The sequence below is a fragment of the Haemaphysalis longicornis genome, unplaced genomic scaffold, assembly GCF_048455015.1.
Source record: "Haemaphysalis longicornis isolate Haplotype H1 unplaced genomic scaffold, Haemaphysalis longicornis Haplotype H1 scaffold_8, whole genome shotgun sequence".
Classification (NCBI taxonomy): domain Eukaryota; kingdom Metazoa; phylum Arthropoda; class Arachnida; order Ixodida; family Ixodidae; genus Haemaphysalis; species Haemaphysalis longicornis.
In genome coordinates, this window is record NW_027526445.1 from 110,353,040 (window position 1) to 110,425,128 (window position 72,089).

Here is a 72,089-nt window from a genome sequence, read left to right on the forward strand (position 1 = left end):
TGAAATAAAGCTGGCCTTGACAAATGAAAAAACAGAGGGCGAATCTGTGTGTTCTTCTCGTGTTCACAGAAAGAGAAAAATATCTAAAAGCAACCCTGGCCTATTATGCTGCTCTTTAAGGCCCAAAATAACATCTGTCTGTGAGCGCGAGTTCACAACTTTTCTACTAAAGTAGCCTCATGGCATTGTTTAAGGCCCCACCATGACTATCAAAGATTTCCCGGTTTGTTTTGCTGGCGCATATCACCGTTCATTTCCAAGGAAAGGGCACGCATGCAGGTTTGTCTCCCTGGGAAGGGGAGAACGCCTTGGACGCGGCAGTGGCTTCTTACGTCAACGCGTCTCTATTGCGAGAGCAGATAAAGCCGACGTGTCGAAAAGGTCAGTTTTATTTAAGCTGCTTTACAATAGCGTAGGAAGTTATTGGGCTCTGAAGTTTTTAATGGGAAAACGGTTTAGTTATATCCTTCAAATTTATTCAGTGCAATGTAACAATGCTGGCATTGTTTTTCATTTGCCAAATGGGACTTAGCTTGAATAGGAAAGCGTTGTCGTGTATTTATCCCAGAGTAATAAAAAACAACCATTTTGGGTGCAAATTCATTAGGGGGCCCTAAACATTTTGAAACATGTACGCAACATAAGTGGCTCGTAATTATATTTTCGCCCCAATGAATGCTCCTCGTAATAGAATAGGCGTAAAGGTAAGGCTGTACCTGTGAACATATTCCTTCTTCACATCGGCCCAACTATGTGCCGTTGTATATTACATTCAAGGCACTCACCCATCCAACGCCTTCTCCTGCACTCCGTACCCAATGCCGAGTGGGGTAACTTTTATTCTCCGCTGTGAGCAGTGGATTGTGTGGCTTTTAAATTTATGTTCAGTTGTAGGAGGGAAAATGTCAGAACAAAAGCAGGTAAAATTCGCAATGACGATAAGGTGGGCAGCAAGAAGATAAAACATTGCGCGGTCTACCTCCTCAGAATATTGTCCGACGGGCTTAAATTTAGGCGTCTTAATTTCTGCAATATCTGCAATACTGGCCATATATTTTAACAGTGGTTCATGTGTTCCAGTGCCAGATTTTTAATGTATTATAAATCATGCGGATCAAGAAATGTTTGAGGCAAAGACACATTTACACTGTAGCAAGCAAAGTGGATTTGCAGATGGTTTAGAAGTAGCTGGTCCTTGCTTGAGTTTTTGTCCCAAATAACTGCTGTGGTCGAGGCCGACGAGATGAAGTGAAAAGACCGAGTAGTAGCCACAATCCCCCATTCGGCTCGCTGCTAGGCGAGACTGCGCTTTGTTGTATCTTCTTTCTGCCCGTCTCATATTTTTCGCATGGTAAAATCAGGTCTAACCAACTGGCCCCCAGGTTGCATTGCTGAAAAACATGGCGCGCTACATGGGGCGCACATGTCAGTACTTGTGGCCACGCATAACCGTGCGACATCGGAGCTGCTCAGCTCTGCTGAAGGGCACCACCGGCTTTAATACCTTTATTTGATGCGGTTAAGGTACACAACCGTAAAAGTATGCTTGGAAGCTACTCCATTCACGCACACGTCAACAAGTTTGGCTGCCTCTTTGATCAATCAATGCGCTTGGTTCCCCTGGTAGCAGTTTCTAAAGATGTGCGAAATATCCCAATTTAGTGCAGCCATTTTCTCTGCGTTGCAATCTCAGATACGGGGAAGTGGAAGCAGAGGCTGCTGAAGACATCACTGCACCGAATAAGTATGCACGAAATAGCAACTAAAGGATCTTTAAAGTATGTAGCACCCGTAACGTTACAAAACATATTTGTTTCTTTATTTTTCAGTAGGTATTCTTATTTGGCGTTTTTATTTGGTCAATTCATTACAATAAACAAAGGACGTATTATAATAAAAATATATGACTGGATAAGTACTTCTGATGGTCTTTTGATTTTCTGTGTAGCCGGAATAAACAGCTTTAGTGCATATTTTTATGATTTCCTGGGCATCAAATTTATAAGGTGGCGCCAAAATAAATCCGCTTTCCCCCTCCTTTTTTAAGGCACAAGATGTCCGCGATAACGTCGCTTCATAAGCTGAGATAATACAGGGCCCCTGTCATTATATACACAATGATGATTAAATAAACGAATTATAATTATTGTTATCATAATTGTGATAGGCGACACCTGAGTGCAACTGAACAACACTGTGTTGTCTGCGTATGGTTGGATTCACAGCAACGTGTCGAAAAATGAATGCACCAATAATTTGGTGCGACAGGAACTATGCTCAGTGTCATTCATAGAGAAGTAGTTCAGTCCTTACCTGCTGGCGAACCTCCACCAATCGAAATTGACTTCCTAATACGGGATGTAGAATACGACAACGAGTCATGTGTCCACATCAATAAAACTTGCTTCGTGAACACGTTGAGGAGACGCCAAGGGCATGAGCAAAAAACCCCGCATGCTTCTCTCTGACGTCGTCCCATTGCACTGGAGTGCTGCTCTGTATGTTGCGGCTGGTGTGCACTGCGCATTGGCGCAAAAGTCTCCATCAATTCTGCAGCGTCACGCTTGAATTCTAGTTAAACAAGGACGTAACTTTAGCTTGGTATCTCGATAATGGACTACAGTTACACCGCTAAGTACTCGACATCATGCTGTCACCTAATCCTTCAAGCAGCAGCAACTTTCTCATTAGTGTATTGCGCATCTCTCAAGCAGTTTGTTGGGCTAGTAAAGAGAAATGTAACGCGTCCTCACGTAACATATATTGTTTCATTTGTTCTTTAACGCCTCATGATACAGGTTTTTGTTCGGCTGAATAAAGGGACCTGAGTCGGTTCATTTGCCCACACCTTCTACTTCGCCTATCGTTGTTTTTGTTGAAAATTTCTGCGTGCTCAACCAAAAATTCTTCTAATAACGTCTTACGACACCTGACAACTGTGTATTTTGTAGACTATCATATATGTGGAGGTATACTTATTTCTGTTTGCCCAATTGCAGGCATCATCGTGCAAGAGGGCACATACGCCAACATCATTCCCCCAGACAAGCCAACTGGTTTATTAAGTTCGCGGGGAGACTGTTCAAGACATGGACCCCTTGGTCACAAGAGTTGAGGCATCCTTAACTGGGACAGCGCATGCCAGCGGATGCACAATGGCAATGGAAAGGGGATCGCAGTACAAAGACTTCGTTCACAGCGCCCGCCTGCCTAAAACATGCAGAAAGCACGGACAAGTTTTGGGTGAGTGAGTTATGTGTCGCCAAGATTAGGAAGGGTCCATGTATTACCATCCTAGGGTCCTTCTCTGCTATGTTATTTGGAGGGCACTCTGCGCACTTTCATAAAACACTGACGGACAAACAGTGATTTACCGAAGAGTTTGTTATTCATTTTCGCTATTTCAAGCACAGCAACGGATGTGTCAAAACTCAATTACCTCCGGACTTCATTTGCTAAACAACGGAAATCGGTTAACATCTAGTTTGGCATTGCTTTGTTTTACTAGGTGAGCACTGCTTCCAGATTCTTCGTCGGTAGCGAACACCCTTGATGCGTATTCAACATACCTTGCGTGCGGCAATAACGGGGATTACCACCAGGCTGTTTTAGGGCAGGAATTCAGTAACAATAAATTATAAGCTTCACAATAATAAGTAACTCTTTGTAAATTGCCTAAAGGAACTTAAGTTTCCAGAACAAGAAACTAATGTGTAAATTTATTCAACAGCAGCTTGCTTACCACTGAAAAACAAAACAGGCATATACGCTTGCTCACAGCACTTGTCTTTAAAAGCGAAATTTTACATGCTATAAGGAAGCAGTCCTGTGTACTATTATGAGCAATGTGAAAGGAACTCAGGAACGCATGGCAAACAGCCTCGAAACAGAGTCGGCGCGATACCCAGATGGCGTTGTGAAAAACAAAGTGTAACAGGACGGCGCTATTCCACAAACTATTGACTCTCCCACAAGGCTGGCATTTCTACAAAGCAGCAGCTTACGTCATTTCGTTCGACAGCCAAAAAGAGGCTCAGCGGGAATAGGAACAGTTGTTGGAACAGCGTCAACTTTACACATTGTTTATGACGGCGGCAGCAGCGTATCACTCATAGCTGGGTCAGAGGGTGTTAGCTACGAGTTCCTGTGTTCCTTTTCATATTGCTCATAACAGTACGTAAAAAAACTGCCCAATACAAAAACCATTTCTGAAAATACTGCGATTGAGAGGTGCTAGATGTAAGTGCCGAGAGGGTGGCTAGGTATATCTCGCTAGAGGCAGGACGGGTCCGCAGCCAGCGAGCTACTGTGAGACATAAAGTGATAAAGGCTGGAGATTGTTTGACTAGCTCGTCCCCTCAAGCGCCTACGTCGCAGTGGCACACGCCGGTCACACGTTAATGCAAAATGGGTATGCCACTCACAGGAGCAGGTACATTAGGGTGTGCGACGAGTCGAGCAAGAGCCGAAACAAAAGAAAATATCATAAACTCGCAACCGCTAATGCAAAAACTCGTGAACTATTTAGAAGTAACCCAATTTTAAATACTGGCCGCACATTAGAGCTTCACTGGGTCTGTATGGGGTGCATTGGCGCATATTTTACTGTAAATCTGTATATGTCTCACCCCCTCGCCCCTTTTCATTCCGGTGAAGCAGATTTACTTAGCACCATTTCATTGTTCCTGGTCACCACCACCGACTCCTCTTTCACCACTATTATCACAACGATTACTCCCCTCGCAACCTCTTATGAATCTTTCAGAAGTTGTGCGGTCGGCTGAAAGCGGCCGTGGCACCGTGATCAGATGGGTGTAAAGACGCCCGAAAGCCGCCGCCGCCGCAATTGCCGCCTCCGAGAAAGTAGCCGCAGCAGTTTTTCGGCTCGAAATTCTATTTCCCACACTAGCTGCGCGGCCCTGCCGATTTAAAGCAACTTGCTCTGTTGGTACACCGGCGTGAGCACATTACTCTTCCTTTGCTTGAAAGCCATTCCGTGCAACACTTTCACGTCAGCGGCCCTCGTTTACCAACTGGTCATACTTGTCTGGTGGAAGAAGAATAATAGAACAGTCTGGTGGCATATAACGCCTTTCTCTTTCCATTTGACAGTGTGTTCGCGCCTAATTAGGCGCCTATCCGCCGTCGCCGGTTTAGGCGTGCACGGGATGGAGGCGAAGGGAGGGCGCATGCACGCTCAGCAGGGATTAATGCCGCTGCCGATGACATACCTGTTGGGATGGTGGGAGATATCAACGTGGTCGACTTAAGGCTCAATGCGCCCAGTCAGGTGTCCTCCGCAATCAATCGATTTGGGTCTCGGTTGGCGTGTTGCCCATACAATGAGATTCGTACGACCGAGCAGCGAAAGGGACGCACACGTGTATTTCCTCCAGAATAGGGGTCGAAACCACCCAGGTGTTAACTCGCTATGGGACGGACGGATGTCGCTCACCTAGAGGAAGAACAGCCGTAACTTAAGAAGCGTCATCCCGAGCAGAAGCGTGAATCGGTGCGAAAACCATAGAAAGCCGCTGCTGCCGCCGTTGCCTCTTGAAGTTGCAGCTTGTCGTTTAGCTGCGAGCCAGTCCCGGGTGAACAGCAACTGCCGCCCTTAGAACGCCCACGTGGGTCGATATAACTCGCTCAGCTTAAACGGATTTCAGAGCGACATGTGGGACAGTATTTTTTACTTCTGAGCCCCAGCTCATGACCACTTGCCTGTTTATGTGTGCATGGGTTGGGAAATGTGGGTAGTGAGGGGGGGGGGGGGGGGGAGTGGAGGGGCAGGCGCAAATATAGGTTTCATACCCTTACTGACGACATGTGCGTTGTGTTGCCGTCAGGTTCAACGTGGCCGTCAAACAGCCTAATGCGGCCGGTGTCATCTGTGGTGGGGTAAATTGGGTTGGCGTGTTACACAAACGGTAAGGTGAGGAAAGCGACAGCTCTACGTCTATCCGCTTGGAAAAAGCTTGGGTCTGTTCCTAATTTGGTTTAGGTAATTGGCTAGGAAGTATGCTTAGTCATAAATTACAAACAAACGTGTTTCGTTTCGTGCACTCCATGGAGTGCGGGCTGTTTGCAGGTCATCCTTCTTCACAGAGTAGAAGGGCACTAATTTTTTTCATTCGGGTACACATTTTTATTTATAGTTCAAACAATTATTTCGCTTAGACAGTACGTTTTGCGATTATGCATATACAAATCATCTTGCACATTTCTTGAGCTAGAAGACTAGCACCCACCCAGAGCATGATGTTTGCCTTGGAAACAGCTTATTTCACTGCAGAAATTGTGTTAAATTACAGTTGACTCTTTAGTCTATAATACGAACTCTATATATTACAACTCTACTCTTTAGTAGGCAGCCTGAAGTGCAAAATTATGCGCCTATTTCAGAACGCGCAGGGCGTCATAGCCACTCCACAGTTCTAAGAGCCTTTACGCAAATTCCAATGGTATATAATTTACACATGCTAATACATGCGTACATTAGACGAATCTGTAGGTGAGATGTCTTCATTTCTTGGTTTTTATCTGAGTAAATGAGGCTTTCGACGGTGATCCCACAATGACGAAACACAGAAACATTTGTGAAAATTCCGCTACCTTAAGGAAACGATTGCATAAAATGGCTGTTTATCTGATATCTTGGCTGTAAGCAGTCACAAGACCATAGTCATCTACCGCCTTCGTCACATAAATGCCTCTCTTCTCTTACCCTGCTACGCGTTTATTGATCCGCTTAAATTTGTCCGCTTCTGTCTGGGTCACCCCGACATAAACGCACAGAAGGTTTGCCTAGTTGAATTTATTGCTCCTGCAATCGCATTGATAGCGGTTCATCTATATGGATTTCACGTGACTGTTTCTCTTGCCGCTGTAGCCACGCGGTGGAGGCTCGACCGAGAACCCGTTAGCTATTTTAATGAGTTTAATTTGTTGAGTTTCAGCAGTATATCTCTTATTGATCGCCGTTTAATGGGAGGAAATGGGGTACCCAGTTCTCAGCGATGTGGAAAGGGCATACCTTAGCGAGGAAAGAAATCACAAAGCACTATCCAGCAGGTCATGCGAATGTTTCTGACGTTAGGACTGACGGCATTTATAATAGGCAGTGGCTTATCTCGGGCCAATAAAAGGGAACGTTTTGCCGATCTGGGGAGTAAAGAGAATTTATTATAACCCACATATCAGGGCGCAGCGTCAAGTGATGACAGCGCTGCCCTAACCACAGAAAATTACCCAATAAGTTTTCATGAAACATGGATATTATTAGCCATTATTTTGATGATGCCAGCCGTAGCGAACTGATAAAAAAATTTCTGAGTATGACGTTTATATATAATGAAACACTAATAAGAAAATATTCAAATTGTCAAAAAAGTTTCACAGCTTTACAGCAAGGAAATAAATTTTGTCGTATTTAAGTAAGAACTTCACACAAAACTGTCGTTTTGGAAGTCCTTTTGTTTAAAATCGATCCATGCTTGATTGAAGTGGGAAAGAATTATGAAAAAACGCTTTGAAAATAGTCTTTTAGTAATGAATTCCAACCAAGATTAGCTAGCTCGTGGGCATTGCGCTTGCTGATCAAGAGTTAGGTCCGAACAGCTCCCACAGATAGCGAAGCAGCAGTGCAATCGTGGCGAAATTCACCTCCGTATGCTTCCACGACGAGCACCGCAATTAGGCCGAACGCCGCCAAAATTCCCTCCGACGTCAACGTAGCCCCTGCATAAAAAAAGTAGCTATATCCCTCCCTCAGCACCGTCTCCGCCGTCGTAGCGACGAATTGAATCCGAAACTCGCTGCGTACATCGCTTTCTACATTTGCAGCCGCGGGGGCTCGCCTTTGTATATTCCTATGGGATGACCCACCGAATGACCACATAGCGAGGGCCACTTCATTGCTCAGAACGCACCCGTGCCTCGCACAAACTAATGCGGAAATTACCCCTGACAATTAGACGCCAGTGTCACCGGTACCGTCGGCGCCACCCGGAATCAAACAGAAGGGGTGGTTAAAGCCACTTCGCGTACAAATACGCGATGTCCCGGTCATCCTAAACACGATGAAACCAGAAATGGTGCCACGGCTGCTCCTAGCGCCCCTCGAACACACCAGCCTCGCCGGCATGAAGACCGTTCCATCGTGCGAGGGGGGAAAAGTACTCTCGCACTCAGCCGTCGCGGCGCGCGGGCCGCCTTTCCTCCTCTAAAGTCCGTTCTACATGGGGCGAATTTCGCCTGCGAATTCGCAGTTGCGGCGCCGCCCGTGCGGCAAAACAATTTATTTTCCTATTTTCACTGCTGCCACATATTGCCAAATGCTAAGCGGTGCTCACAAGAGAAGTTCCACTCTTCCAAACATTTGGAAATTCGCCATAGCAACTAGAATAGCAAGTTTTGGTGCACGAGTGGCGCCGCAGCTGCGAATTCGCAAGCGAAATTCGCCCCATGTAGAACGGGCTTTAAGGAGTGTGCGCGCCGGTACCGGCGCTCCTGGCGCGACTCCTCCTTTTCCTTGACTACGCTTTGTAGACTTTTCGCGGGGTGTTTACCACTCTATACGCATTATTTTAAAAAACTGTTGCTGATAAATGAGCCAGACTTGCAGCTTGTGAGTGGCGCACACGAGATTTTTGTCAACTTTGTTCTGCTGAGCTCTTTCTGTACACCTACCTTGGAGAAGTGGCGGGCAATTCGGCAAAATGGGGTGGTCTGTGTGCCTGGCACCGCATATTTGTTTGGCACAGGTTGACGGCACAATGAGACTGGGACAAGGGGACGAAGCGAACGCTTTTAAGGCTAGCCTCGCGGACCGATGTCTAGGCGCCCGCCTGTAGGAGGGGGCACTATAACGTGAATCTTGGGCCGGTGCTGGGGTCCCTCTCGGCCAGGCTACGCTAGAAGGAGAGGTAGGAACTGATCAGCAGTGCCACCCACTGCTTGTAGGGAAGGTAATAAAAACTTAATCGATTTCTTCCTGGTTAAAAGCCATCGGGCTCTCGCGTATAGCCAGTCCTGTTTTTGCGGTAGCGTACGGAATTCTTGCAATCATGCTCCATTCTAGCTCGAGTTCTCGCTGTTATAATGCCTCGTTATCCTAGAGAAATATTCGGCGCCAGAAAAGTCTAATATCTCTTCAGACTAGAGCCACCACTTATTAGCTGGGCTTGAAAGCTTGTAGCGGTTGGCACCTAGCCGCAGGTGAATATAAAACACCGCTGGTTTATCTTCCGTTATACGTACCCGGTTACCAAACCTAAATGTATCGCTGAAATTTGCCTGTGCCGCAGGTGGTATTGGCTCCATGTCCACCGTTGCGGCGGTCCCATTGCGGCATACCCAGCGAGAAATAATACGTGGGCTGGCCTTGGCGATTTTTACAGTGACTACTTCTTCCTAGGTTGTGCCTTTCCCCAGCCATTCTGAGGGGAAGGGGATGGGGGGGGGGGGTCTACTGAAGAAGATTCCGCCTCCTTTCTTCCCCCGTCCCCGACTCGGGCAAAATAGAGTTCCTCACTCACTCACTCCAGCCAAGATTTCGGTCTATTGCCTAAATGGGATGTCTCGTTGCCCGGAACATCAAACCAAGCAACGCAAAAGCGAACGCTTTTGTGATTGCCGAACGCCGGACGCTTAATAAGTACTTATATGACGCTCTCCAGGAGACGGGTTGTTTATTTTATTTGTGTTGTAAATTATCTGCACGGCTAATTGGGCGGCGGAGCAGATTGGAATTGTAGAGAGAGGAATATGCGTTTATAGTAAGCGGCAATGTTCGCTGAGCGAAAGGCGTTGATATATGAATAAGATATAATACAAACCATACAATATGCCAAATACAAAGTTCAATAAACTACCTGTATTACGCCCTACTGAGATATCCAGCCAGAAGTATGTTATAATGGCACGCGCTTCCGCTAATTGCCCATGGGCATCGATCGTATCACAGTTATGTGGTTTTAACGAACGTCAGTTCTTCCAGTGAAGCAATAAAAAACTCGCTATACGCGATCCCACGCACACGCACACACACACACACACACACACACACACACACACACACACACACACACACACACACACACACACACACACACACACACACACACAAACAAACAAAAAATTGTGAGGAAATATTGAAAAGATTAGTTCGATACGGCATCGTTTACCCACCGCGGACCACGCTACCTCGACGAGAGTTTGAGCTCCACCGAGGCCCGAAGCGCCCCCAATTTAAGCGAGGTCACTTAAGCTGGTCCTATGCAACAACTTTTCCTTTTAAAGTATTTTACGGAAACGAACGGACGGCGCGATACAACGAAAAATTCACAGAGACGCCGCTGGCGCCCATACGCCGCATAGCAAACGCCCAAGCCACCAAATCGGCAAGCTACTAGAGGGCGCTGGGCACGCAATATGGGGGAACCGTGGAAGAAAGTATACTAAGGAGAGGCTCCTGCCATAGAGTTTCTTACCTATAACTAGAGGGGAAACTGGCGCTGCGATCGTACGCCTCAATGGGCGTGATGGGTAGTTGTGGATTCGGATTGGCGCTCGATGGCTCGCGGAACCTACTATGGATTGCAGGCAGTTTCGTTTTATGCAGAAATGCATTAGAGCCGGGGGTTGTCTTGCGTACATTGGCCGGCGTCCGCAGCGCGTCTGATGATGATTGTGGCATGATGCCCCTAGGGATTGGCCAACCAAACAATCCATCACGAGATAGCTTCGCGTTCAACCACCATCGTCATCTTCCCGTAGGGGAACCGCTGAAGAAGAAGAAGGAGAAGAAGACAAATCTGCGAAGAGGAGGGCTGCGTGAGTTTTGGCTACCGTTATCCTCCTCGGCCGGCGCATCTTCCCGACCTGAACCCGGTCGAAGAGCGGCTCATCGCGCCTCGACTCCCCTTCATGAGCATCAGGCGGCTGACTCGAGGCAACGGGCAGTTTGGAATCAAGGGACAGGCGGTGAACGTGCCCATCGACGTATCGAAGGTTGTGCGGTGCCTTCCTCGCATGGTACCCGAGGACGTTGCGTTCGACGTTCACATCAAGCGGAGGCTGATGAGTCCGGCAACGTACAAGCGCGGGTTGGTGAAGCGCGGCAACATCCTGGCTTGGCTCAAGCACCTGGAAAACACCCCGCTGTATCGCGCCATCAACGTTCGGGTCGATTGGAGTCGGCTCGATCACTTCGATGACGGCGGCGAACAAGAGGAACCGCTGGAAGACGACGTCGATGATGCTGACGGTGAGTTCGAAACGATTCCCGACGACTTTGACGTGAACGATCCTCTGCAGTTGGCGGTTGCGCTCAACGCGGTTTCGAAGACGCTTCTCTATAACGAAGCGGAAATAACGGGTGTGGGAAAAGAAAAAAATAAATGATTACGCTCACACTCTCGCCTCTCTCTTCGCCATTTATCGCATCAACTCATCGGTGCACCCAATGCATTTCTGCATCCTCACAATCCCCCTCCGGGAGGTGCGGGGGAATTTTTTTTAGTTTTGGATTTACATGAAAGCATTTACCTAGGCGGGGTGTTGGAAGGAGTGATCAAAATACGTTTCTCCTTGAACTACATGCCTCGCGTGCACTGACGCCGCGCACGGCGAGCATGTAAACAGAAATGACGGCGCTCTGTGCGGCGAAGTTGTCTGCTAATTAGGAGTTGCGGCGCTGCTCATTCGGCAGAGCAATGCATTGTCAAAGCTGACGACGGTTGCGATTCGCTTGGAACAGCCACACCTTTCGTGCGAACGCCGGCTCCTACGGCGTAGAACAGCAGCACCGGCGGCTGATAGGAACGCAGCTTGATGTATGTCACTATATAACTTCTCCACAGGTAATCGATTTTTTTTTTTCTTATGAGCACAAAAATTTTCTTACTATTAGAAACCACCAGAGCCGAAATTTTTACAAGTAGTTTTTAAAGAAGTCCGCGTCCTGCTGTAGTTGGCAGAAAATGGCAAACCTGATCCACAAACCCCCCCGACTCCGCGTCTGCTTTTTATTTAAACGCGCGGTTTTATTTCGTACAAACTCGGTTTTTCGTCACTAACTTTCTTGTTCGCCATGTAATTTGTAAACGGAGAGCCGGGCAATGAGAGATTTTTTGTCAAAAAACACAATTTGCGCAGCCATAAGCCCATTTTGATCCTACGCAATCCGGTTCCACAACTACCCATCATTCCCATTGAAGCGTAAGCGCCGCTGCCATGTTCGCGTTGACACTAGCGCCAGTTTCCCCTCTAGTTATTTGTATGAAACTCTATGGCTCCTACCATCCCAATGCATTGCAAAAAGTGTGGAGGAAGTGACGTCATTTTTCTGGAGCCCATAGACAGTGTTGCCTAGTTTTCCACGGCTGCGGTGGCTAAACCTGGCAAAATGCCGCGGACAATTTTTTACGGCGCTTTGACTGTGGCTTCCTCGCTACGTTGGTAACACAGCGCAGCAGCCGCTGGGGCGTCGTCGGCGTCTGTAGTCTGTACACTACAGCTGATTTCGGAGAGTTTCTTCTACTGCCATTTCCTTTGTGGTGTAATGTTCCTTCGCAAACAACACCCCATGGTTAATAATTGGCGTGGTCGGTGAGCGTAGTTGCCGTTCTCTGGTGGCGATATCTCGTCTATTCGCGCAGTGGTTTTCCCTCCTTATCGGTTCTCCGGTGAAATGGTGCCCGTTGGCAGCTTCGGCAGCGTCAATCCACTTTCTGTTGCGATTTGCTATAGTTTGGAATCTATTCTCAACGAACACAAAACAAAGTGAGGCAGACACGTAGTGCTTCCGTTTTGCTCGACAAACAGCGCAAGGGCGAACCGCGAGTGCGACCAGCAACCCGGCACGCAACCATGAGGCATCTTGCAAACCACTGCAGCCTCTTATTCACGTGAAGTGAGATTAGAAAGTTTTAGTTTCACGAGTGTACAGAGTTCACGTACGCAAACGTGAAAAGCGCACGTAGTCCACACGCATGTAGTTCGCAACTCGTGCGCGACGCTCGCCGCGCGTAGGGTACTAGCATGCCTGGATTCCTAGCGCCATCTACGAACAGACAGCGCGGTAGCCACTCCTGATCTTGCGAGCCTATTGCTATGACGACGACAAACGCTGCTTTGCCAGGCTTAAGAGCTGAAAAATCATCCTTCTATCTCAAAAACAAAGGCCGTTTTCTGATTGAAACTTTGGGTGAGGGTTAGAATGGGCAAATTGAAAGCGAAATCAACAGCTTAGAAGATAACACCGCACCGAGCAATTAGCGGTGAAGCTGTTTTCGGTGCGAAACGGGAGGGCAGGGCAACGCCATGTTAGTCAAACCAAACCGGAAACAGCAGAGGATAGTGGGAACAAGTGCGGGGCTCAGTGGGCTCATGTCATGGCGGCTGTGGCTTCACAAACGTGATGTCAGGGCCTCTCCTAACCTTTTCTTTCCTCCATTCTTTTCTTTCCTCCATGGGCGGAACCCTCGTTGCATGGAGGAAAGAATACTCACGAGAGGCCCCTAGCCTCTCAACGCATTGCTAAAAGTGTGGAGGAAGTAACGTCATTTTTGTTGGGCTCATACACAGCGTTGCCTAGTTTTTTACGGCTGCGGCGGCTAAATCTGGCCAAATCCCACGGACAATTTTCTACGGCGCTTTAACTCTAGCTGCCTCGCTACGCTTGCAATAAAGCGCAGTCGCTACGGCAAACGTTATTAAATTAGGTCAGTTTCAAAGCTTCGCCGTTGGAGGCGGCTCCAGCTCGTATGCCGGCTGCAGCGGCGCTGCCGTCACCTCGAGATCGGCGGAGCGAGCAGCCGCCGCCGCCGGCTGCTGCCGGCAAAAGCCTCCCCGCTCAGCATTGGCGAGAGCCACAGTCGGTGCTTTGCATGCTGTGGGTTTCTTCATTGTGAAGCGAAGCGAAATTCTTCGCAGCTGAGACTTAGCGCACACCGCCGTGCTGTAGGGACCTAAACACTGTTCCCGTCGTGTGCGTTCGGCTTCGCGAGCCGCCCGTACTGCCCGTACCGCGAAGCTGTTATCAAACCAGAAACAGCAGAGCAGAATGGGGAAGAGTACTGGGATGCCTTGTGCCTGCGCAGTGCCAGAAATTCCACCGTTCTCTCTGGTGGCGCCCTAATCCCAGGTTCTCCTGTGTTGGCGAGGGCACGGTCACTATTTGTCTACACAACTGGCAACAATGACTTGTTTAAAAAAGTTATCAAGGCCCTTTGCAAACAACAAATACGTGATGTACAGTGTGTTGCGACGATAACTGGAACACTTTAAAACATTTTCCTGAGCAATCCGCCGCTCTGTTCACGCTCAAACTTCACACAAAGGTCGCATTTTGTGGTCTATTTTGTTTGACAGCGGGAACAACAACGGTAGTTACCTGTTTATTCTGAAAATAAATAAAAACGATTTTCGCCTATGGGAAAATGGCGGCGATTTAGACGTGCGAGCCCGAAAACCGGGTTTTCTGATCGTCTGTTGGCTCATTTCTTGGTGCATTTTCTGATCGTCTGCTGCACCATTTGACTCCGTACGTGAATCCCAAACATGCGTTTCACTCTGCAGGTGGTTCCGTCGTTCCAACATCAACTTGCGCTGGCTCGCACGTCCAAATCAGCGGCCATTTTCCCATAGGCGAAAATCGTTTTTACTTATTTTCAGAATAAACAGGTAAGTACCGTTGTTGTTCCCGGTGTCAAACAAAATAGACCACAAAATGCGACCTTTGTGTGAAGTTTGAGCGCGAACACAGCGGCGGATCGCTCAGGAAAATTTTTTAAAGTGTTCCAGTTATCGTCGCAACACCCTGTATAAAGGCGATTCCAGCTCTAGCACTGACGGGGAACTCCTGTTTGAACATAAAAGGTATAGAAACTCACGAGGCCAGAAACAAAACCATCTAGCTAGGGCGACGCTAGAACTTAAGAGTGAAATTATAAAAGAGATGGTCTTTCTCGGGCTACCTTGTTTGGTCGTAAATACTTTAACGCAAAAGATTTTTTTCTGCGTTTCCCTTCATTCAGCCACAAATGTTACGGGTTAATTTAGGAGTGGGTTTGTGACCCATTGGGAACTGATCGGTTATTCGGTATGTGATTGGTGAGGAAAAATGAATGTACAAAAAATGAATGGAGATGTAGCGAGCGAAACACGCTAAGTGCATGCTGAATGTTTATCCTAAGCGTGTATATGGGTCGTCATTGTTTGCGCAGCAGCCAGGCATTGCCGATTAGCGGGTCGTCAATATATCTACTACATGCGTGATGGCAACATTTCGTGGAGCAGCAGCGACGGAAAAATAGGGACGGGATAGAGGACCGTGGGCGCGTACCCTTTCGCGGACCCAAAAAAATATTAGGCGCAGAGCAAGACTTAATGGACTTGTAAGTAAAAAAGGGGAGCTCGACGGTTTGTACCTCTTGAAACAAAATTTAATTAGTACGACTCAATTATCACTAAACACCCAATCAATAATTATTCCTTTTCACTTATCAACTTCTCACTCATCAGCGGGATAAAAGTCGCTGGCTCTTATCGCAGTGACAACCATGAGGTCATGTGTACATTTTGTTGGGAAACTGCCGTAGCGAACCCAAAGGGCGAGGGTGCAGGCGGAAACAGTACACTGTACGCGGTTTAGTAGTTCTGTGACGCCACGCATAAAGCTTCGGTTTTAATACTGGCTCATGAAGTTTAAGCTCGCCGTTTTGAGGAATTTTGTAGCTAGAAGACGCATTCGTGTAGCAGACGACGCCGAGGTGTGTTTCAGTGCACCTCCGCCTGAAACAGCAGTTCGCATCTGCATAGCCATCGAAAAACCTGGGAACTTGGCGACCCCACAGTGAACGGGCTACTGCAATGGGTTACGGGGCGATAGAGCAGGCACAGTAGACTATATAGGAATCTATGGCTGGGCTCAGTGGGCTCATCATGTCATGGCGGGCGCGGCTTCACAAATGGGACGTCAGGGCCTCTCCTAACATTATTGTTTCTCCATGCCTCTTCTTTGGGACGGTCTCCGTTGAAACGAAGGTGCTGCCATCTTGCGTGCCAGCGCCCTCTGGAAGCTGGCGGATTTGCTGGCTTGGGCTATGGAACGTTCCAACTAGAGCGCCGCCGTCCTGCGTGCGCAGCAGCCTCTGATAGCTGGCTGATTTGGTGGCTTGGGCGTTTGCTCCGCGGCGTATGAGCATAGTGAACTATTGGCGCCAGTTGCGTCTCGGCGATGTTTTCACTGTGGCGCGTTGTACGTCCCCTTCCGTAATATACTTAATAAGAGGAAGTCGTAGCATAGGAGCAATTTAAGCGATCTCGCTTAATGTTGCGGCTTTTCGTGCCGCGGGGGAGCTGGAAATCGCCTCGAGGTAGCGTGGTCCACGGTGTGTAAACGACGCCGTGTCGAACATATGTTTGCAATACTTCGTCACAAGTTGTTTTTGTTTGTGTGGGCGCCTGGGATCAATTAAAGCGGGTATTTTGACTGTTTTACTACAAAACGGATGTTTATAAAAATGATTTGACCGTGATTTGTTCGGCGCCCAATGACAACAAGCAGAAGCGCGTGTCATTATAGCATACTTCTGGTTTCAAATCCCTGTAGGGTATTGGCGGTGAGATGTTTGAGTGGCGCCCCCTGGCTCTCACGTCACCTTAGGGGCAGCAGTGACTGTTCTATAAATCACTCGCTTTTTTATGAATATTAAAAAGCGCACTTCCACTAATACAGTTATTTTGCCAGATTCTGACCCCTTTGAATAATTTCAAGCTCTATCCCGCACAAGTATGTAACAGATGACGAAAGAGTGACGATCTTTCTTCGGAAGATCGGTCAGACGATCGTGTGTAACTCGTCCTTTCTAGCTTTTTTGCCACGTTCAGTGCTCAGGGCTCCTCGATAAGCATTCCAAATGCGTATGGTTCCCTAAACTATTTTTGAGATTCTCTTATGGAGCCTCAACAGTCTAACGCTACACACCAGGCTGGGGCACGCTGCCTGGTGTGTAGCATTAGACTGTTGAGTCTATACACGCGCATCGCACAGCAGGAAATAGAACGGCGGTCTTCTATTTCTTTTGTTGAGTTGATTGGTATCAGAAGAATGCTTTTTCTGTGCCGAACGCATTAAATTTTCTGCACCGTCGCAAACGTCTTATTAGGAGGTTTGGGGATATTTGGAAGGCTCAAAAAGTTCGTGTGGATATTTACACCGGGTTATAAGGCATACAGTACCTTCTTCAGAAATTGCCTTCGTTATGGCTGCGTACAAGAAGACGCATATCCGTGGAGTGCGTTGTTTATTCACATGTAAATTCAATGAGGTCGATGTTACACCACAGCGAAACGGCGTCGACAACGTTGTCTAGAGTACTAGGGTACTCGAAGGCAGCTTTTGTGCCAAGCATTTCGATCGCTACCATCGCTATCGTAATGAACTGAATCTGAACCGGAACAGTTATGACATGATTACATTGTGCTGAAGGGTTGATATACTTGCGAATAAACGCAATAAATAGCATACGTGCCTGTTTTTAGTATAACAAGTATCGAAACCTATGAATAAGCCCAAGCGGCTCTTTATTATTAAATGCGGAGCATCTCATGCTCGGGGCTGTGTCCCTCCCTCCCTTGTCGTTGTCATTGTTGTCCGCCATCCGCACCCCCACTGCGCATGCCTGGCCAGACACCGCTGATAATGATTGTGGCAAGATGCCTCTAGGGATTGGCACTCCAAAGAATCCATCACGATATAGCGTCGCATTCAAACGCCGTCGTCATCTCCCCGTAGGGAACCGCTGAAGAAGAAGGAGAAGAAGACAAAGCTGAGAAGAGGAGGGCGTGTACGTTGCTTTCAGCCGGTGCACCAAAGTCATCAACCTTTACCTCACCAACGCTGACGGAGACTACCGATTCTACCACAGAGACGACAACATCGACAACAACATGATGGACGAGTTTCGGCGCCTGGAGAACCCCCGCCTACTCACCGTCACACAACAGTACTTGCGTGCCTTTGCCACCGGTGTGGACCCGGACGCGGAATTCACTCTGGCGCTCCTAAACACCAAATCACTCAATATAAAGGTTACACAATGGAACCACACGGAACCCCCATGGTGCTTCGCCTCCTCATCAGGGTTCCCGACGGGAAGATGGTGTAAGTTTTTTTCCAATCTGTTCAGACGTAATGAACAAATCCTGGCCTACTTGTGATGACGTTCCATGAAATGAAGAAAATTACTCTCTCTCTTGTACTGGACTGAGGAGCCCGCCCAATTACCAGCTCGAGTTTGGTTGGTTGGGGCCAAAAGAATTGCTCGTACCCACTCTGGGGGATTGGTCAGGAAATGGACGTAACTGAGAGAAAAAAACGGGGCTAGGGGTTCAAAGAAAAAAGTTTATGCACTTCAAGTACTCGGTTAGGAAAAAAGTGTATATAAACAGGAATAAAAAAGATAAGTAGGCTGCCAGAAAATGAGCAGCGGGAGCAGAGAGGCCACCCCAAATATAATATCAACACTTATGAAAAAGGAAAGGATAGACAGAAGGAAAAGCGTGAGAACTACGTAAAGAAATAAAGCAAGAAGATACGGCAGTGAAGGAGAGGCAGTGAGCGGGAAGGAATAGTGTACATAGTGGGTACCCGTAGACGGCGAGATTCCCAATTGAATGAGTGTACAGAGCGGCAAAGATCCCTGAGGCAGAAACCCAGGACTTTCGCTCCGGGTGATAATATTAGAGGAACGGAAATTGGGTGGTCCAATTGATTAAAAGTGTTTCCAGATATCTTTTTCCTATGGAGGTGAACCTTCGGCAGAAGAGAAAAAAGTTCTGATGTGTCTAATTTTCATTACAAAATGCACAAAGGGGTAAGGGAGCCAGACCAGATCGGTGAAAAAAAATAATTTAAATTTGGTACGCCACAGCGAAAGTTAGTTAGGCTAATTTCACATTTTCGTGATCGACTAATCTGGCACTTCCATGAGTACCGGAGGTGCTCAAGCTGTGAACCTACTCACGCAGTTTCAGTCATCCATTGTAGAAGGCCTAATCTGCGGAAGCGTGCCGAGGTGAGGAAATGTATGGGCGGCAGGATTTCCACCACTGGCGAAGAAGAAGCAAATAGCGTGCAATCGTCGACATAAGCAGTCGTAATGGTCGTGAAGGTTGCGTACACCTTAGATACATTCACCTCTTACGTGTTAGTGTAGGCTTCCTGCATTTTTTGTACAAAACACCTTATGGGTTCTCGCTGTCGGTATCTTCAGTTGTCTAGAGTAGTCACGGTACTAAACCACCGGGAGAATCGTTTTCCAACGCCTCGCGCTAGAACGTTTCATCTCCGTGGACAAAGACGCGTAGTAACAGAACACACCTGGACACTCGTTTTTTTAATGCTCCGCGCTACTTCGTAGCATACTTCTTGGCATGCTGCCGCATGTAGTACAAAGGAAACTTGCGGAAAACCTGTATATCATTTATTTTCTTAAATCCGGTTCACGCGAGAGTCGGGGCCACCGCCTCGGTCAAGCGTGCAATTGCTGCTCCCACCGACACTTCTTAGGCGCCAAATCAGGGAGCGCCGGGTGGTAAGAGAGATGCTTCCAGTCTTTGGTATACCTTTCTCGCCGGACGAATCAATAAAGGTCATTTCTCTCTCTCTCTCTCTCCAGTCTTTGGGTACACGTTTACACTGCATGCTTCGCCCCTTCTGAAATTACTCGTTTGTGAAGATGGCCCGGGTTTTTTTTAATTAGTTGCTGAGCTGTTGCACAGGCCGCAAGTTTGCAGTTACATAAAGAAACCAGACCAATGATGATATTTGATGAGGGCATGCCATGCGGCTACCACAAAGCGTCCTCGGCACGTGCCGCGGCTTTAGCAAAATAAATACTAGCGAAACCGCCTGTAGCAAGAAAATGCCAGTGCTCATGATACCGTGCCTCCTGGCAACCTTCGCGTCCCTGACTGGCGCTGCGGCTTTAGCAAAAAAAGAACTCCACCGCAATCGTCAAGCCCTATAGCGCATGTAAAAAACCTCCATCACTAATGATATAAATTGAAAGGCACCTTGCTTGGGAGAGGTCAACGCAACCGCCGTATTCTGTAACAGCCTTCATTGATAATTGCAGACATGGCTACGAATGTGCCAATCCTCCTTGAAACGACCTGGTATTGATCACGAAGTGCTGGTGGATATACAATGCTGAAGCTGACGTTGCATCCACCACTCGCCGCGACGAAGACGACCACTTCTCTCATGTATGTGACGACGATTATTAGCACCACCACTAGGCAACTAAACAATCATACTGAGACTTAACTATGTGTCCGGAAATGCTAACCTACTACAGCTTCGCTATTCAAGTCTTGCGGGTGAGTGCAAGAAGCCCTGAATAATTGTTGGCGTCAGCGTAGGCACCCTCTCCGTACAGCGTACTGAGGCCAAGATTCGAAAATAAGAGACAGACAATTAATTGCCCTCTGTGCAGTATATGCTGTTTATCCCAAAGAAAAGGGCACCGTTTAAAACACCTTGAACCGCAGAGAAACAGTTTTCCTTAAAGGGCCCTAGAACGGACTAAGGCGGAGTTATTAAATAGATCAGCATTACATAGTCTGCCAGAAGAAACGCTGGCCAACATAGAAGCGAGCATCGTAGCAACGTACTTCCACTGGTGAATGGGATAAAAACGCTACCTAAAATTTTGTCTCAAGCTAAAACAATTATCTTTCTATTTTCTGCGGTTTCTTAATCAGCATTAAACATTATGGCCTCGTCAAGTCAGAACGTGGCGCCACCCTCACATTTCAGGTAATGTACGGCAAAATAAAGTTACATCCGTCAATTAATATAGAAAACACTTGTGGTTACCCCACTATAGAAAACTGTGGCTTTCTTGTGAGGTAGTGGTAATGAACTCCACAAAAGTCGGTCATCCATTTAAATAGTAAGTGCAGTAAAATCTCGTTAATTCGAACTCGGTTGATTCGAACTTCCGGTTAATTTGAATTCACGCCTTCGCCCAGGCACAGCCCTGTATATTTCAAATATCAATAAAGGCTATTACAGAATACGGCGGTTGCGTTGACCTCTCCCAAGCAAGGTGCCTTTCAATTTATAGCATTAGTGATGGAGTTTTTTTACATGCGCTATAGGGCTTGACGACTGCGGTGGAGTTCTTTTTTTGCTAAAGCCGCAGCGCCAGTCAGGGGCGCGGAGGTTGCCATGAGGCACGGTATCATGAGCACTGGCATTTTCTTGCTCCAGGCGGTTTCGCTAGTATTTTTTTTTTTGCTAAAGCCGCGGCACGTGCCGAGGATGCTCGGTGGTAGCCGCATGGCAAGCCCTTATCAAATATCATCATTGGTCTGGTTTCTTTAATGTAACTGCAAACTTGCGGCCTGTACAACAGCTCAGCAAAAAATTTAAGAAAAATCCGGGCCATCTCCACAAACGAGAAATTTGGGAAGGGGCGAAGCATGCAGGGTAAACGTGTATCCAAAGACTGGAAGCATCTGTCTTACCACACGGTGCTGCCTGATTTGGCGCCTAAGAAGTGTCGGTGGGAGCAGCAATTGCACGCTTGACCGAGGCGGTGGCCCCGTCTCTCGCGGGAACCGGATTTAAGCAAATAAATGAGATAAAGGTTTTCCGCAAGTTGCCTTCGTACTACACTCGGCAGCATGTTTATAAGTATGCTACGAAGTAGCACGCGGCATTGGAAAACGATTGTCCAGGTGTGTTATGTTACTACGCGTCTTTGTCCACGGAGATGAAATGTTCTAGCACGAGGCGTTGGAAAACGAGTCTCCCGGTGCTTTAGTACCGTGACTACTCGAGACGACAGCAGATACCGACAGCACGAACAAGTAAGATGTTTCGTACAAAAAATGCAGGAAGCTTACACTAACGTGTAAGACGTGAATGTATCTAAGGTGTACGCACACTTTACGACCATTACGACGGTTTATGTCCACGAATGCTGGTGATTTGCTTCTTCCTCCCTGGCGCAACGGTCTTTCCTCCATCTTTTGGGGCAATGTTGACTGATCTTCCTAACTCTTCGTGACCAGGCCAAAGGACATAGTTCACAGGTAACTGATGATTTTCAAACCTCCAGCAAGAACTAAAAGCAGCTCTATTCGGACAACTGACGTCGTCTGGTGTCAGTTGTCCCAATAGTACCATGTTTATTGGTGGTGTGCTTATTGGGAGCCAGTTTTAATAACAATAGTCTTTCTAGAGCTACTTAACCGCATAAATTTAGGTCTGTCTGTATGCCTGTCTGTCGGTCTGTCTATGACTCGATCCAGCCGCCCGGTCAAAGTGAAAAGAAAACTGTGCAATAGTCTCGTATAGCCCCCGCCAAATTTAAGCGGCTAAGTCCGGTGTCAATGTTCGTCATTGCCAACATTGTTTAAAACAAACAAATCATTACGCAAATGAAAGGAAGAAAATCGCTACATAAGTAATATTTGGAGCGTTCCTTTATTTTTAAAAAAAAACTTGGATGCTTGGTTTCTGCGATAGGAAATGAAATAATACATTACCTGCACAAAACCCTCGCCTGCTGTTGCCAGCGCTACTACAGCTCCAGGCGGCATTTAAAAAATCAAACGGCAACAGTAACGAAAGGTTTCATTAGATGGGTTCCACGTACCGCTTGAAGCGCTCGTTGAGTAAGGCAACGTGGTTCTATAAACGTTGGAGTGCTTCGATTCACGCGCGTCTCCGCCGTGCGGCAGCGCTGGCATCGTGGCAAGTGACTTTGAGCAGTGGGTCGCAGTAAATCGAAATTGACTTGAACAAATTTCTAGAGTGCTATCTTTGGAGGAACGAGACGGAATAGAAACACCATGACAGGTGAGCGGGAAGGGGAATGGAGGCACTTACTTGGCAGGGGCGCCAGCCGACTGTCGTCTTTCGTCGACATTTGCAACGGAAGGAGCAGATACGCAGCCATTTTTTCAGTTTTTTTGCAGTTTGTTTACATTTGGCGTGGGGAGATGGCGTCACGAGTGAAATTTAAACCCAAGGCAGCGGCGAGTTGGGCTAAAATGGCATCCTGTTTTACTGCACGCTGTGCAAAAGCGGAAAGTGGTTTGAGAAACTATGGCCACTGCTGATTATTTTTTACCCCAGAAGCAATGATTTCGCCAGCAACGATGTGGATTCTTCAGATTTTATTTCGGATGACCACTCTCCCATTCACCAGCCTCAGTGTTTGACAGGTCCTGTCAGACAAGGCTCGTTGTTGACTTCGCGGTGTATTTAGAAACAAAACTTGCATAATATCTAACTATTGCGGCATTGCTTTCATGTGTAGCATCTGGATAACGTGCGGGGGAGATATGTAGTCAAATACACCGCACATTATCGCGTTATCATCTTCAAGATAGCCTTGCGCTCGCTTAAAATTAGCGCTGCGGAGTGACGCGCGCTGCTTCGGAATAGGGCTAAGTTTTTTTTCTTGCTTTGTACCACTGAATTTTTAATGATTTTCTGTCAGAACGGGATCAGGTATGCTTGAATGCATATTTTAGAGAAACTGACTCACTCTTCAATGGTTTCGCGGAGGAGGAGTAGGAATAACTTTAATTGCACAGCATGTCACCGCTAAACGCACTGGATGAGAGTGGATCTCTCTTCACAGGATTCCATATGCTGCCTTCGCCACCTGGCCCCTGGTAACCAGCCGTAGCTGCTCTCCCAAGGCGGGGATGGGCAGCAAGATCTCTCATAGCTCGCTAGAGTTAAGGGTGCGGTTCTTAGTGGTTGAGTTGCTGATGAGGGGTGGGTGTCTTGGGCTGACGTCGCACTCTCCTATCATATAGCGAAGATTACCGAGCTGCTTGCATAAGGGGAAAGTCTTGTCGTACTAATTTGGAAACATGCTATTCAATAAGCGAGGGTGAGGGAAAGATCCTGACTGAATCTGTCGATACAGTACTCGGTGCTCCCACGTGAGTTCTGGGCGCAGGGCAGGACGTTTCTGCCTATCCTCTCGTTGGTGCCGCACTATCTGTAGGTCACCATAGCTTCACCTTTTGCCTCCTCCTCAACCGTTGCCCGGTACGTTAACGCGCGGGCCTGCCGGTGGGCAAACTCATTTCCATCCACCAAGGAGTAGACTGGAACCCATACTAATTCAACATGTCTCTCTGGCGGTGTTTTGTCTCTCAGGATGCGAAGTACCCGCCAGGACACCCAGCCTGGCTGGAAGTTCCTGTACGCCTGCTGTGAGTCGGTGACAACCTTGTAAATTCCCGGAAGGGTCAGGGCTAGGGAAATTACCAGCTCTTCCGTTTCTTCCACATCTCTGATTTGAAACGATGGGCTGGTCAGCAGCTCGCCCCTAGTTGTCACCACCACCACTGCTCTTGTCGTCCCCTTGTTTTTGGAGGTGTCCGTGAGGACGACACCGGCTTCGCTCTCCAGTGGCCTGTTGAGGGCACGAGCCCTAGCCTCACGCCTGCCGCCATGGTGAGCCGGATTCATGTTCTTTGGGAAAGGCTTGGTCTTCATTGCTTCTAGCCATTTGTCCGCAAGCTGTTCTCGATCGGTCAGCTCTGCCACGCTCCAGCCGATTCTTCCCAGGACACGGCGGCCCGCCTTAGTGTGACTCACCGTCTGTTTTTGGCTGGATAGTTGGCCCTCAACCAGCTCGTCCACTGTATTGTGTAGACGCATCTGTCCAGAGGAGCTTGCCTGTCGACGCACTCATGGGAACTCCGATGGCTTGTTTCACTGCCTTGCGTATTACTATGTCCACCTGGCTCTTTCCTCCCTTGTTCATCAGGAGGTTAGGTGTGGAGTACGTTATTCTTGACACCACAAAGGCTTGTACTAGCCTCAGGTTGTCGTTCTCCTTCTGTCCTCTCCACCTTGTTGCCACCCGCCGAAACATGTGCAGGATCTGTCCTGAGGAGTGCCTAAGCTTGCGCACAGACGTAGTGGCCTTGTTGTCGGCCTGGATGGTGAGCCCCAGAATCTTAACACTGAGCCCTGGAAAAATGTCTTCGCCCTCTAGGACAACCTGCACGTCTTCCTTCTGTGTCTTGGGTGCCCGAGGGCGGACAACCACCAGTTCATAATTTTGAGGCGAACATCGCAATCCACACTCCTTCGTGTATTTACCAACCACCTCTGCGCCTGCTTGCAGCGTATCTTGAATCCACCCTAAGGAGCCCGCCTTCGTCGTCCAGAGCGAAATGTCGTCGGGGTAGAGCGCGTGCCCCAAACCATGGACTACTCCAAGCGCCTTGGGAATGCCTAGTAGTGCCATATTAAGGAGAATAGGCGACAGGACGGATCCCTGTGGGATCCCCTTCCTTCCCAACCATATGGGTGGAGATACCTCTTCCCCCACCTTGATTTGAGCGCTGCGGCCTGTCAGGAAATCCCGCACATAGTTTTACGCCCGCTCTCCGTAGCCTGTGTCCTGAAGGTTGGCTAGGATGCCAGTGTGGGAGACGTTCAAACGCTCCTTTGAGGTACAGCGCCAAGATTGCTCTAGGCGATTTCTTGGTGGCTTGTTTCACGACCTCTTCAGTTGTAGCAGTACGTCCTGCTTGCTTAAGTGCCTCCGAAATCCGAACATAGAGTCCGGCATCTGATCAGTGCTGTCCATATGTTTTTGCAGCCTATTCAACACCATTCTTTCTATAACCTTGCCCACGCAGGACGTGAGAGAGATCGGCCGTAAGTTATCTATGTGTGGTGACTTCCTAGCCTTGAGGGTGAACCGGACTTCCGCCTCCTTCCAGCTGCCTGGCAACACGCCGCTTTCCCAGGAGCTCTTGTCTAGATTTGTCGCTCAGGTTGTTGAAGATTCTTTAAGTGATATTGTCCGGCCCTGGGGAACTCCGTTTATCACTTTCAGAAATGGCCGTTCGTATTTCAGAGTCGATGAAAGGCCTGTCCAAGACCTCGTTAGAGGTGCCTCTGTACAGCCCAGGTTGCTCCACACTCTTCTCCGTATTCAGGTATCTGTCTTTGAGGCCTTCCATTAGTTTCTTCGCACCTCCTGCGTAGTTGCTTAATGTGCCCGCCATGCTTCGGTTGGTAGCGCTTTTGCTGGCCAGTAGGTCTATGAGATGGCGGAGCAATTGCCAAGTCCTAGGGGTAGAGAGTGTGCCGCGCAATTCGTCACAGAGGCTGAGCCAACGCTCTGTACACAGCTCGGCGGCATACTCAGGTGCTTTCCTGCTAATTTCATTTATCTTCTTCCGCAATTTCCTAATATGTCGCTGCCACTTCCAGCGCTTGGTGAGGCTCCGTCTGGCTTCTCACAGGTGCGCCAGTCGTGCGTCGATGCATGGAGTCTAGTGCGTCGTGGCAATCTTCTGCGTGTGCTTGTCCACCAGCGCCAGCTGCGCCTTTTCCCAGTTCTCCAACGGCCGGCCCTCTACCTCCTCCTCTTAACGGTCTTCCTGCTCTTTTCCTAGCTTGTCCCAGTTCGTGATCCGTGCGGTCCCCATCCTCGCCTTAAACGCCGGTCCTTTAATAGTGCTACGTAGTACGTCTTGGTCTGAGCCCAGGTTCACGCCCTAATTCTGCCATGTAGCATCGAGGGTCCCAGCTAGGAATAATAAATCTGGTCTGGTGTCCGTTTAGGTGCTTGTGCCTGTACGAGTAGGAGTGTGGCCTACCCGTACCCTACATTATGGCCTTTTCAAGTCAACACGTGGCGCCACCCTCCCATTTCAGGTACTTTACGGCAAATTAAAGTTACATCCACCAATTAATTTAGAAAACACTTGTGGTTACCCCACTATAGAAAACTGTGGCTTTCTTGTGAGGTAGTGGTAATGAACTCCACAAAAGTCGGTCGTCCATTTAAATAGTAAGTACAGTAAAGACTCGTTAATTCGAACTCGGTTAATTCGAACTTCTGGTTAATTGGAATTCACGCCCTCGCCCAGGCAGAGCCCTGTATATTTCAATGGGGAAAACTCCTGACATTTTGCAAGCGTCGGTATCCAGCAGGGTTAATTCGAACTGTGATCCCTTGGCTTCCATCGCTCTTGGCAGAAAAAGTCTACCGAGAGTGATTGCAGTGTTTTCGAAATTAAACCAAACTAAATTTACTAAAGATTCAAAACAACGAAACAGACAAACGAGAGAGTGGCACGCGCGCTATGCTCCTGCTACAGGATAGTTAGCGTCTACAGAGCGTGCCACTCTACCGGCACCAGCGCTCCGCTGCATGCCATAATTATTTACGAAACATCATTTAGAAAATAACCTGCCACAAGCGTTTAGTAGCGCCGAATTCGCGATAACGAATCCTGATGTGGCTTCTTCGTGTCCTGCCAGCGCAGTGTGATGCGATTTTCATTCATTCCAGCGCCCTCCCGCTAATTGGAACAATTTTATGGGCCCCTTCGAGTTCGAATTATCCAGCTTTACTGTACTATGCTTTCATGACACCAAGATTGCTTTCGCCATCTAGCGGCTGGTGCAAGGATCTTAACGTTGAGTTCCGGTTCTTCTTTCCCCGTTATGTCCCCCTAGAGCAGCGTTTGCCACTGCATTTGTTAGTGCAACTTTTCGACTGGGAAGTTGTAATGCCGCCGCACAAGGTCCGGTGACCCATTGTCTGTTGTTGACTCCGTGGATAGACACAAGCACGAGTTCACCCCGTTACCTTGGAGAGAGCGTTGCGGATGAGAAACTGCACAATCGGAAACAAGAGGTATTGTGCGCCGTACTGTCCTGGAAACATATCTCACTCTGGATGTCCACAACCTTACAGTAAAAAGGGATTTGCTTGATCACCTCGCGAATACTCCAAGGGAGATCAAGCGACATTTTTATATATCTCGCATGTTTTGTTCGTAGTATTTTGCAGACTGCATTAATTTCACATGACACGAGAGCAGCGGTGGTGGTCAGCCTTCCCCTGTCAGGGCCCGGGACTGATTGTTGGGGGTGTGAGCACAGCTGTTGCCGACTTGCATCCGTCGCAGCTGTACTTCGACTGAGCACGGATTTCAGCGATGGAGTTTGGGCCACAGGCGCGCCGTAGTTTGCTGATCTTGACACCTTGGGTGAAGAGAAAGTTGTGCACATAGTAAATATTGAAGCAATGTAAAGTCTGTTTTACGTCTAAGAAATATCTTTGTTATTTAGTGGGTACCAGGCTTGCTTAAACACTAATACTGTGTAACTGTTCCCACGAACTTTTATTGAGATGATTCCAATGACATGATCCCAACTCCCACACTGTTCCTAATGACCAACATCTATTTTTGTGCGCAGTACTTTGGCGCGCGGTAGCGTGGCTTGGTGGTGGCGGTGGTTATGTCCGCTTTGAGCTACGTGAACAGTACGGCGAACTTGCAGCCGCCAGCGGCGTGGCACCGTGCTACCGCTGAAGGCCACACCAACGTGCCTTGGCAGCGGTCAAGTAGTACCAGTCCTGCACGTGCGATTGCGACCGAGCTCTCCCCCAACTTTTTCAAGCGGATTATATTCTCCATGAGATGGTCCATGCTCGCGGAAGTGGCGCTGGAGAAGTTTGAACAAGTAGGCGCGACACATCACCAGCAACTAACCTGAATTAACTGCTTATATTTCACAAAAGTTCAGTTTTTCAGTCTAGTCGTGAAAGGGCATCAGCGAAAACAATCAGGTCAAGTAGTTTTGTTGCCAGTGGACAGCACCAGCGTTTGCTGTCATTTACCGTAAATTATGCCTAAAATACATTTCATAATTTTTATTGGGGCAGCACTAGGCCCGTCAACCACACAAAATCCATGAACTTTTAAATATGTGCGCATACTTTGACGCCTGACAAAGGGTATCATGCCTACAAAGAAGCGTATACCCACAGAGGTATATCAGAAAACTCTTAACAAAGCAAATTAACTCCTTCGTGTCAGTCAATCAAAGACTGCAATCAATCACTAACTTGGTAGGTTATGGCCAACAACTTCGAAGATTGACTGATCAATTCATAAATCCACCGAACGCTCCAGTGATTGCTTGATTGAATAATTTGTTGATTGAATAATTGTTCGATTGCTTGATTGTGTAGTTTAACGTGACGACGCTGCACTGGGCTATCAGGCGCGCCATTGTGGACGGCTAGAGAAAACAGTGAACACCACGGGATCCTTCAAGTTAGCCGAAATCCGGACTTACGGGGCCTTGCGCGTTTCGCCTCCATTCGGCAGCGAGGAACATTTAGTTTCGACAATAACAAAGCAGGGCGTCTGCTCTGAATCCGAATACAGTGTTACAGGCGCGTAGCCAGGAATTATTTTCAAGGGGGGGGGAAGGGGGGGGGGGCTGCGGTCGACCAAAACATGGGATGGGGAAATATGTAGGTAAGGCTTCTTGCACGTTGTTTTTCAAACGGTGCTTGAAATAACTGACTTTAACATGCGATTTGTGCATGCTGAACGCAAACAGTGAAGCCCACAGTAGATTATGATGATGATAATGATAATGACGTAAATACCCGTTCGCCGGTCTATGAGTAGGCCACGGGTGATTCGTTCGTCCGTATAGCAGGCGGTTATGCGGGCATGCGCTCGTGAGCCTGATCATAAGTGTTCTCGTGAGTGGCGCGCGGTACCCGAAGTTTGTCAGGCAGAAGTGGAGGGCAACACTGGGTGTTTACTATCAGGATTGGCGTGCTTTAGATTTTACTTTACAAGGGTTCGGTAAGGCGATTGCAAACGCCGGCAAAACTCTCTGCTTTTTCAATAAAGAGCCTTCTCTCTCTCCTTTAGACGAGGAACTACTAAGTTTTGTTATCATCTATGAAGTACAGTCGAGCACGATTTGAAGGTTATCGCCCCAGAATCGAGTGGCCACGTGTGCCACGGTCCTGCGGTTTTGTTTCAGAACCATGAAAATCAAGATTTCGCACTGATGTCTCCTTTGTTGGCTGTTCTATGTTACAACAATGGCCCGCATGACTGATTTGCCACCCTTTGGGTTTGAAGCTTTGCATTCGTTGTTATCAAGAACAGACTTCGTTGCCTTTTATCAACGCCGACGATAACAAAACTGGCATGGAAGATTTGTAAAGCTGGTGTTCGGTCTGCTTGATTTGAAAGAGTAGCTTTCCCGCGTTGACCTTCGAATCGTGTGGACTGTACGTGCGGCACATTCGTATATTATGGCGGTGAAGCTAGCAAACGTGCGGCTTTATCCTGAAGTAATCTACTTTTGTGTCATTTTTAGTGCTAGTAACCTGAATAGTTAACTTACGCTCAGCGGCACGCCTTATTGCACTGCTCTGGAACGTTGAGCTGGTTGCACGTTTCTTAAATTTTATGCTATTTCTATCCGTCTGCTTGATTTGAAAGAGCAGCTTGATTTGAAAGAGTAGCTTTCCCGCGTTGGCCTTCGAATCGTGTGGACTGTACGTGCGGCACATCCGTATATTATGGCGGTAAAGCTAGCAAACGTGCGGCTTTATCCTGAAGTAATCTACTTTTGTGTCATTTTTAGTGCTAGTAACCTGAATAGTTAACTTACGCTCAGCGGCACGCCTTATTGCACTGCTCTGGAACGTTGAGCTGGTTGCACGTTTCTTAAATTTTATGCTATTTCTATCCGTTAAATCGAACAGACAGTAAAATTCCGGCTTCAGTAAAATTCCGGTTAAGAAAGTACACAATGCTGATTCTAACCAAGAGGGAGGTCAATGAAGCACAGGAATATTGCCAAACAGACAAAGCTCCGAAATAAGAGAATTGTACAGTTTTGTTGACGTGGAGGAAATACAAGATGGGCAGAGCAATGCTTTCATAAAGCAGAAATTATGGAACTACAATATACAATGAAATGTGATGTCTCTAGAAAAATAAACATATCAAGGATTGATAGTTGACTGAACAAAATACAGTGGCACGCTTTGTCATGCGATTATACTTTGTACCAGTGTAAAGACAAGGAATGACACGCTAAAGTCCAGACCACATGTATGCGATATGAGGCTTTTACTGCTGTTCCGCCATTTTCCGGCCGTGCTGTTCCGCTATCGAAACAGCTGCACTGCCTCCATCGGCTCACGGCATGTTCTCGGTGCAGCCCGGTGTATCTGGTGCGAAATGCGCTTGGGCTGTATATGTTGACATGTACAGCATCTGGCGCGGGCGCAGGGATCAGACGTTGACGTAGCGCTTGTGTTCAGCTTTGTATGATCAAGAATGTCCTTAAAACTGCAGAGTCAGCGCCTGTAGGCGACTTCAGGCGGTTCTTCAGGCTACTTAAACCGTACCCCAGGCTGGAACGAAACATTTCGAGGGGGGGGGGCACGGGCCCGGTGTGCCCCCCCCCCCCCTGGCTGCACCCCTGCAGTGGTATACATACTCAGACAGTGGCGCATGTAGCATATGTGTACTTGGCAACGTTCTACAGCAGGAATTCTTGCAATGAACGCACACCGCACAAAGTAAGCAAGATGCACATGAACCCGCTACCCAAGATCCACCCGACGTTGGCCTCCGCGCCTGGACCACCTCTACCCCAGACGTTACCATAACGCTCTGTACCAGCCACCCAGAAGTTCGGCTGCTTAGACATGTTATAAAGAAATGCTTTTTGAAAATAACTACTGAACCGGTAGCTTACACGAAACCATGTGCGTGTAGTAACATGGGCACTCGTAGCATTGGATGTTCTGATAAACGTAAGCGCAGACTTCACCCTCCTTGCAGACAGGAGCCTGAAAAATAATGGAAAACCGCATGCACACAAAAACACGCAGACAAAGTTTTTGGCGAATACACAACTATTCATTCCAGACCTGCTATCGCTTTATAAAACCTCTACGACCATGTAAATATTTACATAAGAAACTTCTGCTTTTCTCTTTTGCAGCGCGTAAGGGATTGCGGAGGCGCTGGAGTTTGGAGGGGATCATATTGTGGAAAAGAGACATGAAATGGTTAGGGCTTCCGCGAGTTGGTGCATAATTACAAAGAGGTGATTGTCGATTCGCAATTTTCGTATTTTTTTCTAATTGAGATTTTCATACGCATGTGCGAAGCCATTATGTGCATGCAGAGCGCCCGAGGAACTGGTTTCCCACGTGATGCTAGACTGTCCATTATATTCATGGCAAAGACGTGAACGTTTAAACAAACTCCCATTACATAAACATTACATTACATGGTGTGTTTAGCATTTTTACTAGGACCATGGCCTGATGCTGGGCTTCAAAATAAGATTTTTCGTGCCCTGAATGTGTATGTGACCTTGACAAGAAGAGCGACAAAGTATTAGGTGACGTATTAGCTCTTTTACAATGACTCAGTGAGCACCAACCCAGGCGGATATTATATAGGCAACTATTAGTACTCACGAAATTGTTGTGCACCGTGAACTTGTAAAGGCGGGTCTATGAACCTGCATTGGTGAAATGGAGTAGCTGGGAGCACATTCGCTTCCCACCTCTCCACTCGATAAACCCGTTAAACCACCATTCATTTTCTTTGCAAGTACAAATTACTGTTTCTTCGTTGTAGCATGTCGTATACATGTTTAACATTTTGGGGCTCTAATAAAGGTTTATCCCTTTACGTATCCTATCGTGGTATAACTTAAATGATGAAGGTACATAGCGACTTAAGTAGCGTTTCAAATAAAACAATACGAATATTCAAACTAGAATTCTTAGCCTTACTGCATTTCTTGATAAGTGAAGGCGCCGAATTTTGAATTCTTTTTGCTTCACAAGCACGTGCACTTTGCAAGTACTGCATCAACCACTTATACACAAATTTGCAGCCGAAATAGTGGTTTGTTTTAACAGTGCTATTCTAGATGGCACCACTGTAACACCTGGTATTCGTCCCTAAACATACGTATACTGAACACCCTCGAGATAATCGGCGTCCTCGAAGAGTCATGACCAGAACCGGTCAAAGTTATTCTCATTGGCTGCACACAGCCCGAATACTGTCAGTGAAAGTCCCGTGCGGCAAACACGCGCACTCAGGTACTCAGGTATATTGCCAAGGAGCGATACCACGAGCCCTCAAAAACTCACGACCAATCAAGGTTTTTCCATTCGAATGCAACTTGGCCACCACAACCATCATCATCGTCGTCATCATCCCCATGATCAACAGCCCACTAGGTCCACTGCAGGACGATGTCCTTCCCCATTAACCTCCAGTGGCTACTGGTCCGCGCCGTACGGGCCAGTAATACGGGACCTCTGCAATACGTGAAGCGCGACCTTTCTCATGTTCCCCGCGATTTTAAATGACCCTTCGGTGGTGGAATCTTCTGCCCGTCTAGTTGCAATGCAGCTACTTTTTTCTCAATTTCCCCAGCACGGTCAAAGACATACCGGACTAGGCATGCCTCCCAGCGGGCGGGTGCCCCAATACCAGCACCTTGACTCAAAGTTTATTTATCATCATCACGTTATAAAATTTTTATGTGGACTTTAGTTACTCCAAACGCTTTCGATCACAGACAGAATAACTTGCCTACCTTTAATAAGCGTAACAATTTTAAGAATGCCCCCACATCACTCTTATCGAGCCCTCAAGCGATTTCAAATATTATTCTCTCTCGCATCTTCAGGTACCAGGGCAGTTGGAAAACATTAACCGCAATTTTCGTACAATGCCTTTCATTCTGGCGGAAACGAGCCATCACAAATTTCATTCCTATAGCCGTAGTATCTTAGCAATAGGTCACATTACAGTTTACCCTCGATAAGTGTTTTACCCCCGCAATTTTACATTTCTGCATCTTCTAGCTCCTCTACGATCCCGGAAAGCAACTTCCCTCTCAAACAAATTGGCTCCATTCCGCACTGTGAAGGTGGTTGTAAACCAAATCTCTAAACGACACCAACAACAATTGCCCATGCTATGTCCCTTGAATTCACGCATGTGACTCTACAAAGAGTGAAACCAGATTCCGCCAGGCGTTACCTGGACTTGGCGGGGGAGGCCGTCCCTAACGCATAAGCGTCGGCCACGGCCGCGCTAGAGCGGCGGTCGCTGCCGCTGTAGCCAGTGCCGTGCCTCGTCAGAAATAAAGCGGAGAGGAGCGTCTTTCGAAGGGTGATACAGCGGAATGTAGCCATCCTGATGTGCTAGCGCAAGGCTACACCACCGTGCGTCACAAGCGCAGGCACCGAAACAATTAAGCATGTGAGCTTAGTGATTCCCATTTGTACCGATTAAAACTGGTTATTTTGGTAAATATGAGAATTTCAAAAAAGCTGAGGGAACTTTTATAACCTATATTTATCAGCACCAGTTGCCCCTTTCATCTTTTTATTACCTGTTAAAACACAAACTAATTGGTATTCACCAATTTAGAAACGGATTCCCTTTCGTGGCAAGCAGTGCGCATAAAGTGGCATTTCTCTTGCGGCCAGATGTATGTATGTAGTCTCTACATTTTGTAGAAACTACATACCAATCCGTCATGCATCGTTTCCGTTTGACTACTTAATTCCCTCGGCTGTGGGTTACAAGGAGGTGCTGTCGTAAAAGCGCGCAATGGACGCGAAGCTGCGCAAAAACAGGCCCATAAACAATCACCGCTAATTCAGATGACAAAGCCAAACGGTATGTTCCTGCCGACGCGAGCGCCCGGGTGAGCAGACTCGGGTGCTAGGAGAAGGCTGAGTAATAGCGCCCATTTGCCGCGCCATCAACGCTGTGCTCTGTGAGTGAAAAGCGTCCTCCCACTCCCTATCCCGGTATGGAGTTTCTTGTGACGCACGCCACGATGAAACCGTTGGCTGGCATAAGTAGAAAGCTTTGCTTTGAAAATGGGCCGTATCTGCTAGGTTCGCTTCAAATGTCGTCGAGAGGCGATAGTCTTCTGCCACCCCTGACTCAACTGTGCCAGTCCTACCTCCACTCGCCCACTTCTCACGCTCTTCCCCTCCTCTCTTGGTGCTCCTGTGATTAACGCAGTAAATCTTTCTGATATTCAATACAATTGTCCAGCGTTTCTACTATGGACAGCCAGATCAAAACTTTCGTCTTTAAGATGCCCAAGAAAGACTATCGTCCTTGAAACGTACCTAGGAGGACACGCGGTGAACGAATGGTCAACGCGTTGTGTTCAGAACGACAGGCAATTACAATAGCAACAACATACACTGTTACCGTATTCTATGGATTGGCAGCTGAACTGGTCAGATGCGCATGGGAGCACCGAACAAGAACAGCAAGGCGCTTGCCAGAATTTTCTGTCTCCCACGTGCCTACGCAATCCCCTAAAGACTCCAGATGGTGTCACAGTCTTGCAACTGCCCTCTGCTGCTATGACCTTCACGATCAGCTGCCGGCAGCGCACCGTGCCATTGGCAGCTGAGCCCGGAGGGTATGGTGCAACGCGCTAGACATATCGGCCCACTGGATCACAGCACCCGCAATATTATAGCTCCTTTCACTAGGCTAGATACAACAAGGGTGCTACAGCGTTACAGTGTTTTCATTTTACCAACTACGAATAGCAAAGTCTCCAAACAGGTAATCAGACATGCTAGCGTACGCGCTGACCGATGATCGTTGCAGCGTGTAGCTTTCTACAAGGATAAACCTCGCAAAACTACCCCGTCGCCATGGTGTGTAACGTAACCCTACGCCTATTTGATTTGCTTGCACATTGCTTTGCCCTCGACAAATCTACGCAGCATTTAACTTGAGTACATGCTCACCAAAAATAGGATTTCGCCTTACCCAACCAATGTTTTCGTAACGTTCGTTATGTTTGCCGCAAGGACGCCCTCCTTGGAGGGCCGCTTGCCAATTAATGTGAGCCGCGTCCGAGTTACAACATCGGCAAGCGTAACGGGTGTTCCCGTACGTTGTGAGCGCATAAAACAGATTTACATTAGTCTCCTATTTTCATGTGAGTAAGCATGCCTTAATGAGGCATTGTTAGGAAATATGTAGGATGAGGAATCATGAGAAATTTGTGCTTCGTGACACTGGCCTATCACAATATACTCGCGCGTATGCAGACCAATTGTTCTATACTCCGATCGGGTATAAACTGTTGCCCTCTTACAAATCATGACTATTTTCTCCAGAACACCGTAATTCATATTCATATATGTTAATAGTTGGGGCACGCTACTTGTGTGTCGGACATCTTTTGTGCAACTGGGAAATTACTGAAGCGGACGTCGCCTACAGTAGCAGTGACCGTGGGATTACTCATGCCTTCCTGCAAAATGGGGCGCTAGAGGCCTTCAAGAGGCACTTCTCGGGGCCACTATCATGGCGTATAAGCGAGAAGATTCCATCACTATAAAGTCCGGATATTGTAATCAAAGCGGCCCTTGTTGACTGTTAATAACGCTACTCTCTTAATATAAAGTTGCAAACATGTTATAAAATATATTGGCCTTGGCTTGAAGAGACTAGTTTCTGTATATTGAGAAAAAATAAATTTTCTAAGCTAAGCTGGAAGTGACGAATACATTTTCCGACAAGCACGTGCTCATTAGCGCTTACAATTCCAGGTAACGCTCAAATACCACTATGCCAAACTATGGTTTGGAGAAAGCAAAACCGGTGACCGGTTTTTGTTTGCCGACTGTGCCCTGCAAGAAAAAGAGAAGCAACACGGTGCAGCACGCGCGTCCTGTACAGACATTATAGGACGTGGTCTGCACTACGGAGAAACGATGTCGGAGTAAATCGCCTTGGATAAAAATACAGTAGACTCTCGATAAACGGAACTTCAAGGGACCGGAAAAATTAGTTCCGTATAACAGAAGTTCCGTTTACTTAGAGAGATGTTCTAAGGTGCACATTTATGTGCGTACACACTTCTAAGGGCATTTCATTGAACTCTAACCACTAGAAAGTGACTGTAGCTGATAGTTTTCAGAAAGCAAGAAAACTACAAGAAGCGTAGGCACAGCATTCACAAAGTTGATTTCGCAACAATGAGTCGCTGTGCACTACAAAATGCGTCAATAATTTTTGTTTGAGTCCTTGCAACTGCATCTTCACGGAGGCTAGAGGCCTCAACGTCGCGAGTGCTTACGAGCCACCGAATGTAGAAGACGGCGACGTGGTAATGAAGGACGAATAGCACAACTATGGCACGAACGAGGCGACAGGAGCTGAGCCCTGTAGCCTGGGCATCTAGAATCGAGACCGAACGACTGGAACAAGAACTGCGGTGTTGCATTCGTTGCGCTAACACGGCTAACCACTTACGAAACGAGGCTTACGAGCCCAACGAGGCTAAAAAAGCATGGAGGAAGAAAAAAAAAACAAGAATGAAACAGCCGGAACCGTAAAAAGCTGATTCTCATGCCAGTGGATTTCACAAAAAGTTCCATTTCTGGTTCCGTTTACACGGTGATGCGGAAATTTTAGTTCCGATTACCTAAAGTTTTGTTAGGTTATCTGTATACAAAACCAACCAAATTCCAGGCAACTGTTCCGTTTAAGCGGCAATTCCGTTTAACCGATTTCCGTTTATCGAGATTCTACTGCACCCCGATGGAAGTATACAGATATAACATTCCTCTAAACGAACAAGAACCCTTTATATGTATTCTTTTTCTGCGTGGTTGTCGTATCTGTTTGGCAAGACATGTGCCTATTAATAGTCATGAAGAAGTGGGGGGGGGGGGGCAGAGGGGTTGCTTGGTCAGGTGTATGTACAACAATTTTACGCACGCTATACAAGAACAGCCGATATTCTCCAAAACCTCTCGGTTGGCATAGAGTCCCCATTGTGGAAACACTTACGCCTTATGTTACAATCCTCGTGATCTCGTGCATAGAAACTTTTTTATGCCATACAGAGAAGCACGAAATGTGCTACACAATATATTTTGTTCAGGACATTCGCACACACCAGATACGTCAGACCATTCACTGTGGTACTATTGTATTCCTTTTTAATTTACGCCAACAGGTAATTAATTACCTGCATATACTTTACTAGATAGGAGGTTTTTCTGCGCACCTATAAGTTCCGCTCACTATGAAGCCATCCTGTGTGAGAATAGCTTTCTCATACAAGGGTAGAATGGAATAAAAAGCGAAATTTAGCAGCCGACACTTACGATGCCACAAGTTACACACCTACAATCACACCATCAGTACGTTTTATGACTATCCCTGTCTAGGGTCCCTTACTAAGAAATGCAAGAATCACTCATTTCTATTGTGTTTCTCGAAACTTGCCTTTTTTGTGATGAATTTAGCGGACATCATGCTACGCGCACGTGCTATGCACGCCAAGAAGTGGAAACGAGCTTTTTTAGTCGGTGTGTTAATCTGTAACTAAGGGTATCCCACAGCTTGTCTCATTAAAAGTAACTTTATGCAAACGATGACAGTAAAATTATTCAGATTATAATTGTGCCTATCGGAGACAAGCTGACACAAAATTGGCCACTGTGCATAGAGCTTCTTGCTTTCTTTAACACAAAGTGTCTGCTCCCAAATCGAATTCTAAATAGACCGGCTATTAACTTGCATATGGCGGACGGGGCTCACTTTCTATTTTTAAATATCTCAGCTACTGTGCGTGCATGCTTGGGCTTCAGAATACCTCTGCCGGAAGAAATGAGGACATGTCTCTCTAAAATGCGAACCCTAGGACTGCAAAGAAAAACTATGCAGCAATATTTAGAAAGTTCAAAATGGAAAATGTTATCGCCGTGGTACAAGGGTACCAGTTCAAACTCAGAACGATCATCTGTTTAGGGCAGTATGCAAGCTGCCTGTGTCGAACGAACAAAATGGACTGTACGTAGCGGCGGAGGAAAAATCACACACCGAAGGTACCAACATAACAATGTTTTATGACTATCCGTGTCTAGGGGTTCCTTTCTAACAGAGGCTACAATCACTAATTTATGTGGTTTTTTTTAAAGCGGGCTTTTTTGTGATGTCTTACTGCGGAAATCACGCTACGCTCCTGTGCTGCGAGTTTTGTTATTCGGTATGTTAATCGGTAAATAAGGATCTCCCAGAGCTTGTCTTATTAAAAGTACCTTGGAATATGGGAACGATGGTAGTAAAATTATTCAGATTGTAATTGTGCCTATTGCAGACAAGCAGTCAGAAATTCGGCCACTGTGAAGAGAGCTCGTTGCTTCCCTTAACACGATGTATTTGCTTGCAAATCGAATTATCAATAGACCGGCTGTTAATTTAGATATGGCGGCCGAGGCTGGCCTTCCACTTCCTAAAAATATCAGGTACCGTTCGTGCATGCTTGGGCTTCAGAATGCCTCTGGCGAAAGAAATGAGAACACGTCCCTCTAACATGCGACTCATAGGAGTACAAAGGAAAACTATGCAGCAATATTTCTAAAGTTCAAACTGGAAAATGTTATCGCCGTGGCTGGCCGTCGTACAAGGTTACCAGTTCAAACTCAGAACTATCATCTGTATAGAGCAGTATGCAAGCTGCCTGTGTCGAATGAACAAAATGGACTGTGCGAAGCTGCGGAGGAAAATATCGTTTTAGGGACAACCACCTCTTGGTATCGCTAAACATGCATCAATTGGTGTCGTGTTCCAGGGGACTATTGGTGTGAATATTACGCAACATTTGCACTATTGGCTTTGTTCTTACCCGAAAAATCCTTTGAGTAAAATCTTGTGGCAAAAAAAAACAGTTAAAGCATCCAAAACAGAACGTGCGTGTGCATTTTAATTATTTATTTCTTTGTGTAATGAATGTTTTAAGCTCCGCAGAAAACATTATTGCTTCTGTGCTGCGTATTTTGACCTTAAAAAGAACCTGAAAGACGCTCTTAGCACTGCAAATAAACCTCCGCAACGTGCAGATTAGGCTGCCAGGAATGCCTGAGCCAGATATTACACGTGGACGTGAAGCGGTAAGCTCACAACTCGCTGTTAATGACGCAAACAAACCAACCACGATCTCTGCAAATTCTCTGATCATGCGCCACTGTAATAACGTTATTACAGCGATGGCTGTGATTTCATGGTTTAGTTTTCGCCTTTCTTGTGACTATCAGCCGTCGTCGGCACTGTGCACCAACCTCTTCTAGGCATGAATATGTGCGAATAATTCTGGCGTTTCTTTTGTGTTTTCTGTGCGGCCGGAGGTTGAGTGGCCAATCCAGTGCTGCTCTTTCAATCAAAGAACAAGCGTTTATTGCTTCAAAAACGCCCAGCATCCTGAACGCGCTCTTGCGAGCAGGTATCAAGAGTGCCTGCTTCTTTGTTGCAAAAGACCGGAAACAAACTCCTCCCCAATGCGGGAAAAAAAATTGAGAACTCCACAGGCTGTGATATATCTAAGGCCTCCGAAGAGAACGCCACGAGCCGCCGACATCATGTCCGGGAGAGAGCGCGCAACTTTAGTCGCGTAGTCCGCGGTCTGGTTGAGAAGGAACGATTAAGCGCGATATTTCATCTCGCGTATCTCCGGCGATAGTGGACGAATTTATTTAAATATAACGGGAAACGTTTACTGGGTCAATAAACTTTACCCCGAAATACATTCCGAGTAGTGTGTCATGAGTGGTGCAGTGTCAGTTTAACAATGGAGGCCGCTTGTTGTGGTTCGGTAGTGAAAATGAGCGCATTATAAAAGCGTTGCGTTAGGCTCCTTAACAAAATTTCCACTGGTTTCTGCATTTTTGTTCTCGTGTATTTCAGTCATTTCGAAAAAAAGCTCCTCATAGATTGATCAAACGACAATGAACGTAACTTTAGCCCTACCAAAGGAGGACAAGTCACACTCAGGCGCTGTAACGTCTCCCTTGTGTACTTGTTTAGTCTGCACTGGTTTTCGCTTCCGCAGTGTAATCATCACGGGCACACGGATTATTAACAGTATGTCCTTGTTTATTCAAGTCAGTGAGCTCAATAAAGCCGTTAGTGCTCCATAAACCCTTTTATCGTCCCTTAAGTTGCAGATTTGAGACTAGCTTGCGCTTAAGCAGACACCTGTGACACATACAGGACGACTCATGCGATTGCGCAATCCCAAGATAACAACAAATAGACAAACGAAATACGCACCTTTTCTCCTCCGCACCTGGTTTCGTGGTTTTCAAGAATAACGCCTAGAAATCGTAAAAATTATGAAAATTAGGTTGACGGAATAGGGGCATTAGTGATTGATGATGATGATGTTTCTGGGTGAGAGGCACATGCCCAAGCAGGGGATCGGTCACATATGAGGGGTATAAAAAGATCTTGTATAGTTATTTATTTATTTCACAATACTGCAGGCTAATGTTCTGGGCCAAGCAGGAGTGGGTACATTGAAACATGATTGTAAAAAACAACAGACAACAATACAACAAAAACAAAAGTTAAAAACGAAGGTGACGCTCCAGGTAACCAAGAAACCTACTAGAATGAAACATGTCACAGGGCAAACAATTCCAATCCTCCACAGTTCTAGGCAAAAAAACTATATTTAAATGCAGTTGATCGGGCAAAAATTGGGGTTAGAGCACGTTCATGACCATGACGAGTACGCCGTGCTGGTAGCTCTTTAACACTCTCAGGGAGATCAATTTTTACATTACCACACAAACAATTGTAAAGAAAGGAAAGAAGACTGAATTTTCACCGACGTTCTAAAGTAGAAATATCGTTTAATTGCATTAGGGTGGTTGGGGAATCAAGCCTTCGATATTTGCCAAAAATAAACCTAACTGCTTTTCTGTTAATACGTTCAAGATTCATAATATCTTTCTTGCTATGCGGATCCCAAATTATTGAAGCATACTCAATCTTCGAACGAACACAGGTATTATAGGGTAGAAGTTTAGTGCGCGAATGTGCAGATGCTAGTTTTCTTTTTAGAAACCATAGCTTACGTATTGCGGAAGTGGTAATGTCAGATATGTGGGTTGACCAAGTTGGCTTGCTCGTGAGACCCCCAAGTACTTATATTTGTTTACATAGTTTACATTAGTGCCTCCCAGAGTACACTGCAAATTACTAGGACTTAGTTTCCTGTTGATATGCAGTAGCAGTTTTTTTAGTGTTTTACTGCATGTCTCCGTTCTGACATTAGTTGTAGATAGCGATAAGTGCTTCTTGTAAAGCCACATAATCCCACGGTGAGGAAATTTGTTTTAAAATGACACAATCATCCGCTAACAAACGCACAGACACATTTTCAGGAATGACAATGACAGTATATAACTACACGCTGTTGTAAAAAGGAAATTTAAAGCATTTGAAAATATTTATAATTATAAAATTCAAGGAGACAAAAACAGATAATTGGGAAGACTTTGAAGCATACTAGGTATGTTGCCAGCGTAAACAAATCCACTTAGTGCTGAAATTGAATTGACGTTTTTGACATCCGCAATCGCACTACTGTTCACTTTTTAAATCATGGAAATTAGCAGCGCTTGTGAAGGGGTGTACAGTTTTAAACTGAAAGCCGCGGTACTCCGCGAGGCTTCGTTTCCATTTGACATGACTAGAGCAATAATGTTCACAGAATTTTCTGTCCGTTGCTGTGACCTCCTTCTTTATATTTTTATGCGGTCATTGGTTCGAAGCTTTGTTTGCTTTCAAAATTTGTCCATAGCAAACGTTTAGTATGATGTTCTCATCAGCGAAATCGGTTACAAAATGATATGGTTCACAGTGGGACAAAAACATGACAACCACGGAAGAAAATTCAGAAGATGTTTCTCAAGGGCTGGTCAAGGGATAGAAATCGTGTCGCTCCCAGCAGTCTAAGGGACACTCACTCTGAGCTATGTTAATTCGCCTTCTTCCGAATGGTTCCTTATGCGGCAACTCTAGCAAGGCAGCCCTTTTTATGCATTCTTTCTCTGACGTTACTCCTTCAGGTAAGGGCAGGTATTGCTCAACGAGGAAGAAACTTTCAATGGAGGGGGACATAAATATTAGTCCTCCTATTTATCTGTGACCATTACATTTTATTGCATTCCAGTGTAGAGACTCGAAGGGTGTCCATAACGCTTTACACCAATTAAACATAACAACTTTTGTTTGCCAAGCACGTGATTGATTGCTTGGTTGGTTGTACTGTTTAGTGCTCTGAGGCAATGCAGGAGATGAGGCGCGCCGTAGTGAAGGGCTCCGGATTAATTTTGAGCACCTGGGGATCTTAAAATGTTCGCCGAAATCTGGTACACACGGGGGTTCTTGCTTCTCGCCTCCATTAGAAAACGAGCCGCTGCGGCTGGCAATTGAACCCGCGTCCTCGTGCTCAGCACCACAACGCCTTAGCCACTCAGCCACTGCTGCGGCTATATGTCACGTACATAAATAACGCTATCCGAAGAAGAATATTTAGAAACTCGAGCAAAGGGAGTGAATTCCCCAAAACCTTCGCGCTCTGCTCATTTGCCTGAAACGGCAGTGAGCCTGAGCGTTCCCTGGAATATGAAACACCTTCACAAACTCTAACTAAAGCATTTCTGATTTTAGAAATCAAATTTTGGCTGCTTGCGGAATATACATCCGGCAAGCCGTTATATGCTGAATTGTAAAATCAGTACAGTATCCAACCGAACTCTTTTCCCATAATCCATCTGACTGTACCTGTGCACTTTTTCCTTTCTTCAAACCCCGCTTGCACGCAATACGTTACTAGTGCCGCGTTACTTTTACTCAGTTACTCATATAAAGTAAACACTCAGTATTTTCCGACGAAAGATGCTTACCTTGGGTGTTATTTGTCAGACGGGGTAAATAATAACGGAATTTAGATAAGGAAGCAGCGGGTAAGGCCCATTTTGCACTACCCAATTTTGTGATCATTTTTACTGATGTGGCTATCTCAATGTTCCCGGCATGTTTAGGGATAATTTCTTGCATGGCGGGAATGCCAGTTGTAGTGTGAAAGAAGAATAAATTGTTATGCCCTGCCCCCCTCAAACCAGAGGGAAGCAGTTCCGTGTGAGAAACCTGATTCAGACGATTTGTCTTAACTTTGCAAACAGACGATTTGTCTTAACTTTGCAAACACAAGATGCACTCATGAATGCGAGAGGTCACCGGTAACCAGCTTGTGACGCTTGTGACGGATACATATCATTGTTTGTAGTGGAGTCAGATTTCTCTAAAATACACCAACCGTTTCTAAAACACATGTACACAGTTTCTGCGAATGTTTCTGTAGACACAATTGTCACGTTTAATAAACATGTCCTTTTCAGAAATGCTGTCATAATCAATGGCTACTTAGATATGCAGCTACTGCGGAAATATAATCACGTTTGTGAATGAAATAAACCCTGCAGCCCATTTGGTTGTCAAAACCACGAGGAACGTACTCTGTGAATTTAAAGTAGAGTACTACCCCGTCTACACAAGCAGCCCAAATCCCTTCGAACCGAATGTCAATTGCCTCAAATTAGGAGCTTCGAGTGGCATTCAGAATCTGGTGTACTCCGCTGCAATTTGGATGGCAGTTGTAAGCTTTTGCAATCGCGCTCTGTTGTGGCGCTGCTGCCGTCGAATTCTGATTGCATACACTAATGTAACAATCAAATTTAGGTGCAGTCCTTGGCAACGAAAGGATATCAAAGTACAAATAACGCAAGCCTTGGCATTAGTTTGGTGGCTTTTTACTTAATTCTGTAACAAGAATTATACTAGTTATTTATTACATTTAGGCGCATGTTTTGGGATGTCTTCCGACACTGGTTTGCCGCTTGCTCGCACTGGTGTTGAATATATAGAAATATTACAACCTGATATACTAATCCAAGTTAACTAAAGAGATCCCCACAATTAAAAATTCTTTGTTTGATTTATTAGGCAAGAAATATATTTTTAATGCTCAATAAACACTGTGCACGCGAGTGTGAGAAAAGGCATTCCAGAGCCTCAAATGCCGCTGGGGATGCTCACTCGGCTCGACTGTCAGTTCAGCCGAATGTCATTCTACACCCCAGGGGAGTTGCCCAACATGCGTATTTGAGTCGAGTGACATTCGGTTCGAACGCATTCCAGATGATAGTGCAGACGGAACATAACGCTGTCTTGTGGAGCCTTGGTGAGCACTGAAGGATTTATTAGAAATTGAGCAAGTAACAACTAATGGTATTAAATTACTCTCATTTAGTAACATCACATGTGCTTCTACATCCTAGCCTGCATTTTAAATTGCTTATTAAATTTGAATTCAAACAAGAAAAATGTGGTGTACAATATTGCCATATTTATAAAGAGAGTACAAATGCTTGGACAAACCGCTCTTCAATGTCTATTCACTTTTTACAGTGCACAAAATATATAAATACTTTTTTCTTACACTCGTACGGTGACTTGGGGCAGTCTTTTAGCCGGCATTTGTAGCCTTCGTGGCACTGAAAAAATTAAACATTGCATGGCATGAAACTCCCTCCCCCATAATTCGCACCTGATAATTCCTAGTACATTCCTTGATTTACATGACAGTATTCCTTAATTTACATGACAGACCACCCCATGAATGTTGAAGATTAGGCAATGTTATTCTAATATTTAAGTACCACTACATCCATTTTAGGGGAACCGCGATATAGTATTCAGTACGCAGACAGGTTCTGCGAACAATATGGAAATTCTACACATTCTTGTGCCATAATTGAATCGATTTTACAATTTTAAGGCCAGAAAAACATTCCTTCAATGTAGGCAATGCAACCGCAAACGGAGTGAAGCAACAATTTGTGATGGAGGATAGACACTACGAAAACGAAATCATTTATACAAGTAATGCAGCCTGTAGTACACTCGTGGAGCACTCTGAGTTACGGAACAGTAGGATACATGTGTGGATACAGGCCGGGATATACAACAAATGGGTACGTTTCCCACAAGATTGTCCGTCAGGGCCGTAGGGTCTGACGTAGCAATTGCAAAACGGGCTTAAATCAGGTCAATAAGCTGCGGTAATAAGGACGGTGACACTTGATTAGGGGGCAAGCTCGCTTACATAGATGCCATGCGTCAATTGTCAATGGGTACGACGCTATTCACATTGATGTTGTTCTCTTATGAATTACGGGTGATATCAGTGTTCCTGGCGGACATTTTCACCTCTCCGGACACCTCTGGTGCGTCATTTCGACTTGCTTAGCATTTCGGAAATTGTAGAATTCCTTACAACCTCTTTATCAATTTTTAATATTATTCGTTTCATGCGCAGTACTCTTATTATAAGGGTTCGGCAACCAATGACCAAAAATTATGTCTCCGTTATAACCGTTGGGTACCCTCAATATCCTCCTCATCAGTGGCAGCACATTTGGGCCTGTTTCAGGTCGAAGGTATTCCCTTGTAGCCTTTCAATTACTTTTTACTCGGGCTCTCCGAATACATTTGGTGTATCAGCAAAGTTTCTTCTCTTCCCTCTCCTCAAAGTAATTGGTCTTAGTTTACGTTTACTCTGGTCTCTCGGTAGCGTGGCTCTTATCCTGGCTGTTTATTCATGGCAAATTCTTCGCATTACGCGCCGTCCCAAGGGCAAGCGCTCTTCTTATTTGAGTTACGGTTTCCATACGAGTTTGAAACTAATCTTTAAGGTTATACAATTGTTTGAGAAGCGAAAATTATAGGAATGTGCAAAAACGCTTTTAAGTTTAATGTTACGTCGTGCACATCCGGCACAAGGACATGCAAACTTGTCTGCGCTCATAACGTCAAATTTCTTCTGCATAAATGGCGACCTGGTGCGGCTCTCTATGGCCGGCAAAAAGATATACTTACGGAGCAGGTCTTTTGTGTTGCACTGATGCCTGAAAAAGGCGAGACAAATACTGTGAGTATATATTAGAACACAGATCCCTGCTTTTTTATGAGCAAAACAAAGGTGAGGGATTTCGTCTCTTACCCTCGTTCGCCTCAAGTTATAACGTGTGTCCCTCTGTGTCGAACAAACCAGCGTACTCTGCCTTGTGTAGCCGATGGATGCGATACATCATTCCATAAACGCATAATTCGTCTGCAGATTATGTTGCTTTTTTCACTCGTTGGAAATAAAAACCATTATGCATATGCAGGGTTGGTACATATGGCCCTACGACATGCTGCTCACGTTGAATACGCCATTAGGACCATTCAACCGAAACGCTTTCTTATGCCTGATAACTGTCAGATCTAAGTGTCAACATGGAGCTCTTACAAAAGCAGTGAGGACACCACTGTACGTAAATAACACGCGCGAACTTCTTCGTCTCAGCTTTCAAAATTTATTCTGTAATAAGAACTTGCGCTAATTTTAGTTTTCCTCGAAATGGCAATATTTGGATAAAAAGTGTACGTTTTATTCATCCCCGGCGTTACTTTATGACACGATCTTACCTAAACTAAACTCGCTGCTCTGCCGCATCTGGCAATGCGACAGAGCACATCATATAAACAGTGCTCAGCGTTCGTGTTTTCACTGTTTTTTTTTTAATTCGGGAGAAAAAAAAAACGCGTTGTCTTTGGGCGTTTGGTAAGCGGTGATAAATCCGGTTTTAAAATAAATCGTGAATATCGGAACTTCGCGATTTCTTTTCAGTAATAATATCATCGTATTGAAACCATTAGCATCTTCAAACAGGCGAAATATTTTCACACAGGAGGAAGTTTTACTCGAAAGAACTATCAACAGTGTCAAAATTCCGAACGCGTACATGTCCCGCAGTTCTTCCAATCAAGCGGCCATACTCATCATACTAACACTAAGAGCTGCTTGAATTTGTAATTAGGTACATTGTCAGTGGGCTTTTCTTGCCCGGCAGAAAAGATAAGATTCACTAATTTCGGTCTGCATTTTTACTTGCGCCCTGCGAATTCTATGTACCGTGTGTAGGAAGTTCATTTTCCAATATAATTTTTAATGTTGTCTCCATTGTAAACACACCTTTGCGGGGCCAGATGATTCGCTTCAGGGACATTTTGTATCCTTGAGGATGAGATTATAGTAGCGTTTTGAATTCGCCGCAGGTTGTGTGAAAGAATCGCGCAACGAATTTCGCTCGGGATTTTTCGTGGTACTGGCGCATTTTCGAGATCACAACATGCGCTTGTAACGGATAAATTCCGGGCCGAAGCCCATAACCCAGTTTTTTGTCAATGTTTTTCGGTGGGTAAGTTAAGACAGAAGTAACCAGGCGATATGGGTTTTTATCCAAAAAATGGGGAACCTATGTAAATAGTATCCGTGGACTTTCTGAAGACTAAGTTATAACTTGTAAACGCTGATCCACAAGCTACATTTATCCCCGTGTTTCTAATTGCGATACAAAACTAACGCCTGAGAAGTTTGTGTATAAAGACGCCTTCCGTCCCCCATATGAAGTTTGCTAAAGCACAGGCATTACAAAGGTTGCTTATTATTCGTCCCGGTTTGCGTCAAAACGTCATGGTTTATTGGTGGAAAGCAACACCATTGAGGAAACAACGGAGTACATGAAAGAAAGGACACGGCGCTTTCTGCAAGAAATGTACCAACTAGAACAACGTAGTGCCATTCTTTGTTTATTGCCTATGAATCCACGCTTGCGCTAAGAAAAACAAGCCGCCAAGTTTCCAAAAAACTTTTATTACATTCAACATTTTTCAGTGTTAAACTATGTTCATGGGTTGAGGGAAAGGCTAAAAACCGCGTCGACAACTTGTAAAGGTCTGAGAACCATGCAAAATACTCACAGTAGCTCCGCGTGTGGCAGTACGAGCCGGATGAGTAGTTGTAGTGAGGAACACAGAATTTGCCTTGGCCACAGTCGGTGTCCTAGGCAGCATAGAAAATGTCTTTTTTTAGTTGTTGAACGGTCGTGTATAACGAGCACACAATTTTATATCTCACTTTTTTGGCAGATCATTTTCAAGTATACACTTCAGGCCGCAGTAATAACCCTGCGAACCAACTTTCCGAACTCCAAACATTCGCTACGCTCTTCATTAACCACGGATGCACAGTAGAGCGTCTCTCATTTATACGCGCACGAAGCCATACAATTCAATACCTCCCGCAATCAGCTATGCTTATCGTAGGCTTACATAGAAGTTTACGTTTTTACTTACACGTCCTTTTTACTTACTCTTATATTTCTTTTTCTGCTTTGCAAGGACCTCACGCACGCGGAAAGTTAGTCAAAGAGTGCGTAGGTTATAAAAGGCTTTAATTAAAGCCCTGGTTTCCTGTAGCATCACAAAAGCCATTGATGTTCGGTCCACGTCTCAGCTTTGAGAGAAGCTTTTTTGTGAGGATCTCTATCTGTTACTTTATATTCGTAGAATACTTGTAAAAGTTTTTTTCTGTTGTGTGGTAATCCCATAAACTCCGAAGTATCAGTATATTTTGATGCACTTAACTTTTCGCTTGCTCATGTTCTTTTTATATAGATGCTTTGCTTTAGGATAGGTTTAACTAAACCAAACAACCAAGCTGAAGCGTCTATTTGTTGAACGAACAAGAAGGCAATCAAAATTAATTTGTTCAGAAAGAAACTATTAGCCATTTTGTTTCTGAAGCAAGCAAAGTTGCAGGTACCGTGTAATAAATTTTTATTACGAAAGCCACTCTTTTATACAAGCCTTTCTGAAGCCAAATATTGCCTTTAGTTAGGTACACATGAAAGAAGTGCCACAAGTGATGCTTTTTTTTTAATTTTATTGTGCCTTACCTTGTTTCATAGAAAAATCTGCATTTCGTTTAATTCCAAATTTTTCACAAACCAGAAACACACCCATAATGTGAGGGGCGTCTAAATTCTGCTGTGCGGGAAATCGCTCTCCTGAATATAAATTACGAGAGTTTTAGGGATTCACAAACAATAATTCTTTATATGTATGTGTAGCTTCTTTAAACACACGAGATGTAACTCTACTTGCCATCTTTTGTGTCATGCTTGAGTAAGCAAGTACTGCAACTGTCATATAGTATTACTTCGCATTCCAGTTTCACCATGGCAGCTGAATAGTCTTAAATATCAGCCCCATCAAGTAATAATATGATTGTGAGGACTATGTTTATGAAAATTTTCGAGAACCGCATCATTTTTACCTGAAAGGACTAAGTCAAGTGAGGCACGTGATATTACTCTTCCTGTGAATTTTACTCATGTTCTAAATGTTGATTTCACTGGGTGAACATGACACCATGAAGGTATTTCTAGAAAATACCTCTTTGCATAAAGCAAAATATTCTCATTTTAAAGGGGCACTGACACAAAAATTTTGAATCTTGTTTTTTTGGTTGCGATAAGTAGCTAGTGACCTACATATCACCTGTAGAAACCTCATTTGCTGCAGCGTGCGACGGTTGTTTAATTAGAGGCATTTTCAATGCCGCCAGTCGCAGTTTCGGCTTCAGCGGGTGCCGCGAAACGATGGATTTTGTGTGAACAAAGATGACCACGTGGCCATCGGAGGGATATCACAGAGCAGAGCTGCCGTAGCACTGTCGAATCCGCATCGCCAACAGTTTCTGCGAATGCCCCCACGTACTGATCTCGTGAGCCGCCTAATTAAAAAGCGACCGTGGACGTGGCGCAGGCGCTGCGAATGCAAATGCTACCGCGGCTAAAGAACGACCCGCGACGCATTGGGTGGCAAGACGCGACGCGCGCTGGGAGCAGCCGGCCGGTCTGCCTACAGGTCCGCCTACTGATGTGTTCGGCTTAGCACTGCGGCGGATATTCGATTGCTGCTCCCGTAAGCGATGCAGATGACAATTTTTAATGAAACCCGCCATCGCATAATTAAATCGTTTCTAATATAAGCTGCCATGGTTGAGGCTTGGGTACAATTTCGTGCAGCGATAACAAGCTATCACTCCAGCTACCTGCGCCGGCCTGGGCCACTTCGCGGCCTTGGCCGCCTCCTGCACAGCGACCGTGCGGCTCGCTCAGTGGGCTTTTCATGTCTCCGGCGCGTTTTCGCGTCCAATGTAAATAAAAAGTAATAGAAACAGAGTGCCTGGAACCGCTGTAGAACTTTGATCGCGGCCAGCTGCCCGATGAGCTGTCGAAATCACGGCACCTCCGCCCCCAACGATCCGGTCGTTCGTTCTCGAGAGCAGAAGCTCCGCCCTCCGGCCCTCCGATTGTAGCGGTGAGCTGCGCAACCCGGCGAAAACGCCGGCAGTGCGGAAGCGGCAAACACAAACTCGTGACGTGTTTGGATGTTCTTTATTTACAAAATATCCACGAGATGTTGATTGCGTGTGGTCCTCTGCTGGCTGCTCAATTGCGTTTCGCACACTTTAAAATTGATTTTAAATATGTTCTAGGCGGTATTCGCCGCAGGTATTTTGCAGATGATGTATATGTGTTCACACCACCTATTTCCGAAGTTATCTCGCCTTCAAAATTTTGTGTCAATACCCCTTTAAAGGCGTTCTTTGATGTGTAGTTCTGTTGATCGGATTGATTGATTGATTGATTGATTGATTGATTGATTGATTGATTGATTGATTGATTGATTGATTGATTGATTGATTGATTGATTGATTGATTGATTGATTGATTGATTGATTGTAAGGTTTGCCGCGCCGACGCAACGCACGCCATGAGGCGCGCAGTAGTGGAGGTCTCCGGATTGATTTTGACCCCCTGGGGACTTTTAACGTGCGCCGACATCTTGTACGCAAGGGCGCTTTTGTTTTCCCCCTCCATCAGAAAAGCGTTGTTCTGTGTTCTAAGTACGACAACTGTAGTTGGATTGCCACACATGTGACATTTCCAACCGGACTTCTACACCATTTCGTTGCTCTTTTTAAGGAATATAGGGACGCTTAGCGGGGGAAGTCGGACAAATTGGCTATTAACTGACGCCTTCATCACATTAGCGAACGTTACACCGGATAAATCTAAAGAAGGAACATGTGTTGCCCTTTCTTTAGCTTCGTCCTGAGTAATCGACATATCACCTAAAGCATGCAGATACAAAAATAGCCAAAGTCACATGTGTTACAGCTCACGTGGTGACGAAAAAACGGGTGGAAAAATTATATTATTTTTCTGGAGGCACTCTTCTTCGCGAATATGGTGGCTAGCGACCGTTCCCAAGTAAGCGGCAAAAAAGGGTTTGACTCGTTCTTTTTTTTTTCAATTTTTGCCAGTCAGCGGTAACCACCCTTAAATGTTCCGTAGCGTGTCTCACAGACGTTCCATTCATTTGGTTAGGTCGCGTTTAAAAGTTTGAAACGTTTCCCAGATGCCTTTCGAATAAATACGACTGATATTGCATTGAGCGCAGTCATAACCCACCAACTTCTAGAAATTAAAACATCAAGCATGTAATCAGAAAGCTGCAACAGGATGTGCTCCCGATAGAGCATAAAAACTTGACCAGCAAATTGTAACAAAATAGTTGATGTGTACCAGCGACGTAACTTACAGTTGTGCACGTAGCATTGCAGGTGACGTTGGTGGCTTCAAGAAGTGTGGCTGGAAGGAACAGTTCCAGCACATGAAAAACACTGTGTACTATGGGTTTATTTCCATTGGTACTTTGAACAATGACAGCAGGAGGTGATACGGCAGCAGTGAGACTTCGCTATTGAGACAGTGCCGAGCACTGGCAGGTACGTTGTAATGGTGTCCCAAACAAGGATTTGCGTTGTCGTCATGTGGCATTTTTGTGTCGTTTATTGGTCTGATGCATGGTCAGCTGTTGATAATGTGCATAGTACCAATAACTCACCAAATATGTGCTGCACACAAACACAATTTAAAAATTGTTTGAAGTGTAATTCCAGCACAAGATTATGCTCGGGTACCAATTTATCTGTGTAATTAAGCTCTGAAAACGAGCAGACTTTAGCTTGTAACTCTCACGTTCAGAAATCGAACCTATTTGAAAAAGTAGTACGGGAACTGATAGGGAACGAGTGTTGTGTGCAAGAAAAAAATTACTTTAATTTTAAATATCATTGACGAAACAAACAATAAATACTTAAACAAATATAAGTAAGTAAATAAAAACAGCAAAATTCTCCTCAAATAATTGGTGCCTTCGTACTTTCAATGGTACATATCGAAAAATTACGGTTCGGTACACTCGCAAGACAACTACATAAGAATAACAATCAGGCTTATCTTGCTGCAAACATCAAACAAGTTAATAGAAAATAACCAAGGCAGGTCAAAAAGGCGTGAGCCACCATGCAACTTTTTACCAGACACAACTCAAGAAATTAAAAATGATCTTGCTTCACTCACCAGCAACCGTACCAAAGATGACCAGTGTAATTACAATCATGTCAGGCGCTTTGATGGAGGAACTCAACTTCAGCCCACGCCGTGTGTTTGGCTCGCGCAGAAACAGGGAACGACTTGCTCTAAACTTGCAGCACCGACGCTCTAACAGGCGGAGAACATGGGAGTTACGTCGTTTTTACCACTACCTTGATGAAGCACTTTCACAATACCTCCTGGCAGCGCTGGTCATCGCATGCTAAACGAATATCTTGGAATCCCCTTCGCCTGAAAGAAACTTCTACCTTGTATTGCGGCAACTTTACAGCTTTCCGATGACTGCGAAATCCTCCGGCAACTCGCCAGCCACTGGTACCAAGCAAGATGTTAGTACACAAACCCGACCTAAACGTGGTGACGCTGAAAGGGCAACGACTTTTCAGATTGTATCAGCGTGCGTCTGTGATAATGTACAGCGACAGATTCCTGAAAGTCTAAGCACCGATACACTGCCTAAACCTCGAGAACAGCAGGCTGAATATTTTGCGCCGCGAAAGTTTCCTCTTCACGTGAGAACGAATAGCGCGTGACCAGCATGCCTCCTAGGTCGTTAGTAACTGGTTCCTGTTATCTACTTTTTATTTTGCTCGACTTCTTTCGCCATTTTAAAAAAAGGCGAGACACTGGAGCTTAAGGAGCATAGGCAAAGCTTGCAACCTGTTGGTGTGCACATAAGGAGCGTTCAAGCAACGTTGATTGAGAGACTAAAAGTCCGCAGTCACGTCTCTTGTGCTCCCGCAACACTTGTTACGTGGGTTCCTTTCAGTGCTTCTGCAGTGTCCCTGCCTATAAAGGGAGTCCCACACAACAGCCAGCTGTTCGTGCTTAGATGACACCGTGAAAGCAGCCTTGAAGCGTGCCATTAGCCGGGCAAAAAACCTCTGCGAAGTAGAATAGGCGTCCTGTTTTACCGTTTCACCTATTTAATATAACGAATTCGGTGAAGCGAGAGCATTACCAGATGCGATTATAAAAGCGCGAGCATTTCGGAGATAGGAAGCTGTCATGTTGTTGATTGTAAAGTGCAGAAACGTAGAAAATACTTCCAATCGGGGTTGGGCAAAATTTAAGCCACGGCTGCGGCTTTTATTCAAGTAAGACGAGCTTTTAACTCTGCTGCACTGGCTGCTGCAAGCTCACTCTGCTCACACGTATCACTTTAAAATGATAAATACCCAACTTTATAAACTTTTTGATATGTTACGTGTTCATGTGTCCGTGAAAACACTTTATGAATATTTATCTCTATTTTGCAATCGAGAAGAACACATACAAACGTTCTAGCCTAAGTCTTTCTCAGTGTGAAAAAGCCTAGATATTGGCATCGTTATCAAAAAGGAAATTAAGCGCAACTATTTTCAAAACACCCGATATTCCGCGTTTCCTAAGCAAGTGCGTGTATACGGGCCTGAAAGCAGTGTTGTTTTCTTACGGGAGGTTATCAGGATATAAAAATAAACGAATCCCACGAACAAAAATCGGCATCTCTACTATACACAAGGCGCCCATGAGGACTGTTGTTCTATGCAAAGATTATATTTTCTTTCTTTATTTGCGTGTTTGGTTTCCTCATTCGCAAACATCTCACAATTGTTCACGCTGATTCAATTGTTCAGCCCACCTTCAGCCATTTCTTAAATTCACCATGCCGCCATTCCACCCTTTTCGCGGGCAGCCATGCTTCTGCAAGTAAAACGGGTAGTAATTTAAACCAGCTCGTTGGTAATTTATGACCACGATTTCAGGGTAAACGCCAGCTTCATATGACGCTCAAACCAACATCGCCCGCGAGCGGGTCCTGCAGATACCAAGACTCAGTTGCAGAAGCCTTTTTTGTTTTTTTTCTTCAGAGTTTCATGTATTGTTCTTCGTCAACAAAATCTCCCGAAGCTGCATATGACTTTGAGGTCTGAGGATTTCAATAGCTCCGGATGTTCGAAACCAAACGACCCACTCTCTGGGTCCTGTTATTTTAAAATGTATTTGACTTCGGCGGTGACAGCGCGGTTATAGAACCCACTGGGTTCTGGGATGTTCTTTTTCGTCCCGAAAGGAGTTCGGAACTTAGGCTCGATCTAGGCATATTCCCTAAAGTGCACAGTAAACATTCCTTTCATTGGGGTTACTTGACATACAGGATGAAATTGTTTGTGCGAAGCGCAGACATCAGCTATGGATCTGTGCATTTTTCTCCTGCTTGAGCAAAAATGCCTGGTGCAAAGCCAACTTTATCACGAATGATCAGCTGAAAAAGTATTCGGCTGTAAGTGTTTACTTTCGAGATAACCTACGTCCACGCTCAAGAGAAATAATTTTTCCTGCTATCTTTTACTTCAATTCTATGCAAACTAGCTCGGACAGATGATTAGCGCTCACCCCAACCACGAAACAGGAATCCTGCGCTGAATAGGTATGGACTGGGGAGCACTGAGCAAGCACTCTCAAAGAATGAAAAGTAAGCTACCGGTGTCACTCAAAAGAAACATCGACAACCAGTGCATATATACTGCCGATTATGACGTGTAGAGCTGAAACTTGGTGTCTTACTAAAAACCTTGAAAACAAACTTAGGTGGGCTCAACGGGTTATGGAACGAATGTCAGGAGTAACACTACGGGACGGAAAGCGAGCTACCTCGATATGGGAACAAACTAGAGCAGAAGATGTCATAGTTGAAACAAAGAAAGAGAAATGGATTTGAGCTGGCCATGTAGTGAGTCGAACCGACAACCCGTGGACAATTAGTATAGCATAGTGGATGCCAAGAGATCAGTGTAGAAGAAGGGGAAGGCCACTTATCCGTTAGAGGGATGAAATACGGAAATTGGGGGGTAAACTGTGGACCCGAGCAGTGCACGAGGAGAGGAGCAGTTGAAGGTCGAAGAGAAAGGGCTTGGTCCTGTAGTGGACCTTACTAGGATGATGGTAATGATGTCACTTCAAGGTGGTGAGCTGAAAAGCTTCGCTGGTCATCCAAATTCACAGAGTGCAATAGCTCGTGATTTTTGTATGCAGGTAATTATCGGTAATTTGAAGCTTCATCTTTCCCATTCTATTTCCATGGAATTCGGCGGTGCCCAACATTGCTCAAGTGTATCTTGAAAAGCAATTACTTTCAAAAAATTATAAAAATCTTGTCGTTGTTATGAAGAGAATAACGCATCCTGTATACATCAGAGAAATGCCACAAACGTTATTGGCTGCATGAAAAGGATGGTTATTTTGTGGTGTGCGGCTGGGAATATTATAACGAACGTTTTAATCCGGCAATAAAAACTCCACGCGAAGCGAGAAAAAGCAACCTAAATTAGCAAAACCTAGAAGGTCTCTTTGATTGTTCTGCATTTTGAATCACGGCATGCACGCAAAGGCACCACTCCTTCTTTAGACCAATATTTTCAATTCTAAATTAGATTTTAATTGAATCCAAAAAAGAAACGAACCTTTTTTAGATAAACTCAGTTTAGCTTCTACTGCGCAATTTCCAAATGAAGGGCTCACGTCCTAGACCAACAGCTGCAGCCGACTGCACGTGCAGACACAAAAAAACGCATACAAAAAATGTGTTTCAGCATCAAACGTCCCCTATTTCCATATACATAAACATTGTGGCACTTCTTTTAGCTACCTCTATTGCCACGTGCGGTTCAGTCGGCACGTGCAGCGGCAGGTCGACCTCGACAAGCCGGCCACTTCTTCTACTCTGAATTTATAATAACCGCCTTTGGATTTCCCGGAAACTGTATATCTACTTGGGATTCAGGATGGTGATGTTCGACTCAACTTAAAATCTTGCAATATCCAATTCTTTGACGTAGATTTTATTTCCTACACTGGTGTTTTTTTCTTTGCTGCTCAATTTGAAAAGCAAAACTTCCTGTGATCCAGATAATATCCCGACTGTGTTCCTTCTTCGTTATGCTGAAATTCTCGCAAACTTTTTAGTTGCTGTTTTCCGTCCTTCCTTGCGACAAGCCCAATTACTGGAAGACTGAAGGATGGCCCGGGTGGTGCCTATATTTAAAAAGGGAGACCATCTATCGATAGAAAGTTATCGCCCAATTTCCTTACCTTCATTCTGCTGCAAACTGATAGAACGTATTATATGCCACTGCATAAATGAATATTAAGAAGAACACTCAATCTTAACAAAATTTAAGCACAGGTACAGAAAGGTTTACTCTACCGTTACGCAAGGGATTACGATTATTCATTCGCTTGCTTCCACTATAGATATAAAAGGTCAAGTTGATGTCTTTTTTTTTAGATTTTTTCAAAGCCTTTGACAAGGTACCTCACAATAAACTGATTTTAAAACTTAGGAAAACTGGTGTCCCTGAAATTTATGTCTCTTGGATTTCAGCTTACTTGACAAACCGCAAACAATTTGTTGATGTGGGCGGGCAGCACTGGGGCTGTCTTCCAGTTACTTCTGGAGTACCACGGGGAAGTGTATTAGGTCCCATTCTTTTTCTTTTGTATATCAATGACATTGTAGACGTAGTTAACCCTGATGTTCTGATTCAACCCTTCGCGGATGATTGTATCTTGTATAAAAATGTTAAATCGGCAACTGATCAAGCCAACCTGAACAATAGCCTTGGAAACATCCTGAAATGGTGTGATGAATTGGGCATGATTCTTAATGCTAACAAGTGAGCGTACCTTCCTCTCAGTCATAAAAAAACAACACTCAAGCACGTGTGCAAACTAGGTTCGTTGCCGCTGGAAGAGGTGAATACCAATAAGTATTTAGGCGTGACACTCACAAATAACTTGTCCTGGAGCCTTCACATCAACAACGTTTGCTCTTCTGCCTTCCCGAATATTTTTTATCTAAAACAGGAGCCAGAAAGTGCCCGGCCTAGCGTTAAACTTTTAGCTTTCGTAGCATTAATAAGACCCAAGCTCGAATACGCATGCATTATTTGGGATCCGTATACAGAAGTTAACATTGATAACCTTGAACGAATTCAAAGCAAAGCTGTGCGGTTTGTACATAACAAATTTCACCAAACTAACTGACCCACCAAACTAACGAAAATTAACGACCTACCTTTACTCAAAATTCGAAGAAAGCAATTCAGGCTTGATTTTCTTTCCCCACTCGTGCGTAACAAATTACCACTTGACCCTTCATTGTATGTATCGCCCATAACAACAAGAGTTACCCGGCACCGCCAACCCCACGCGCTTACTTCTTACTTTGCACAAACTGACCTTTTCAAGTTTTCTTTTTTTCCACGCACAATCAGTGAGTGGAATGGCCTAGCCACCACAAATGCGCTGTCATAAAGTGGTGTATTACTGTTTAAATGTGTTCACTTGTATCGCCCACCCTGCTTGGACTTATGTCCGCAGTACGTTATAAATAAATAAATAATTACATAAAAAACAAACAAATAAATAAATAAATAAATAAATAAATAAATAAAACTTTATTGACACAAGGATGGCGACACGGCCTATGTGGGGGCGGGTGGGGAGGGTGGTGTCGATTCGGGAAAACTTTACATTCTCAGATGAACGCCAATAGCGAGAGTGAAGTCCCACAAGGAGGCAAACACCTGCTTGGCTGTGGCTGCGGGTGGGTAGAGCCAGTCCGTCAAACACGTAACGCTGCTGTGTTTGCAAGGCGTGCGCTCCGCGTGCAGTCCTGAACACGTCCAAAGGAGATGTTCAATGGTCGGTGTGGCTCCTAAAGAGCACGTCACGCACGTGGGTGGTGTCATGGCCGGCGGAGGTGAATTGCTTGCGGTAGCGCCTGGGAGAACGGGTGGCCGCCCTTTTTTTGGTATGTAAGAACGCCACTTGAAAAGGATGTCCTCTGTAAGCGCCGCCATAGCACGAGCCTTATGGATCACAACCTGAAGGCCACGTGGCAGTCCTGTAGGTAACGGGTAGTCAGTGGTAAGGGTTGGCTGCGGAGTCGAGCTCTAGCCCATCGCTGGTAGGTTGCACGGGCTTCAAAGGGGTTCAAGTTGGGGTCGTGATGAGGCAAAACTGGGTGGGAGCGGCTGGAAAGAACATCGCTCGCCAGGGCGGGCGCGGCCTCCTTGAGGAGTTAACGCAGTGCCCTGGCACCCAGTCTACCCGAATTTGTAGTCCTGTTGTACAGTCTAACCTTCGGGCAAGCATCTTGATGGACGCACAGATAGAATTCTGGTAAGGCAACCGGCGCAATGCGCGGAATGCCTCCTGGCTGGCTGTGAAGATAGTTGCATGAGGCTGGTTGGCAGGCCAGTGAAAAATTTGAAGTTGTCGGGCAGCCAGTAATATCGCTTCGAGTTGGAGGTGGGTAGACGATGGCGCTGTTGCATATTCTTGATGACAGGCGGCTTGAAATGTCGAGTGAATGGCCGCTAATCCGGCAGTATTCGTGGTGGGGTTCCCAGTGGCGTCGGTATAAGCAGCGCTATGTGGAAACCGCTCGGTCATTTCAGCTGTGTGCCTGTGTTTGTTGGAGTGGCGAAGCGTAGGACCGGTGACTGGGAGTGGCTTTGGGTTAACGACGATGAAGTCGTCCCATGGTGGAAGCGGCAAAGGGATGGAATGTTGTGGTGCCGCGCATTGTGGCAGTAGCACGAGTAGCGCACGGCCGGCGAGAGCGAATGCTCGCCGGAAGTCGTGGCCTTCCTGACGGGTTCGGACGATTTCTGTAAGAGGAGGGAGTTGAGCGTGCTTGTAGAGCTACTCGAGTTTGCCATGTTTGGGAAGGCCAGTGATGACTCGAAGGCCCTCACGATGTAGCACCTCCAGCTGCTGCAACTGAGCCTTACTAAAGTCGAAGCATACTGCCCCATAAGTCACTTTGCTCGCGAGGACAGCCTGGGTCAATAGTTTGAGTGTCTCCGTTGTAGCCCCTCCTAACCGCTTGCTTATGCGTTTGATTATGTGAAGCTTTTGATGCCATGTTTTCTTGATTTGTTCAAGCCACACCCAGCAGCCGCCATCATGAGGGACAGGGATGCCAAGAACTTTACCCACTTTTCGGCGGACGGCTTAAGGAGCGATCGTACAAACTGAAAAGTGTAGGCGTTCTTATGTTGGTGTGTTCCACCAAACACCACATATGTGCTTTTGCCAGAATAAATAAATAAATAAATAAATAAATAAAAGGCTTGATATATGTCATTTCTTGGTGACAATTTCTCTACGCCGTCAAAAGTGAAAACGTTTTATAGCATAGGACCTTAGGTTTGAAATGCAAGAGTTGTCAGTTTAGTGCGCCCAATAGCTTTGAATATCACAGGACCTTAAGCTACTTCCTGAGCTACGCCTGTGGGGGGGCTACTGTGAGAGTTTGACGAGTTATACGGCGACTAAACCACGATGTTGCTCATTGTCGCTCTCCACTCGAAACCTGACTTGCGGCGTTAACGGACATTCTGAGCTTGGTTCACACGCGGCTGCTCGGAATTTTCGCTCTGTAACAACTCTTGCAATATGCACAACTAGGTACTGCCAGTGTTCTCTGACAATACTTCATTAATGTGGTCCTGAAAGACATTTTCTCACAATCTAGCGCCATCATTTATTCGTCTGCTTTTGGCTGCCGACACCACGTTTCGTTAGTAAATGTCATCGGTTACTTATTTTCACCCTTTTTCAAGAATTTTGATCATGCATCTTGGCGCGACACCCTGCACGCACCTTGTGGGAACGTATTTAAGTGCAGAGGATTTTATGGGCTCGCCTTGCTGCCTTAGCTCAATCTACTGCCGGAACAAGGTGGCGCACCGAGATAACGCACCCAAATAGAGCTTTCTGTGCCGGCGTCAGAGAGTTACGCGGAGGCTTCGAAAACCACGCGGTTTAAGTAGTCAACCGTTCAAACCTCCTGAACCGCTGGTGCTTGTCATACATCTCCCCGTTACTTGGCGCAAAGAAAACTGCAGTTACATTTCAGGCAAAATCTGTGTAGATAACCGGCAGTCTCCACGTTCCTTTAGTCAGACATGCTCATTGGGTTCGTTTTTACGATAGTGAACAAAAACGCGGCCGCGCAAGAAAACAATGGCGCGTTCGAAATTACGCAGAAGGGCTCTAGTTGCGCAAGAAAAAAATTACTGGTTCGAAATGACGCAAAACAGCTCCACCATACGAAATTAAAGCAAGCGCAAAAGAACATCATTCCCACTGGCGCAGTTTCAGGCTAGGAGGCACGCGAGCACTGCTAAGGCGGGGAATTTGAAATGCATTGGGTGGCAGCAGTGAACGGATAACGGCGCTGAAGACCATTATGGCGAATCACTGCTCTGCCCTTCCGAGAGCTTTCACATTGAGTTGAAGGGCTTCAATTTTTGTATGCTTGCGGTGCCCTGCAGCTCGTTTTTTGGTTGCACCGTGTATTGTCCAAGCATCTCCTCGAGCAGTGCCTATACCAAAGGTTTTGCATGAGTGCAAAAGGACGCAATTACACTGCCAGATTTACAAGTACATTACAAGTACAAACACTTACCTGCTTGCTATGTGGCGACAGCTCTCGCTCCATATGTGCATGTCTACTGCAATTTTCAGAAACTTGAATGGTGCATCGATTGCTACAGCCGTATTAGGTGGCACTTCATCAAAGAACGTTACCCCAATGCAATACAATTTCTGCTCCTTGCATACGTTTGATCACGACAAACAAATCTTCACCGAAATCCTTCGTTATCAAAGCCCTGACACCTTCCCCTCACGATCGGCGGCATTGGTACTATAACTTCGTTCTGCATGCAACAAATTGCACAAGTAGTATAGCCAACATAGGATAAACAACTGTTTAAATAGAGAGTGAGAGAGAGATAAAACTTAATATTGGCCAATGCCATTCCGGTCGCACTTGTAGCCAGGTGGCACTCCACTCACCCTTATCGGTTAACCGGACCTAAAGGTCGAGATAGGAGCTGAGGAACGCAGCCACCCGAATATTTTTAATGCTTTTACACACAGAGCAGCGACATGCGGACACTCAGAGAGGTTGCGTGCGATTTGTACACCGAACTATTTATATATGCAGCGCGAGATATGAACGAGCTCGGACTAGTTGCGCTTACGGCTGAACCAAGATACCTTTCACTTTGATGACCTCAGCGTCATTTGGGATTTACTACACAAGTTTTCCATTAGCTTACAATCCCTTCGACCTTGCAAGGTGGTCATCATCGATATCGATGCATGTGTAAATAATGCAATGTTCGGTGGCGGAGCATTATCCGCACCTTCTCTCTGAACAGACGTGCCCCTTCTTCAGCCTCTGCGCCTACGAAGCAACCGGCTTGACCTGTTTGTTTGGGACCTGTCCCTGTTACGGAAGATATCACACCAAGTGCAACTACATGTAGGGGATCCTCACGATGGTCTTCCGGGAAATGGAGCTGTAGTAAGCACCAGCTATTTCGGAACTATATGCCTGATCTATGGTGGTATTCGTACCTGTTCACTTGATGGGCGACTGGAGAGCAACGGTAAATGCGGTTGGACAGGAGAGAATGCTAGCTTCTGTTAAAAGCACTTTTTTCTAATAGCCTTAATAATATCCTTTCTAATAACCTAAAGTATCATGGGATTCTTGCCTAAACAACTAATCTTGCGCGCTTGGGATGACTTTCCGCTTTGTATGGGAATGGGAGAAGGTTCTGTAACAGCGCTCGCTTTCAAATACAAGCGCGTAGAAGGTGGGTGGCGTCATGCTCCCGAAAAGACTTTACGTTACGGTTGGTACTGTGCGTAATGACAGTAAAGAGACCCCAATGTACGTAGAATCATTTTCTCTGCCATTACTACAGACGTAAAGCCTTTCGCCGGTGCAATGCGGCGTAGGCGGGCTAAACGGAAACAAATCTCCTTGTACCAATAAAAGTGGCAGGGCTTCGTGTGCGCAGTGATTTGTAGAGGTCAAGTGGATGTGGACCGTAACTATGCACTTATCGCCCTAGTATTACTTAGCAGAGCGTGTTGCCCAAACATTAAGCTATACGCCCAAAATTTAAACGTCCAGCACCGCTAATGATGTCGGCAGCCTTGAAAGGCGGATGCCTATGTAGTCATTACAGCGACCAAACGGGAGGAATATCAGAAAGGAGAGTTTTTTTTCCCAGGTTTGTTAAGCTCCGCGCAGGAGATATTAATACGGGCTTAGGGACATGTAGCCCAAGATTATCGCTCTATACCCGTGGACACAGAGCGAGGAAACAGAGAACGACAATGCCCTTGCGGACAGGAAGACGTCCAGCCGAGCCTCGAGTCGCCGCCGATATTGTCTGCGGCGGCACCGCGCGCGCACTACTGCCTCTTCTGGGCGCGCCTTTCTTCGGGTTTCTCTTCGCGTCGCGTCACCGCTAGTATGCGCTGGCTGGCGTTTTGAAGTGTAGTACATCGCGAAGAGACGGCTAAACAGTATATAATGGGATTCACGGTAATGAAATGGCGACACTCGTCAACACCAAAAGGGGCGAAAGGCACGGCTTGCAAATTTCCTGTGGGGCAGGTGATCTTTCACGGATACCTTCTTGTGCTACCAGAAGAATGGGACATGAAAATAGAATAGCCGTAGCTGAGTGACAAAAAGGAAACCTGCTTCCTTATAAGTGGAAGTCCGAGAAGTGTGCCTAGGGTTGAGGAGCTATGAAGTGATTAAAAAGATTGATGACAGCATGAATAGTAGTTGCAGTAGTTAAGGCAGTTCACTTTTCAATGACCCTGTGTACAAAGTACGCCCCACCTTGCATTTTGGTGCTAATGTGCTCCAGTGCGCCGACGGCATCAACGCTGTTGTTGTTGATGTTGTTGTTGCTGTTGCTATTGTTGTTCTTGTTGTTGTTTCTTGTGATATGTAACATGCAGAAAGCGAACGTGTTTTGAGATTGCTAATTTAAGTAAACCTATAGACTAAAACAAGGAGTTATTCGCTTCTTCCGCGCAAACCACAGAACATCCCGAATTTCAACGCAGGTGTGTTCAATCCTAACGCTTATTTTTCCTGCGGCTTGGACAAGAAACCGATCATGAGCTCCACCGGAATCGTTACCTGCAACGGCTGCCAATCAGCAACAACCGTCCTCAGTGGTCCATAACTGCAAGAGGGCACTGCGGTGGAGAGGGTGCTTACACCTAAAGAGTGTGCGCTTGTTGCCCTGTTGCCGCTCCATTGCCAGCGCTCATTCGCAAGACCGATACTTTCTAAATAAATGAATAAACGTTGCTCGAAAATTGAACAACTACAAGTACTTGTGAATGCGTTTTTGTGCGTGCTTAAAGGTCTATATTCCCAGGCAACGTGCGTCCATAGTGAGCCGAAATAAAGCAGTAGACCGACTTGGGTTCTCTTTTTACAGTGAAAGATATATTCTCAAGGCTTACACGACCAAAAGAAGAAAGGATGACAAGTAAAATAAACACCAAATACTAAATTGTGAAAGAAACATTCCTGATGTGGCTCATCGAATGGCAAGAAGCTACAACCTGAACGGTATAAGGATCCTTACGGCTGGCTGGGATTGTTTTAATTACGTGATAAATATACAGCCCGTGTCGACAGAAAGTTTTGCTTCAATCCAACCAAGCTAAGGAACAAAAAACTTATAAGACAGAACGCGTGCGAAAGGTTCTGACGTCAGCAGAACATGCGGCCGCTGTTGTGGTGTTGCTGCATTTGAACCACTTTCGCCACAAATTTGTACGGAAACGTCAAGCCAAAGCCATCGCGTATCGCTCCTCTCTCAGTTCGTCGTGCCCGCAACACAGTGCCTGGACACGTTGCATCACCCCTTGTACGAGATGTTTAATGCAGTGCATGGTAACTTCAGGGCCGTGTTTACGGCAACAGGCTTTGGTATACGCACGACCGCGACGACATTTTCTTACGAGTAGATATACTCAGTATCCACATAGGTGCAAACACCGAAGCTCTGCTGCCGTGCAAAAGCTTAATTAAACGTGCTGATAAACCCCGCCCCACCTCTAAACCAACCTCAAATAAACAAAGCCACTTTTATTTACGAACATAAAGCGTAGAATGAGCTCACAAGATTTGTAATAGTAAACATGACTGGTCTCAGGAAAAAGGCACTCATTTCTCAGGCTGTACCCACGGCATTCGTACCAAAACCCGCAATTCTACCACAATGCTACTGAGGCAGAGCAGCAAAGGTCTTTCAGCGAACGCCTAAACAAATACGAGGGCTCCAAAAGAAGCAGCAGATTGCGCTGCGTGCGCACAGAAAACGCGGGGTTGCACCAACAAGGGAACGGTATCGGGTTTTTGGATAAGAATAAAAATTAAAGCAGTTCCACTCAATGTGAAAGCTGTCTGAAGTGCAGAGCAGTGATTCGCCATAATCGGCTGTAGCGTCTTTATCCGCTCACAGCTACCAGCCAATGCAATTCAAATTTCCCGCCTTCACAGTGCTCGCGCTCTCCCTGCCTTAAACTGCTCCAGCGGGAGTCCTGTTCTTTTTGTGCTTGCTTTTCCTCCCGAACGTGCTGGCGTTGCACTGCCACTTTTTTTCGCCTACTTTAGCTTACGTAGGAGGCAGAGGGTGGTAGTCAATGATCTGCTAAAACATTTCGCTGCAGATTTCAATGTTAATTGGTTATGTCTGCAAATTAAAAGATACAAAAAAGGCAACAGCTCTCCAGGTCCTACTTTGTATGTATTAAGGGTTCGACTCTGTCTTGGTTGCACTGCGGTCACCTCAGACGAACTTGCATATGTCGTTTTTCCTGCGAGCCCTGTAGAAGACGGTATTCCCACAGCCGGTTTTCGGCGGGTACTGGAATGTCACATGTGAAACAAAGGGGTCGGTGGGTTTTTGACCAGTTTACCCTATCGGATTCAAGAGCGCAAAAGCTGCGCTTGCGTCCGTTTTTCGAGCACCTAGACTATTGTTCGGAGCGTATGCGCGGGTGTTTGATTACTCCGATCAGAATTGCAAGAGGCAGCATGAAATGTGCATTGTTGCGGCAATGCAATATTTGCATTTACGTCTAACCACGCTTTCGCTCTCGGCGATAGACTCCCCATATCGGTGCCGTGGAAAGGAACGCAGCTGGGAGCTAAATATAAATGATTTTTATTTCTGCTGCTTTCACAGCGCGGGAGCAGTGCGGTTCAGACTCTCTGCGACCCCCAACTAGCTTAGGGAGGGGTGTGACATAGAGGCTACCTGTTGCTCAAGCTACCCTTGATGGTTGTCTCTTGCAACAAGCTGATTAGTCGGGAATGAAATCAACAAGCGCGTGCACGGCAAGAATAGCCACCCAAGAGAAACTTTTTTTTTTTTCGGGGGGCTTCTGGCGTGTTTTGTCGCCTTTCGCTCTGCCGGGTCCACCTACGAAAATTTCAAACGGCCTTAGTGCGGCTGGTGAAAATTTTAACTGAGCTATGGAGTAAGAATACTGAAAATTTGTGCTTGGTACTTTCGGAGTAAGTGATAAGGCTCGAACCCTGCCTGTAGTTCAAAAACGTTGCGTCGGCTAGTCCCCATCCCCGCACCTGTTCCCGGCTTTTAGCGGTCGAAAGCGAAACTTTCGCTATGACCGGAGCTTTAACCTGAAAATCACAAGTTTGCTGTCGGTATTTGTTTAACCCGATGTCCTCCAGGATGCGTAGCCGTCGGTCTGAATCGACGCCGCGGCGGTAAATGCACAATCCGGGTAAGCGCGCGCCATTTGTTGTTGTTGAAATAACTCCGCAGTGGTTCCAAGCAAGGTTACGGCAGCAGCAGCTGCAGAGTGAGGAAAGGTGGGGGAAGATGAACTCGTTTGCTTTAGAACACATCCAGCGGTTAATACCAACACATTGATACCAACTTCCACAAACAAGGTCGCGTAAGAAACCAGAAAAATAGAAAGATTATCAAGGCGTACACGAGATTCACTAGCAAGAAAGCAAGAATAAAAGACTGATTCGAGAAACTAAAAAGAATAAACGTTCACTATTTGCCGCAAGACGACCCGCTAAGCCCGGTCTGCCGGCGCTGACCAGTCGAAATAAGTTCTTGCGACTGATTGACTGCGTGGCAGCTGGCCAAAAGAACGTTGGGAATACTCGCTGAAACAACTGTGTGGGGCTCCGAGCACAGCAAAACATTTCCGTCACCTATACTACTTTTGCTTTCATAGTTCGAGCATGTCCTGGCCCCACTGAATATTTACAGGTTATGTGGCACAAGGGCATGACAATAACAATGAAAGCCCCCACTGTGAAAGCCACTAACGGGCGCCGTGGCTGTAGGAGTCCAGTGGGAGCCAAGATATATGTGTGTGTGGTGGGGAGGGGGGGGGGGGGGGGAACGGTGAGAATGCTTGCAATCCTAACCTAAAGCCAGAGCTCGTTGAAAAATTTATTGTTGCCCCAGACAACAAAATGAGTCATTTACGAAAGTAGAAAAAGCTTTACAAATACCCGGCTGAAAAATGGCCAATTAATCAACATGCGCCAAAACTTTGATTTCGGGGCTTATCAGGGCTTAGAACCGCGTACGCTTATAGAAGCCGTGTACCACATGGCAACCGCATTGAAGTACGCTCTTGCACAAAAGCGGTAAGTGTAGCGCAAAAGTGAAGACGAAAACCAGGTAACTTGCTTTTCAGAGGAAGGTACGAGGGGGAGGGAGAGCTTCGGAAGCAGCAGACGATTAGTTGTTGGTCGGTATGTGACGGAAACGGAATAGGCCGAACAGCGGTCTCATTTCGATAGAACTGTGTGGTTCATGAGAGATTACTTGTGTACACCGATATTTTAAACATCACAATACACAGTGCAATTTTTTGTCCCATTTGGGGAGCTGCTTCGAGAATCACCCCCCCCCCCCACATCCCCCCCAGCTATAAAGTTTAGAACAAACTGTTTCTGTTCAGAACTAACTGTTTAGAACAACTGTTTATAACAAAAATATCTCCTCCCCATGCTCCAATGCGATCCCATTGGATTATTTGGATCGTTGTTATCCTTCCTGAATACTCATGAGAGGATAAGGACACTCTCCTTCGAAGAGCCCGATGCACCTCTCCTCTCCGCGTCACAAATCAATATCTTCCGCCAACAACTAAATGGCCACAAGCGAACCTTGTCTTGGCGACTAGCGCCGTGGGTGGTGGAGTGCGCTCAAAAGCCTTGCGGCAAAGCCAGCCTTATCCATATCCTGTAAAATGGTGATAAACGTGATTATGGTTATGTCATTCAAATGTTTTGCACGTACTGAGTGGCCAGGTGTTAAAAAATGTTGACTGTGCCAACTTTATCGACTTTCTCTTCGGGCGCTTCTGCCGCTCGCCGTTCGGGGCTGGCGCGGGCGCGCGCACGAAAGTGTATCTCTATATCACGCAACAAGAAAAGCCAGTCAGCGTCGTCACTCGCAACCGGTCACATCGCGCGAGCGGTCTCTCGCTCTCTTCGTGGATTTCTCCTTCTGGCGCACCAACGGCAACCCGCGCGTGGTTGGCTGCGCGAAAAGCGGGCAGAAATTGGAGGAACGCAAATGCTCCGAATAATCGCCGTAGAATGATTTGCCGAAACGTATACAAAATCATCGTGTGCAGGTAAAGTTCCGCGAAATGAACGGGTTTCTTTCTGCTAGTTCGCTTATTTCGCGTTTTAAATTCGGTCATTGCCGTTTGATTTTCGTACAAGTGTTTTCACTTTCTTTTTTTGTGGTCATTGCGTTTTGATTTTGGTCATTTGGTTCACGTGCTCCCATAATTCTGTAGGGAAGAATTATAAATTTCTCCTCCTCTGAGTGGTGAATTTCTCTAGTGAGAAAATAAATGAAAAGGACAGGGATAGGTTGAACAAGCGCAAAAGAAAGGCGCAAACAGATTTTTTGTCAAAAAGCCATCGAAAGAACGATTGAAAGGAGGAGGAGGAATAAACTTTATAAATGCGAGCCTTAGGTGCTGCTGTCTGGACACCCGCCTGGTGGGGGGTTTCCACTAGTTCGGGATGCCCTGGCGTGCACCCGCCACCCGGGCCCTGTCTACCATGCTACGCTGGGAGGAGAGGTCGGAGCTGGTCAGTTGTACCGCCGACTGCTCGTAAGTAGGTTGGGGGTTGGGAGTAAGGGACGGGTTTTGTTGACACCCCCATACCAGATGGTATAGGGTGACAGGATGGGGGCAGTATTTGCAAGATGCGGGGTAGAGGGTGGGGTACATTGCATGGAGTAGGGTATTGTGGGGATAAGAGTTTGTTTGTAGTCGCCGGAGTATTGTACTTTCGGTTCTGGATAGGTGTGGGTGGGGTGCCGGGTATTGTTGGCGCCCGCGCCGGTAGTGGGCGAGTATATCGGCCTATTTTAGATGCAGAGCATCTCATTCACTCGCCTTGTCCCTCCGGCGTCGTCGGCGTTGTCCGCCCCTCCCCCACTCTCCTCGCCGCGCCAGCTCCGCTCTCCGCCGCTCACCCCCTCTCCTCTCCAATAGCGAACACTCTCTCACGGGGGGCATTGGATTGGATTCGATTAGATTGGCTTGGCTTGGCTTGGCTTGGCTTGGCTTGAATTGGATTGGATTGGATTGGATTGGATTTGGATTGGATTTGGATTAAAGTGGATTGTGTTGGATTGTGTTGCGTCATATCCGCGGCACGTTGCATCATAGCCGCGGCAGACGCGCTGGCGCCGGCGCATGTGCAGTACTCTCTCTTCCGCGGTTTCCTCTCCTTCGGGCGCGCTGCGCATATAACCGGTGTGCCGTTCTCCGGGGAAGCAACATCCACGCTTGGCTCAAACACCTAGAGTCCACGCCGCTTTACCAGTACGGCAACGTCGTCATCGACTGGGACCGGCTTACGCAGTCCCCTCAACGTTATGCGCGCTATAAAACGCGGTCCCTTCGCCGCTCCGCCTATGCGTCGCATCTACACAGGGGTTCCCGCGAGGGGAGGTGGGAGTTTTTCTCAGGGGCGTGGGGTTGAGGATGTCGCCATCTTGAAGTTTGTCACCCTCTCGGGAAACGGCCCGGTGTGTATGCGCGCGGGCGGCGGCGTGTGCGGACTCATTTCCTTTGAGGGTTTCGTGGCCAGGTGACCAGACAATCTGTAGTTCAGGAAGTCGCTTAATGTGTTTTAGTATAGCCAATGCTGGTAGGGATATTCGTCCGATCAAGAAATTGCGCAATGCAGCTTGGGAGTCTGTCAGTATAACTGTGTAGTTTTCGCAAGTGGTGGCGGCTAGGGCGATAGCAACTTCTTCGGCTGTTTCTATAGATTTGGTAATGGTCGTGACTGCGGTTAACACTTTCCCGTTGGCGTCGGTCACACTGGGAGCGTGGGCAGATTTGTGGGGGTATGGAGAGGCGTCTGCATAGCGACTGAAGGGGAGGTGGTCATACTGCACATGGATTGCTCGTGCCCTTGCTGTTCGTCGTGCCTTGTTATCGGTCGTATGCATATTACGTGCTATTAGAGCCACTCTGATGTGTTGTCGAATTGGGCAGGGGATGCGTGTCTTTTCGTCTTGTTGTTGTGGGGTCGCATACCCTAGCCGGCGGAGGGTCGCTCTTCCCGTGGTGGTGAGTTGGAGGCATGTGAATTGAGAAATTTGGTGCGCTTCTTGGATTTCTTCCCGTGTATTGTGGACGCCCAGTGTAGTAACTTGCTTGCTGCCGTTTTAGGGGGCAATCCTAGTGCGGTTTTGTAAGCTTGCCGTATCGCGGTGTTCAGTTTGTTTTGTTCGGAGGGTTTTAGGGCTCGGTAAGGAGCACTGTATGCAATCCGGCTGATAAGGATGGCTTGGATTATGCGCAGAGTATCTGATTCTTGGAGGCCAAATCTTCGGTAAGAAACTCGATGGATAAGATGCATTAATTGTGAGAGAGTACGTTGGAGTGGCAGAATTGTTCGGGCACCCGACCCGTCTTTGGGAATAGTGAGCCCGAGAATTCGGAGGTGGGGGACGTTAAGAACGGGTTGATTATTGATGCTGAGTTCAGGATCCGGTATAGAGTTGGCGTGCTGTTTAGGTGTTCGTTTACACAGTGTAAGTAAGGCGGATTTTTCGGGGGCGCATTCCAACCCCTGGGCTTGTTGTTCTACTTGGATGGCACTTTGGAGGGCGTCTTGTTGGTCACCTATGGAGCCCGCAGGAGTCCAGAGTGTCAGATCGTCGGCGTATAGGGCGTGTCGCAGGTTGGGGATAGTTGTCAACCGGGGAGGTAGATCTTTCATGCCGATGTTGAACAGTAATGGAGATATCACTGAGCCTTGGGGGGTTCCTTTAGGCATAGTTTGGAAAACGTCGAAATGGAGGTGCCCGATTCCCACTGTTGCAGTGCGATTGGTTAGGAATGAGGCAACGTAGTCGTAGAGACGTTGGCCGCAGTTAGAGGCGATACCTTGGAGGATTGCGATGAGTGATGATGTCAAATGCTCCTTTGATGTCTAGAGCCAGGATCGAGAATTTGTGGTGATTGGTAAGTTTGTAAATGATATCTTCTTTCAGTTGAAGTAGAACGTCTTGAGGTGAGAGATGTGAGCGGAATCCATACATCGTATTCGAGAAGTAACCGTTGTCCTCTATGTGGGGTGAAATTCGGTTGTGGACCATGTGTTCTAGGAGTTTTCCAACACATGAGGTTAACGAGATGGGTCGCAAATTTTTTGTATTCAGAGGTTTTCCCGGTTTAGGTATGAGGGTTATTTCTGCGTGTTTCCATTGTGGTGGTAGGGAGCCAGATGTCCATTGATTGTTGATGTACTGTAGTAGGCTTTCGAGGGCTATTGGGTCGAGGTTGCGAAGTAGTTTGTTCGGAATTTTTTTTCTTTTCCTGGGGTGTGTTTCTTCTGAGGTTACGCACTGCGGCTTCCATTTCGGCTATTGAAAAAAGTTCATCTAACTCTAGATTGGGGGGACCGGTATATGGTGGGATAACTTGCGTTTGGTATGCCGATGTTGCTTTGAGGGGTTTCTCTAGTTCTTGTATGAGGTCTTCCTCAGTGCCCGGATG

At 46.2% G+C, this 72,089-nt stretch overlaps 1 protein-coding gene across 2 annotated transcripts; it reads right to left on the reverse strand.

Moving 5' to 3' along the window:
* Positions 1-23,184: 23,184 nt before the first annotated feature.
* LOC144148862 (uncharacterized) lies at positions 23,185-53,621 on the reverse strand. Of its 2 annotated transcripts, XM_077680383.1 has the most exons (9): positions 53,333-53,621; positions 53,124-53,264; positions 52,300-52,349; positions 48,607-48,688; positions 46,678-46,706; positions 45,239-45,293; positions 40,999-41,042; positions 31,610-31,703; positions 23,185-28,063 (listed from the first exon to the last, which is right to left on the reverse strand). In XM_077680383.1, the coding sequence occupies exons 2-9, from the start codon at positions 53,161-53,163 to the stop codon at positions 27,924-27,926; spliced, it is 534 nt and encodes a 177-aa protein (XP_077536509.1). In that variant the 5' UTR covers positions 53,164-53,264; positions 53,333-53,621; the 3' UTR covers positions 23,185-27,923. The 2 variants fall into 2 exon arrangements, with proteins under 2 accessions (XP_077536509.1, XP_077536508.1); XM_077680382.1 differs by having other exon boundaries at positions 53,124-53,621.
* Between the last annotated feature and the right edge of the window lie 18,468 nt (positions 53,622-72,089).

What these genes read in the sequence shown, in the direction of transcription:
- LOC144148862 (XM_077680383.1), bottom strand. Translation starts at nt 53,163, where the DNA reads ATGATTGTAATTACACTGGTCATCTTTGGTACGGTTGCTG. An exon ending in CTGCCACACGCGGAGCTACT is followed by an intron (nt 46,707 to 48,606) that starts GTGAGTATTTTG and finishes CGCCTTTTTCAG; the next exon opens with GCATCAGTGCAACACAAAAG. An exon ending in CTACACGCACATGGTTTCGT is followed by an intron (nt 28,064 to 31,609) that starts GTAAGCTACCGG and finishes TCTTCACCCAAG; the next exon opens with GTGTCAAGATCAGCAAACTA.